At 48.8% G+C, this 70,102-nt stretch overlaps 3 protein-coding genes across 4 annotated transcripts; 2 read left to right on the forward strand and 1 right to left on the reverse strand.

Moving 5' to 3' along the window:
* The first annotated feature begins 26,193 nt into the window (after nt 1–26,193).
* On the forward strand, nt 26,194–30,355 carry LOC100381954 (putative protein kinase superfamily protein). Its single transcript, NM_001174727.1, has 4 exons — nt 26,194–26,565; nt 26,864–27,766; nt 29,525–29,572; nt 29,662–30,355. Exons 1-4 carry the CDS (start codon nt 26,218–26,220, stop codon nt 30,040–30,042), a joined length of 1,680 nt encoding a protein of 559 aa, NP_001168198.1. The 5' UTR covers nt 26,194–26,217; the 3' UTR covers nt 30,043–30,355.
* Nucleotides 30,356–30,793: 438 nt separating this feature from the next.
* Nucleotides 30,794–32,225, forward strand: LOC100276954 (uncharacterized). Its single transcript, NM_001150642.2, has 3 exons — nt 30,794–30,985; nt 31,122–31,388; nt 31,965–32,225. Exons 1-3 carry the CDS (start codon nt 30,902–30,904, stop codon nt 32,184–32,186), a joined length of 573 nt encoding a protein of 190 aa, NP_001144114.2. The 5' UTR covers nt 30,794–30,901; the 3' UTR covers nt 32,187–32,225.
* Nucleotides 32,226–34,027: 1,802 nt separating this feature from the next.
* On the reverse strand, nt 34,028–41,775 carry LOC103644006 (protein NAR1). Of its 2 annotated transcripts, XM_008667193.3 has the most exons (12): nt 41,281–41,745; nt 40,310–40,453; nt 40,157–40,239; nt 39,907–40,060; nt 39,567–39,753; nt 39,262–39,388; nt 38,685–38,835; nt 38,544–38,593; nt 38,108–38,279; nt 37,879–38,005; nt 37,684–37,775; nt 34,083–34,534 (listed from the first exon to the last, which is right to left on the reverse strand). In XM_008667193.3, exons 4-12 carry the CDS (start codon nt 40,030–40,032, stop codon nt 34,382–34,384), a joined length of 1,185 nt encoding a protein of 394 aa, XP_008665415.1. In that variant the 5' UTR covers nt 40,033–40,060; nt 40,157–40,239; nt 40,310–40,453; nt 41,281–41,745; the 3' UTR covers nt 34,083–34,381. The 2 variants fall into 2 exon arrangements, with proteins under 2 accessions (XP_008665414.1, XP_008665415.1); XM_008667192.3 differs by lacking the exon at nt 40,310–40,453 and having other exon boundaries at nt 34,028–34,534; nt 41,281–41,775.
* Nucleotides 41,776–70,102: the final 28,327 nt, after the last annotated feature.

Below are 70,102 nucleotides of genomic sequence, written 5' to 3' on the forward strand. Positions count from 1 at the left end.
TGGCCCATTGAGGAAGGCGCTCTTTACATCCATTTGGAACAACCTGAAGGAATGGTGAGCGACATAGGCTAACAAAATGCGAATAGACTCTAGCCTAGCCACAGGAGCAAAAGTCTCCTCAAAGTCCAAACCTGCGACTTGGGCATAACCTTTTGCCACAAGTCGAGCCTTGTTCCTTGTCACCACTCTGTGCTCGTCTTGCTTGTTGCGGAACACCCACTTGGTTCCCACAATATTTTGCTTTGGATGTGGCACCAGGGTCCAAACTTCATTTCGCTTGAAGTTATTGAGTTCTTCCTGCATGGCTAACACCCAGTCTGGATCTAGCAAAGCCTCTTCTACCCTGAAAGGCTCAATAAAAGAGACAAACGAGTAGGACTGGGCATAAAAACCGAGCCCGAAGCCCATTACCCAAAATACCCGAACCCGTACCCGTTTAGCCCGAGACCCGTTACCCAAACAGCTCAAACGGGCAATAAAACTGGATACCCAAACTAAGTTCGGGCCTAATCGGGTATTAACCCACGATACCCGAAGTACCCATTCAACCCGAAATTAGCTAGCACGCGCCAGGCCGAGCGTTAGCCGCTAGCCCAACAACGACACAGCCCATGGGCTATGACCCAGTTGATAGCCTACTACGAAACGTCGCAACCCTAGCTCCTTGACCGTGACTCCGTGAGTCCCTAATCGGCTAATCCCTATCCTGCACTCCGGCTATCCCAGTATCCCTGACGCGGCACCAGCAGCGGCTAGGCTATGGCGGCGCCACCCCCCTCAGCCATTGCCAGTTTGCTGCTGCAAGTCTACAACTTCAAGTCTTCCCAGGTGGCGTCCTCCTAGTCCCAGGCGGCTACAAGCGCACTGCGGCACCGCACAGTCGCACACCAGCCAGTCCCAGACAGCAAGTGGCAGGCGCGCAGCCACTAGCCAGCCAGGCGGGCTAGCCAGTCCCAGGCGGCCAGTCGCGAAGGTACGTATCCTTAAATCTTGCTTTGCTTGTATCTATAGATTATTATTAGGTAGTAGTGTAAGTGTGTAACATTAGTATTTTGTGGTTTTATTGTCATATAGATGCTAGAAATTAAGGAACACACAGATATAGAGGTTGAATCAGGTTGAGAATTAATAATAGCGGGTACCCGAATTTTACCCAAACCCAAACCCGAATTTGCGGGTACCCGAAATTGCGGGTACCCGAAATTTCGGGTACGGGTACAGGTTCAATTGTTGGAAACCCGAAATATAAAAAACCCGAAAAGCCCGACCCAAAATTTCGGGTAAACCTGAACGCCCAGTCCTACAAACGAGTAATGCTCACAAAAATTAACTAATCTAGAGCGAGTAGTTACTCCTTTGCTTATATCACCCAAAATCTGGTCGACGGGATGATTCCTTTGAATCGTCGCTCGGACTAGAGTGGGAGGGGCTTCTGGTGCTTCTTCCTCCATAACTTGATCATCTTGTGCTCCCCTTGATCACACGCCTCTTCTTGATGAACCTGTTCATCGTCTTGAGTTGGGGGATGCACCATTGTTGAGGAAGAAGGTTGATCTTGCTCTTTTTGTTCCTGTGGTCGCACATCTCCAATTGCCATGGTGCGTATTGCAGCCGTTGGAACGTCATCTTCCTCTACATCATCAAGATCAACTTGCTCTCTTGGAGAGCCATTAGTCTCATCAAATACAACATCGCTAGAGACTTCAACCAAACCCGATGATTTGTTGAAGACCCTATACGCCTTTGTATTTGAGTCATATCCTAACAAAAACCCTTCTACAGCCTTGGGAGCAAATTTGGAATTCCTAACTTTCTTCACTAGAATATAACATTTACTCCCAAATACACGAAAGTATGATACGTTGGGTTTGTTACCGGTTAGAAGTTCGTACGACGTCTTCTTGAGGAGGCGATGAAGGTAGACCCGGTTTATGGCGTGGCAGGCTGTGTTCACAGCTTCCGACCAAAACCGCTCGGGAGTCTTGAATTCACCAAGCATCGTCCTCGCCATGTCTATAAGCGTCCTGTTCTTCCTCTCTACCACACCGTTTTGCTGTGGTGTGTAGGGAGCAAAGAACTCGTGCTTGATTCCTTCCTCCTCAAGGTACTCCTCCACTTGCAGATTCTTGAACTCGGACCCGTTGTCGCTCCTTATCTTTTTCACCTTGAGCTCAAATTCGTTTTGATCTCTCCTTAGGAAGCGCTTTAGGGTCCCTTGGGTTTCTGTTTTATCCTGCAAAAAGAATACCCAAGTGAAGCGGGAAAAATCATCAACAATAACAAGACCATACTTACTTCCCCCGATGCTGAGGTAGGCGACGGGTCCGAAGAGGTCCATGTGAAGTAGCTCCAAAGGTCTTGATGCGGTCATCACATTTTTGCTATGATGAGAACTTCCCACTTGTTTACCTGCTTGACAAGCTGCACAAGGTCTATCTTTTTTGAAAGTTACATTGGTTAGACCTAACACATGTTCTCCCTTTAGAAGTTTATGAAGGTTCTTCATCCCAATATGTGCTAGACGGCGATGCCACAGCCAGCCAATGCTAGTCTTAGCGATTAAGCATGCATCTAGACCGGCCTCCTCCTTCGAAAAATCAACTAAATAGAGTTTGTCGTCTAGTACACCCTTAAAAGCTAATGAACCATCACTCCTTCTAAAGACAGACACATCTACATTGGTAAATAAGCAATTGTAACCCGTATTACATAGTTGACTAACGGACAACAAGTTATACCCGAGCGATTCAACTAAGAACACATTAGATATGGAATGCTCGGATGAAATAGCTATTTTTCCTAGTCCTTTAACCTTGCCTTGATTCCCGTCTCCAAAGATGATCGAATCTTGGGAATCTTTGTTCTTGACGTAGGAGGTGAACATCTTCTTCTCCCCCGTCATGTGATTTGTGCATCCGCTGTCGATAATCCAGCTTGAGCCCCCGGATGCATAAACCTGCAAGGCAAATTAGGCTTGGGTTTTAGGTACCCAACTCTTGTTGGGTCCTACAAGGTTAGTAACAATAGTCTTAGGGACCCAAATGCAAGTTTTATCTCCCTTGCATTTTGCCCCCAATTTCCTAGCGACCACTTTCTTATTTTTACATGAAAGTACAAAATCAGTGTTGCAGGCATGAAAAACAGTAGCAGATTTATTTTGCATTTTCTTAGGCACATGATGAACAACATTGTTTCTAGTCATATTTCTACTATGCACAAAGGAAGAACTTGAAACAATCATGGCATGTGAATCATAAGCATTATAACTCCTATTATGATGAGCATTCCTAGAAAATTTTCTATCATAAATAAATGCATGATTCTTTTGACTATTACTAGCCATAGGAGCCTTCCCTTTTTCCTTGTTGAAAATGGGAGCCCTTTGGCTTGTTAAGTTCTTGGCTTCCCTCTTAAAGCCAAGCCCATCCTTAATTGAGGGGTGTCTACCAACAGTGTAGGCATCCCTAGCAAATTTTAATTTATCAAAATCACTTTTGCAAGTCTTAAGTTGAGCATTAAGACTTGCTACTTCATCATTTAATTTAGAAATAGAAATTAAATGTTCATCACAAACATCAACATTAAAATCTTTGCATCTATTGCAAATTACAACATGCTCTACACAAGGACTAGATTTATTAACTACCTCTAGCTTAGCATTTAAATCATCATTCAAAATCTTCAAGCTAGAAATAGATTCATTGCAAATAGATAATTCAGAAGATAGTAATTCATTCCTTTTAATCTCTAAGGCAAGAGACTTTTGAACACTAACAAATTTGTCATGTTCCTCATACAAGATGTCCTCTTGCCTCTCTAGCAGTCTATCTTTTTCATTCAATGCATCAATCAACTCATTAATCTTTTCTACTTTAGCTCTATCTAATCCTTTGAACAAGCTAGTGTAATCTACTTCATCATCACTAGAGTCATCATCACTAGAAGTAGAGTACTTAGGAGTTTCTTGAGCATTTACCTTCTTCTCCTTTGCCATTAGGCAAGTATGGCGCTCGTTGGGGAAGAGCGACGATTTGTTGAAGGCCGAGGCGGCGAGTCCTTCGTCGTCGGAGTCGGACGAAGAACAATCCGAGTCCCACTCTTTGCCAAGGTGTGCCTCGCCCTTCGCCTTCTTGTAAACCTTCTTGTTCTCTCTCTTCCCATGTCTTTCGTCTCCCTGGTCATTTTCATTATCGGGACATTGAGCAATAAAATGACCTGTCTTACCGCACTTGAAGCAGGAACACTTTCCCTTTGCCTTGTTCTTGTTTGAGTACTCCTTGCAACCCTTCAATGCGGTCTTGAAGCGCTTGATAATGAGGGCCATTTCATCCTTATTTAGCCCGGCCGCCTCAACTTGCGCCACCTTGCTAGGTAGTGCCTCCCTGCTACTTGTTGCTTTGAGAGCAATCGTTTAAGGCTCGTAGATGGGCATTGGACCATTCAATGCCTCATCAATGTATCTTGCTTCCTTGATCATTATACGCCCGCTTACAAACTTTCCGAGTATTTCCTCGGGCGTCATCTTGGTGTACCTAGGATTTTCACGGATAGAATTCACAAGATGAGGATCAAGTATAGTGAAGGACCTGAGCATAAGTCGGACGACATCGTGGTCCATCCATCTCGTGCTTCCATAGCTCCTGATCCTGTTGACCAGGGTCTAGAGCCTATTATACGTTTGGGTTGGCTCCTCCCCCCTGATCATTGCGAACCTTCCTAGTTCGCCTTCCACCAACTCCATTTTGGTGATCATGGTGGCGTCATTCCCCTCATGAGAGATCTTGAGGGTGTCCCAAATTTGCTTGGCATTATACAAGCCGCTCACCTTGTGGTACTCGTCCCTGCACAAGGATGCTAGCAAAACAGTGGTAGCTTGTGCATTTTTATGGATTTGCTCATTAATGAAAACGGGATTGTCAGTACTATAAAAAAGCATTCCGTTTTCAACGATCTTCCAAATACTTGGATGGAGAGAGAATAGGTGACTACGCATTTTGTGACTCCAAAATGAGTAGTCTTCTCCATCAAAGTGCGGAGGTTTCCCAAGTGGAATCGAAAGTAAATGAGCATTGGAGTTAGATGGAATACGAGAATAGTCAAAAGAAAAAGTTTGAATTAACCGTTTTCTTTTTCTCATCGTCGTCGTCTCTTTGGGAAGAGGAAGACTCGTTGCTATCGTAGTAGATTATCTTCTTGATGCACCTCTTCTTCTTCTCGTCCTTTTTCATGTGACTTGAGCCAGAGTCAGTGGGCTTATCGTCTCTTGGCTCGTTGAAGACGGATTCCTTCTCCTTATCGTTGACCACCATCCCCTTTCCCTTAGGATCCATCTCTTCGGGCGATTGGTCCCTTTCGTGAAGAGAACGGCTCTGATACCAATTGAGAGCACCTAGAGGGGGGTGAATAGGTGATCCTGTAAAAAACTTAAACTTATAGCCACAAAACTTGGTTAAGTGTTAGCACAATGGAATTAAGTGGCTAAGGACCGAGCTCTTGTGAAACACAATGATCACAAAGAAAAACAAGCACAAGAGACACGATGGTTTATCCCGTGGTTCGGCCAAGTATAACACTTGCCTACTCCACGTTGTGGCGTCCCAATGGACGAGGGTTGCACTCAACCCCTTTCAAGTGATCCAATGATCCACTTGAATACCATGGTTGATTTCTTTCTTATACTCTTTCCCGTTTGTGAGGAATCTCCACAACTTGGAGTCTCTCGCCCTTACAACAAAGATCAAAGTGAAAGCACTAGAGTAAGGGAGGGAAGCAACACACACAAATCCGCAGCAATACGCACACACACAGCCAAGACTTGAGCTCGAATGAATCGCAACAAGTTCACCACTAGAACGGAGCTCAAATCACTAAGAAAGTCAATCAAGTGCATGGAGGCGGAGTGTGGAAGGTTTAGAATGCTCAAATTGTGCTTGGGTAACTCCTCCATGCGCCTAGGGGTCCCTTTTATAGCCCCAAGGCAGCTAGGAGCCGTTGGAGGCATTCTTGGAAGGAAATTCTTGCCTTCTGTCAGGTGGCGCACCGGACAGTCCGGTGCACCACCGGACATCCACTGTTCATTGTCCGGTGCGGATCTCCTTCCTAAAGTGGCACAGCCGACCGTTGCAGAATTGTAGCCGTTGGCGCACCGGACACTGTCCGGTGCACACCAGACAGTCCGGTGCCCCCAACCGACCGTTGGCTGGGGCCACGCGTCGCGCGCGGATTGCGCGGCCGACCGTTGCGCTGGTGGCCGGTTCGTCGGAGTCCAGCCTGGCGCACCGGACACTGTACGGTGCACCACCGGACAGTCCGGTGCACCCAGACTGAGCAGCAGTTGGCTGTACACAGCCAACTCTTTTCCAATCCTTTTCTTTTCCCGATTCTAGCACTTAGACAAATATATTAGTACATAAAAAACAATATACTAAGTCTAGAACCATACCTTCTTGTCGATTTGCACTTCATCCATCATTTGGCATATAATCACTCACTCAATATGTGTTGGGCACTTAATCACCAAAATATACTAGAAATGGCTCAATGGCACATTTCCCTTTCACTAACACATGATCTCCCTTTAGAAGTTTATGAAGGTTCTTCATCCCAACATGTGCTAGACGGTGATGCCAAAGCCAGCCCATAATAGTCTTGGCTATTAAGCATGCATCTAGATCGGCCTCCTCTTTTGAAAAATCAACTAAGTAGAGTTTGTCGTCTAATACACCCTTAAAAGCTAATAATCCATCACTCCTTCTAAAGACAGATACATCAACGTTTGTAAATAGACAATTGTAACCCATGTGACACAATTGACTTACAGACAGAAGGTTGTACCCAAGCGACTCTACTAAAAATACATTCGATAATGAGTGCTCGTTAGTGATGGCAATCTTGTCCAAGCATTTGACCTTGCCTTGGTTCCCATCTCCAAAGATGATCGTATCCTAGGAATCCTTGTTCTTGACGTAGGAGGTGAACATCTTCTTCTCCCCCGCCATGTGGTTTGTGCATACGCTGCCGATTATCCAGCTAGAGCCCACGGATGCATAAACCTGCAAGGCAATTTTAAGCTTGGGTTTTAGGTACCCAACTCTTGTTGGGTCCTGCAAGGTTAGTCACAATAATTTTTGGAACCCAAATACAAGTCTTGTCTCCCTTGCATTTGGATCCCAACTTCCTAGCAACTACTTTTTCATTCTTACATGAAAGTACAAAAGAAGTGTTGCAAGAATGAAAAACAGTAGTAGGTTCATTGCACATTCTCCTAGGCACATGAGGCACAACATGATTTCTCCTAGGCCTACTTCTACCATAAACAAAAGTAGAGCTAGAGGCAAACATATCATGCGAATTATTATCAGCAGTATGAACATAACTCTTATTATAATGAGAACGACTAGCATTTTTCCTATCATAAATAAAGGCATGGTTCCTTTGAGGACTACTCGCCATAGGGGTCTTCCCTTTCTCCTTGTTGAGAACGGGAATCCTTTGGCTTGTTAAGTTCTTGATTTCCTTTCAAAAACCAAGTCCATCCTTAATTGAGGGGGTGCCTACCAATAGTGTAGGCATCCCTAGCAAATTTTAATTTATCAAAATCAATTTTGCAAGTCTTAAGTTGAGCATTAAGACTTGACACCTCATCATTTAATCTTGTAATAGAAATAAGATGTTCATCACAGGCATCAACATCATAGTCCTTACATCTATTACAAATACTAACATGCTCTACACATGAACTTGTTTTACTAACTTCCTCTAGCTTAGCATTTAATTCATCATTTAAATTCTTTAAACTAGATATAGATTCATGGCAAGAAGATAACTCAGAAGATAGCATTTCATTTTTCTTAGTTTCTAAAGCAAGATATTTTTGTACACTAACAAATTTGTCATGTTCCTCATACAAAATGTCCTCTTGCTTTTCTAGCAGTCTATCTTTTTCATTTAGAGCATCAATTAATTCATTAATTTCATCTGCTTTGACTCTATCTAAACCTTTAAATAAACTAGAGTAATCTACTTCATCATCGGAGGATTCCTCATCACTAGAAGAAGAGTACTTAGGGGAATCTCGAATATGTACCTTCTTCTCCTTGGCCATGAGGCAAGTGTGGTGTTCGTTGGGGAAGAGCGAAGACTTGTTGAAGGCCGAGGCAGCCAATCCTTCATCGTCGGAGTCAGATGAGGAGCAGTCAGAATCCCACCCCTTTCCAAGTTGTGCCTCGCCCTTCGCCTTCCTGTAGTTCTTCTTCTTTTCCCTCTTCCCGCTCTTTTCTTCTCCCTGGTCATTATCATTATCAGGGCATTGTGCAATGAAATGACCAGTCTTACCGCACTTGAAGCAGGAGCGCTTTCCCCTTGTTTTGTTCTTGTTGGGGTACTCTTTGCGTCCAAGCGCGGTTTTGAAGCGCTTGATGATAAGCGTCATTTCATCTTCATTGAGTCCGGTAGCTAGTTGCTTTGAGAGCAACGAGTTGTGGCTCGTAGACGGGTAGTGGATCATTTAGTGCATCGTCCACGTATCGAGCCTCCTTCACCATCATGCGCCCGCTCACAAATTTTCTGAGGATCTCCTCAAGCATCATTTTGGTGTACATGGGGTTTTCACGAATAAGATTCACAAGATGGGGGTCAATTACAGTAAATGACCTTACCATGAGTCGGATGACATCATGATCCGTCCATCTTGTGCTTCCGCAGCTTCGGATCTTGTTGACCAGGGTCTTGAGCCTGTTGTAGGTCTGAGTTGGCTCCTCTCCCCTGATCATCGTGAACCTCCCCAGCTCGCCTTCCACTATTTCCCTCATGTGATATCTTGAGGGTATCCCAGATTTGTTTGGCATTGTCCAAACCACTCACTTTATTATACTCGTCCCTGCAAAGAGATGCTAACAACACAGTAGTAGCTTGGGCATTTTTATGGATTTGCTCATTAATAATCACAGGATTATCAGTGTTATCAAAATGCATCCCATTTTCTACAATTCCCATATGCTAGGATGAAGGGAGAATAAATGACTACGCATTTTATGACTCCAAAATGAATAGTCCTCTCCATCAAAGTGTGGAGGTTTTCCAAGGGGAGTTGAAAGTAGATGCGCATTTGAATTATAGGGAATGCGAGAGTAATCAAAAGAATAATTTTGATTAACCATCTTTTTCTTTGATGAAGAGTCGTCGTCGTTGTTGTCGTCCCTTGGTGAAGAAGATGATGCATCACTGTCGTAGTAGATGATCTTCTTGATGCGTCTCTTCTTCTTCTCGTCCCTCTTCTTGTGACTCGAGCCTGAGTCAGTGGGCTTGTCGTCTCTTGGCTCGTTGAAGAGGGACTCCTTCTCCTTATCGTTGACCACCATCCCCTTACCCTTAGGATCCATCTCTTCGGGAGGTTAGTCCCTTAGATGAAGAGTATCGCTCTGATACCAATTGAGAGTACCTAGAGGGGGGTGAATAGGTGATCCTATAAAATCAAACACTAAATAGCCACGAACTTGATTATTCAAGTGTTAGTTAAATCAAGTGGCTATGGAACACGCTCGTGCGAACAAAACAATCACAAGAAGCAACACACGAGACACGTGATTTTTATCTCGTGGTTCGGCCAAGTAACACTTGCCTACTTCCACGTTGTGGTGTCCCAATGGACGAGGGTTGCACTCAACCCCTTTCAAGCGATATAATGATCAACTTGAATACCACGGCTTTCTTCCTTATAGTCTTTCTCCTGTTTGCGAGGAATCTCCACAATTTGGAGCCTCTCGCCCTTACAATGATGATCACAAAAGAAAACCAGAAGTAAGGGAGGAGAGAAACACACACAAAACTCAAATATGCAGCACAACCACGCACACAAGTGAAGACTTGAGCTCAAAGGACAACACAGGGAGTTCTCAACTCTAATGGAGCTCAAATCACTGACACAACAAATCAAATGCGTGGGAGCGGAGTCTGGATGCCTTAGTATGCTTCAAGAATGCTTGGTTTTCTCCTCCATGCGCCTAGGGGTCCCTTTTATAGCCCCAAGGCAGCTAGGAGCTGTTGGAGATCAATTTGGAAGGCACTTCTTGCCTTCTGTCGAGTGGTGCACCGGACAGTCCGGTGCACCACCGAACAGCGACTGTTCATGTCCGGTGCACGATCTCCTTCCAAATCAGGCACATCCGACTGTTGCTCCTTCGGGCCTGTTGGCGCACCGGACACTGTCCGGTGCACACCAGACAGTCCGGTGCACCAGCTGACCGTTGGAGCAGTCCACGTGTCGCCCGCAGATTGCACGGCCGACCGTTGGCGCTAGCGACCGTTGGCTCACCGAACAGTCCGGTGCACCACCAGACAGTCCGGTGAATTATAGCCACGTCGCCTTTTCTGTTTCCCGAGAGCAGCGAGTTCGTCGCGGATGACTCACCGGACAGTCCGGTGCACCACCGGACAGTTCGGTGAATTATAGTCGTACAACTCCGTCGATTCCCGAGACTGGCTACTTCACCGTTGACCAGCCTGGCGCACCAGACAGTCCGGTGTGCCAGGCCCGAGCAGATACTTGGCTGTTCACAACCAAGTCTTTTCCAGTGCATTCCTTCTTTTGTTGGCCCTGTTTCTAGCACTTAGGCAAACACATTAGTGTACAAAATAATATACTAAGTCTAGAACCATACCTTGTACATTGATTTGCACTTTTCACCCATTTAGCACATAAGTGCTCAATTAGTGTGTTAGGCATCTAATCACCAAAATACTATAGAAATGGCCCAAGGGCACATTTCCCTTTCAATAAGATTAGGAGAATTCATGCAAGAAAACCTCATAATGTTTCTCATTGTTGGGGACTTGTTCTCAAATGCTATGAGTTAAGAACAAGGCAACATAGAAAATGTTAATCGTTAAAGTCCTTCGTCCTCCGAAGCATTATTTCCCTTAGGATATAATGGTTTACGGACGAAGGTTATGAAGGACGTACCTTCATAAATTCATTAAACAATGACGAAGGATGAAATATAAAGAATGTAAAAGACAACATGAACAATTATATATTATTATCAGACATAAACAGAAATATCATTGAATTACAAGTGTACCTTCAATTGGAAGGAGATGACAGTACAAGCGTGACGCGAAAAGCAAATGCCAAGTCAGCGTGAACAGTACGGGAATACTGTTCACCTATTTATAGGCACGGGACGCAGCCCGTGCAAAATTACATTAATGCCCTTTACACTCGATAATAATTCTATAGTAATCTGTCGAGGTCTAAATAGCCTTTTCATCTTTAAGTCGGTTTCACCTGCTGCTGTCACGCCGAAGCTTTCCTGCTTACACCTTTGGCGCTTCACCAACCTTCGTATTATTCTGGTCTACTGTGATGCCTGACTTGAGTCCGAAGATACCTGTTCACACATTATACTCCAGAAACACCATTAAACCCTGTTTTTGAGGACCTTCGGATGCCAAAGGTTCCCAACAGTAGCCCCTCGCAATATTAATTTGTTCAAAATAATAAATTTAGATTGCGACCTAGACGAAGGCTTTACGCCGAAGGTCCGAAAAAACACCTTCCCTTTGCTAGAATAGCAACATTTACTGACAAGCGGGGTCTTTCAATTTTCAACGCCCTTGGCGTATAAATACGGCCATACCGCAAACGCATTTGACACGCTTTCTGGCCAACTGCTCCCGCTCACTCAATTTTTAGCTCTTGTGCACTACGATTTGCTAAGCTTTTAGTTTTGAAGCTTCGGCTTTGAAAATAGTTTTTTAGTGTCTCCGAAGATGTCCGAAGATAAGAAGACTGCTGCTGAGACGAAGCTGAGCCTCGACGAAGAGAAAAATTTGGGGTTTCTTATAGCGATGTCAAAGACCAACACAGAAAAAATCACCAAGGAGATTCTGGAAGGTTTGTCTGAGGATACTGGTGACAGTGACAGCTATGATGTGGACAGTGGTGGTGAAGACTCCGAAGATCGTCCATGGCGACCAAGCCATTCAGTTTATGGTAAATCAACTATCAAAGAGAATCATCTTATCAACATGAGAGGAAGGTATTTTCGGGATTTGTCCATTGTGAGGGCCGACGAAGGTGAAAAAACTTGCCCACACCCTGAAGAGAATGAAGTCGTAGTGTATCGAAGCTTTTTGAAAGCTGGACTGCGATTTCCTTTGAGCAGCTTCGTTGTGGAGGTGCTGAAAATATTCGAAATCTATCTCCATCAACTTACCCCCGAGGCAATTATAAAGCTGAATATCTTCGTGTGGGCCGTGAGAAGCCAAGGTCTGAAGCCTGACGCAAAAAGCTTCTGCAATATACATGAATTATCATATGAAACAAAACCTTGGGGTAAGGAACAGTATCACAACAATTTTGGCTGCTACAGTTTCGTTTCTCGGTCCGGGTCAAGCTGCCCTGTGCCAACATTTCGGAAGAGATGGCCCGGAGACTGGATGACAGAATGGTTCTATGTGAAGAATGATCTGACAATACGAGAAGATATCAAAGGTATAATTATGCGCCCTATTTGGCAAAGCTTCGGCCTTCGGAGGCCGAAGGTTGAAATGAATGAAGCTGCCGAAGAATGCCAGAGGGCCTTCGGCGCAGTCTGTTCTTTCATTGGAACGAGAGACTTAGTACAAGAGCATATTGCCTTCAGGGTATGGCCGCTCGCGGAGAAATGGGAAATGCCACAAGAAACCGTAAAAGAGGCCGACGAAGGTGGACTTATCAGGTTGAAGTACACTTTTAAATTTGGAGATAAATTCGTTGAGCCAGATGACGACTGGCTGAAAAGCATTGAAAATTTAAGTGATGAACTGTTTGGGGCTTATTCGAAGGCCGAAGACACTGCAATGTCAGCAGCCTTCGGAGGCCGAAAAAAGAAGAGGCTGAATCGGGTATTTGATGCAATCGGGTTTGTCTACCCTGACTATTGTTATCCCATTCGAAGGCAGAAGAGAAAAAACACAACCTCTGCAAAAGAAGAAGCTACAATTGCTCCTAGCGAGCCAGAACCGAAAAGAAAGAAGATAAAGGTCCTCACACATCGGCCGCGCTATATTGAACCAGCTTCGGTGCCTGAGTTTACCGGAGAAACTTCTTCGGCCACCGAAGCTGAAAAACCAACCGAGCCAACTTTGCTGCCAGAAGTCGCAGAAACGGCCGAAGTGCCAACAAAGATAGAATTGGAACAATCAAAGATTTTGTTATCAGAAACGAAAGAGAAGGCCGAAGCGCCGTCCACAGAAAAAATGGAAGAGGTAAAAGAAGCAACTGAGGGCTCCAAAACATCAGAAGTTTTGAGTCATACAGCAAACATTGAGACAGTAAAAAATCAAAAAGTGCCAGCAGTGACTCCGAAAAGAAAGAGAATGGCTAATGTGCTAGATGTACTGGAAACGATCAAATCTTCAAGCACACCTCCGAAGAGGGCTGCTGTCGTTCCTGAAACATCAACTGAAATTTCTGGTTCTAAAGCTCCAGAGCAAGAGACTGAAGCCGAAGCTGGGCCCTCAGAGCCCGCAAAGATAAAACCCTTGGAAAGTGAGGCAGAAAAAATAAGAAAGCCAACTTTTGTTGAAGAAACCGGTGTTATTGCCTCCGAAGCATCCCCCAAAGTTCGTGATTATATTGTTCGTCATGCTTCGGGGAAAAAACTATCAGAAAAAGAAGAGCAAGAGGCCCAACACTACGCCCAAAAACTGAAATATCCAAAGGGGGCGTTAATATTCAATGGCAATGGAGAAGAAGACTTCTTGTATTGTCTTCCCGACAGCAAGGAGATTTCTGTCTGTCGGGAGATGAGCAAGAGCTTCGGATTCCCAACTTTAGAAGACGGGCTCTCGGTGCTGTCGAAGAACGATCTGGCCGACAGCCTGGCTTACAATAGCTTAAAGGTGCGACAAATGAAATCCTTGTATTTTTTGTTGAGTCTAAAATTTTTCGTTTGTTTAAACCTATTGACGCACACATCTTTGCAGGGCCTGATACTTAGCAATACCCTCAGGGCACAGAAAGATGCTGAAGACGAAGGGTGTTCTATAGCCCTGAGCAACCTTCGTTCCGAAGTTATTGAACTGAGGAACGAAGGTCTCGAAAAAGATAAAATATTATACTCATTGATAAATAGGATAAAGGAAGACGAAGCTGCTTTTAAAGGTCAAGCTGAAGCTCAGAAGCGCGAAATTGAAGATCTTCGGAAACAACTGGCCAGAGCCAAGGAAGAACGCATACTTGAAGAAACAAAGCGAGAACTCAGCGACCAATGGGCAGATCACCTAGAAATAACTGTTGAAGAGCTTCGTTCGTCCAGAAAGAAATGCTATAACAAATCTATAGAGTGTGTTAAGAAGTTAAAAACTAGCTTCGCCAGGGTCGGCACCTTCTCAAGCGAAGAAAACTTTACGAGAGGCAATCCCGAAGGTCCCATCGAATGGATCAACCACGAAGCTGAGGCCTTCGAAGAAATTTTAAATAGCCGAGGAGATATATGTGCCTTCTCTGGTGCCAGAGGGATTGCCACCATCTTAGAGAAGAAGGGCTGCGAACATGTAAAAATTTTAGCACAATCCGAAGCTGCTTTGTCCTTTGAAGATGCAAGAGATCCTTCGGCCGAAGCTAGTATAATTGGTGGAAATTTTTTTACCGATATCTGGGATAATGGTGGCCGAGAAATGGCCGGAGAAATTATTCGAAGAAGTGAAAAGGGCATTCACGATGCTAGAGAAGTAGCTGAGGCTGCTGAAAAGAGCGCAGAGGCCGAAGGTCAATTAGGTATTAACTAATAGTTTTTATTGTGTTGTAATCTTAGGCTTTAAGATTTGTTTGCGATTTGTAATAGCAATGTAGCCGTATCCTGTCTTACTTCAGATCCGGCTAAAGCGTCTTCGGGCCCTCAACCGAAGGGAGACGACGAAATTAAAAAGATGGCTGAAGATATTATGGACGAAGTCGTCAATCGGCTCCTAAACGAGGCTGCAGAAGTCGTTTTGAGAGAAGATTAAGTATTTTTGTAAAAACTTCTGAAATGTAATATAGTGTAACATTTTGTAACCCCAAATGTAATATACCTATTTTTGTTAGTCAATTCTTTACGATGCATGAAACTTTACACGTACCGCTTTTGAGTCTTTGACGAAAAAACACCTTCCCTTCTTTTCATGCTTCGTGAAGAAGAATTTTTCTTTGTCACAACAATATCCAATGTTCTGATGAATAATATCCAGGCTTCGTGAAAATATTTTGCGAAGCTACACTTCCGAAGATCAATGATGTATCTTTTTGTGACTATGATTTCTCCCTTTTTTCAAAGCGTTCTTCTGTAGATTGATAATGTGTCCACCTCTTGTGCCATGTGCAAAATGATGTATGATGCTTATGCTATGCGAAATGATGCGATGATGTTATGTTATGTGAGATGATGTTTATTCCGAAGATACATACGCATCCCTGCAATAAAACACAATCTTTTATAAGCCTCCCTTAGGAGCTTCTTCGCCTTTTACTTCAGCGGAATCAGCGTTTATTTTTCGCTGTAAGCCTCCCTTAGGAGCTTCTTCGCCTTTTACTTTCAGCGGTATTCGCGTTGACTTTTCGCGCTTCGCCTTTTACTTAGGCGGTATCAGCGTTGACTTTTCGCTGTATGCTCTGCATTCCCTTTGGAACGACTTTGGAGCAGAAAACTTACACTGCGCTCCCTTTGGAACGACTTTTTGTGACTTCGGCAAACTTACTCTGCGTTCCTTAGAACGACTTTTTGTTGCCTCGAAGAATTTTCGATAGTTCGAAGGTCCTTTTTATTATCACAAGTCTTTAAACTTCAATCAATTTAAACCTGCGAAGAAAACATATTTTTCTTGTAGGAATCAACGAAACTAATTACATGAAACCTAAACAATGTCCTTTATTACAGAAAATAAAACTGAATGAACAAGATTGCTATTAAGGTAGGATATTCGTCAATAGATGTGCTTTGACTCTGGCACAGTGCTATTGACTGTACGAGCTTCGGACTGCTCTCTGAAGTCCCTCTGGTGTGGAGCATACTGGCTCCCTTCTGGCTGCTGGCCTTGTTGCAACGGAGGTGGAGGCGGAGGCTGTTGCCAGGAAGCTTGAGGCTGACTCGCCGAAGCAACAGAAACTGTAGGATGATTGCCCACATATTCTGGGATGTAGGGCGAATGATACGAAGCTGTATGCATGACCTGCTTCGGCTGAGCTTGTTGTGCTACGGCTTCAGCTATTTCCTTTTGCTTCTGAATAGTAACATGGCACATCCTGGTAGTATGGCCTTTGTTCTCACCGCAGAATAAGCAAAAGATTCTTCTCGGTTGATCGCCAAATCTTCCTCCAAAACCCCTGGCGCCTCTGCCTCTTGGAGCTGGTGGTCGGAAGGAGCTTTGCTGTTGCCCCGAAGCCTGTGAGGAGCATTGTGGTCTTTGCTGTTGGCTTCCTCTATCATCATTTTGTGTAGAGTTATGAATTGATCTCACGTGCCTCGGGTAGAACCTCCCTCCGAAGCCCCTGGTCATTTCAGAAAACCTGAAAGCCTCTTCCCTTCTTTGGCGAAAATCATTATCGGCCCGAATGTACTCGTCCATCTTCTGGAGCAGCTTCTCCAAAGTTTGAGGAGGCTTCCTGGCGAAGTACTGAGCTGACGGTCCTGGCCGAAGCCCCTTGATCATGGCCTCGATGACAATTTCATTGGGCACCGTTGGTGCCTGTGCCCTCAAACGCAAGAACCTTCGGACATACGCCTGAAGGTATTCTTCATGATCCTGGGTGCACTGAAACAGAGCCTGAGCAGTGACCGGCTTCGTCTGAAATCCTTGAAAGCTAGTTAACAACAAGTCCTTCAGCTTCTGCCATGAAGTGATCGTTCCTGGTCGAAGGGAGGAATACCAGGTTTGAGCAACACTTCTGACAGCCATGACAAAAGATTTGGCCATGACTGAAGCATTGCCGCCATACGAAGATATTGTTGCTTCGTAGCTCATCAAAAACTGCTTCGGGTCTGAGTGGCCATCGAATACGGGAAGCTGAGGCGGCTTGTAGGACGGAGGCCAAGGTGTAGCCTGCAGCTCAGCGGACAGAGGAGAAGCATCATCAAAAACAAAATTCCCATGATGGAAATTGTCATACCAGTCATCTTCGTTGGGAAAACCCTCCTGATGAAGGTCTTGGTGCTGAGGCCTTCGGTGTTGCTCATCCTGAGCAAGATGACGAACTTCTTCAGAGGCTTCGTCTATCTGCCTCTGCAGTTCAGCTAGCCTGGCCATCTTTTCTTTCTTCCTCTGTACTTGTTGGTGAAGCATCTCCATATCTCTGATTTCTTGATCTATCTCATCCTCTGGAGGTGTCGGGCTGACAGCCTTCCTTTTCTGGCTTCGGGCCTCCCGCAGGGAGACTGTCTCCTGATTGTGGTCCAGTGGTTGCAGAGCTGCAGCCCCAGTCGCTAAAGCCTTCTTCAGCGCCATAACGAAGGTTTATGATCGTCGAAGGTGTTCAAAAAACTCAGAGTGGAAGTGAGTTCACCGGAGGTGGGCGCCAATGTTGGGGACTTGTTCTCAAATGCTATGAGTTAAGAACAAGGCAACATAGAAAATGTTAATCGTTAAAGTCCTTCGTCCTCCGAAGCATTATTTCCCTTAGGATATAATGGTTTACGGACGAAGGTTATGAAGGACGTACCTTCATAAATTCATTAAACAATGACGAAGGATGAAATATAAAGAATGTAAAAGACAACATGAACAATTATATATTATTATCAGACATAAACAGAAATATCATTGAATTACAAGTGTACCTTCAATTGGAAGGAGATGACAGTACAAGCGTGACGCGAAAAGCAAATGCCAAGTCAGCGTGAACAGTACGGGAATACTGTTCACCTATTTATAGGCACGGGACGCAGCCCGTGCAAAATTACATTAATGCCCTTTACACTCGATAATAATTCTATAGTAATCTGTCTAGGTCTAAATAGCCTTTTCATCTTTAAGTCGGTTTCACCTGCTGCTGTCACGCCGAAGCTTTCCTGCTTACACCTTCGGCGCTTCACCAACCTTCGTATTATTCTGGTCTACTGTGATGCCTGACTTGAGTCCGAAGATACCTGTTCACACATTATACTCCAGAAACACCATTAAACCCTGTTTTTGAGGACCTTCGGATGCCGAAGGTTCCCAACACTCATCATGCTTTTATGTTGGGGGCATCTAGCTCTAGGCATTCAACTCATATCAAAATGCCTAAAAAGAAAATTGCAAATGCATCAAATGAGCATAACATTTCATTTAAGACTTTTGATGCATCTTATGTACTCACTAAAAAATCAGGCAAAGTAGTTGTCAAATATGTTGGGAGCAAATACAAGAGTCCAAAGTCTTGTGTTTGGGTACCCAAGGTGCTTGTTTCTAATGTCAAAGGACTCAAGACCGTTTGGGTACCTAAGAACAAGGCCTAAATTTGTTTTGTAGGTTTATGCATCCGGTGGGTCAAGTTGGATAATCGATAGCGGGTGCACAAACCACATGACAGGGGAGAAAAGGATGTTCTCCTCATATGAGAAAAATGATGATCCCCATAGAACGATTACATTCGGGGATGGAAATCAAGGTTTGGTCAAAGGTTTGGGTAAAATTGCTATATCTCCTGACCATTCCATTTCTAATGTTTTTCATGTGATGCTTTAAATTACAACTTGCTTTCTGTTTCTTAATTATGCAAAATGGGCTACAACTATTTATTCACTGATGTAGGTGTTACTGTCTTTAGAAGAAGTGATGGTTTAGTAGCTTTTAAGGGAGTGTTGGATGGTCAGCTATACCTAGTTGATTTTAATAATAACAATGCTGAACTAGACACTTGCCTAATTGCTAAGACTAATATGGGTTGGCTCTGGCATCGTCGACTTGCCCATGTTGGGATGAAGAATCTTCACAAGCTTCTAAAAGGAGAACACATTTTAGGACTAAATGTTCATTTTGAGAAAGACAGGATTTGTAACGCTTGTCAAGCTGGGAAGCAAGTTGGAGTTCATCATCCACACAAGAACATCATGACGACCGACATGCCGCTTGAGCTACTCCACATGGACCTATTCGGTTCGATCGCTTATATAAGCATCAGTGGGAGTAAGTATTGTCTTGTAATTGTGGATGATTATTCTTGCTTCACTTGGGTATTCTTTTTACAGGAAAAATCTCAAACCCAAGAGACCTTAAAGAGATTCTTAAGATGGGCTCAAAATGAGTTCGGATTGAGAATCAAGAAGATTAGAAGTGACAATGGAACGGAGTTCAAGAACTCTCAAATTGAAGGATTTCTTGAGGAGGGCATCAAGCATGAGTTCTCTTCTCCCTACACACCTCAACAAAGTAGTGTAGTGGAGAGGAAGAATAGAACTCTATTGGACATGGCAAGGACCATGCTTGATGAGTACAAGACTCCGGATCGGTTTTGGGCGGAGGCAATTAACACCGCCTGCTACTCAATCAACAGTCTCTACCTTCATCGAATCCTCAAGAAAACATCGTATGAACTTCTCACCGGTAAAAAGCCCAATGTTTCATATTTTAGAGTTTTTAGGAGCAAATGCTTTATCCTTATTAAGAGAGGTATAAATTCTAAATTTGCTCCTAAAGCACTAGAAGGCTTTTTACTTGGTTATGACTCAAACACAAGGGCATATATTGTCTTCAACAAGTCCACTGGATTAGTTGAAGTTTCTTATGACATTGTGTTTGATGAGACTAATGGCTCTCAAGTAGAGCAAGTTGATCTTGATGAACTAGATGATGAAGAGGCTCCATGCGTCGCACTAAGGAACATGTCCATTGGGGATGTGTGTCTAAAAGAATCTGAAGATCCTCCACAAACACAAGATCAACCACCATCTTCCAACCAAGCATCTCCACCAACTCAAGATGAGGATAAGGCTCAAGAAGAAGAAGATGAAGATCAAGACGATGAGCCACCTTAAGAGGAGGACATTGATCAAGGGGGAGATGATGATCATGAAGACAAGGAAGATGATCAAGAGATTCGAGATCAAAGACCGCCACACCCAAGAGTCCATCAAGCAATTCAAAGAGATCACCCCATCAACTCCATACTTGGTGACATTCATAAAGGGGTAACCACTAGATCTCGAGTTACTCATTTCTCTGAACATTACTCTTTTGTTTCCTCTATTGAGCCATACAGGGTAGAGGATGCACTAAGAGATCCGAATTAGGTGTTGGCAATGCAAGAGGAGCTCAACAACTTCACGAGGAATGAGGTATGGCATATAGTTCCACGTCCTAACCAAAATGTTGTAGGTACCAAATGGGTATTCCACAATAAGCAAGATGAACATGGTGTGGCGACAAGAAACAAAGCCCGACTTGTGGCCAAAGGTTATTCACAAGTCGAAGATTTGGACTTTGATGAAACTTATGCACCCATAGCTAGGCTTGAGTCAATTCATATATTACTTTCCTATGCTACTTACCATGGCTTTAAGCTCTATCAAATGGACGTGAAAAGTGCCTTCCTCAATGGACCTATCAACAAAGAGGTCTATGTTGAGCAACCTCCTGGCTTTAAAGATAGTGAGTACCCTAACCATGTGTATAAACTCTCAAAGGCTCTTTATGGGCTCAAGCAAGCCCCAAGAGCATGATATGAATGCCTACGAGATTTCCTTATCACTAATGGTTTCAAAGTCGGTAAAGTCGATTCTACTCTCTTTACTAAAACTATTGCAAAAGATTTGTTTGTATGCCAAATTTATGTTGATGATATTATATTTGGGTCTACTAATAAGTCAACTTGTGAAGAGTTTAGTAGGATCATGATACAGAAATTCGAGATGTCAATGATGGGGGAGTTGAAAAATTTCCTAGGATTTCAAATCAAGCAACTCCAAGAGGGCACCTTCATCAGCCAAACGAAGTACATTCAAGACATACTTAAGAAGTTTGGAATGAAGGATGGCAAACCCATCAAGACACCTATGGGAACCAATGGGCATCTCGACCTCGACACGGGAGGTAAATCCGTAGATCAAAAGGTATACCGGTCGATGATAGGATCTTTACTCTACTTATGTGCATCTCGACCGGATATTATGCTTTCTGTATGCATGTGTGCAAGGTTCCAGGCAGATCCTAAGGAAGTTCACCTTAGGGTCGTGAAGAGAATCATGAGATATTTAGTTTACACTCCTAAGTTTGGGCTTTGGTACCCCAAGGGATCCACTTTTGATTTAATAGGATATTTCGATGCCGATTGGACACGATGTAAAATTGATAGGAAGAGCACATCAGGGACTTGTCAGTTTCTGGGGAGATCCCTGGTGTCATGGGCTTCAAAGAAACAAAACTCCATAGCACTTTCCACCGCCGAAGCTGAGTATATTGCCGCAGGTCATTATTGTGCGCAATTACTTTGGATGAGGCAAACCCTTAGGGACTATGGCTACAAGTTGAGCAAAGTCCCTCTCCTATGTGATAATGAGAGTGCAATCCGCATGGCGGATAATCCCGTTGAACACAGCCGCACTAAGCACATAGATATTCGGTATCACTTTCTGAGAGATCACCAACAAAAGGGGGATATCGAGATGTAAACACCAAGGATCAATTAGCCGATACCTTTACCAAGCCACTAGATGAGAAAACCTTTAGCAAACTTAGGAATGAGCTAAATATACTTGATTCTCGGAACTTTGATTGAAACATTGCACACATAGCTCATTTATATATACCTTTGATCATGTCTCTTTCATTTGGTACAAATGCACATCTCTTATTCTTTTTGTGCCAAGACTGCGACTAATGAGTTTTCAAGTGCATTTCTATACTAAGTCATAGATTGAAAGGGAAATGGAGTACTCGACGAAGATAAGGCTTCCACTCAACTCTAACGATATCATTTGACCCTTCGTCGTCACTCCACAAATCTCTCAAATTGGTATAACATTTCACTCATATTTCTTTTACCAATGGGGGAGAGAGTATTCAAGGGCTCTCAACATCTTCGTTTTTGGCGATTAATGCCAAAGGGGGAAAATATTAAGCCCAAAGCAAAAAGACTGCACCACCACCAAATTTAAAAAAATTTCGAAATGAAGTTTTGATTGGTATGTTTCAAATTGGTATCTAATTTACAATTAATCCTTCAATGATATCTTTAAAAGTCAATCCCTCTTGAAAGCTAAGAGGAGAATTTCATTCAGGGGGAGTTTTATTTAGTCAAAGGAAAAGCATTTGAAACAGGGGGAGAAATTTCAAATCTTGAAAATGCTTCTTATTCATATACCTTTGACTATTTGCAAAAATACTTTGAAAAGATTTTCCAAAAGAATTTGCAAAAAAAACAAACATGTGGTGCAAAAGTGGTCCAAAATATTAAATAAAAGAAAAAGCAATCCATTTATACTTAGTGAGTTATTCAATTGGTTTAACTCTAAGCAGCTTATGCACATTCAAAATGCAAACTAGTTCATTTCTGCACTTTATATATTTGCTTTGGTTTGTGTTAGCATCAATCACCAAAAAGGGGGAGATTGAAAGGGAAATAGGGTTAACCGTTTCCTACAATTAATTTTGGTGGTTGAATGTCCAACACAAACATATGGACTAACTAGTTTGCTCTAAAAATCATGTATTACAGGTGCATAAGGTTCAACACTAACCAATAAAAGATTCAAGTTAGAGACTAAATTGAACCGGAGCAAAGAACTTGAGTGTGTAATGGTTTGGCGCACCGGAGTGTCCGGTGTGGCATCGGACAGTGTCCGGTGCACCAGGGCCGTATAGGTGTCAACCAGCCACCCTCGGGAAAACGTAGGTGTGGTCTGCTATAAATCACCGGACTGTCTGGTGTGCCACCGGACTGTCCGGTGTGCCACTGGACTGTCCGGTGAGCTAGCGGGCAACGGCTATCCAGCGCCAACGGTCGACTCTGCAAAATGCTACAGTGAGCTACAGTGCCGCGACAGAAGTCAGAGGGCACCGGACTGTCCGGTGCCGCAAGAGGACAAAGCTCCAACAATCGACTTCGCTCTGAACCCTAACGGTTGGGTGACATGGCGGCGCACCAGACAGCGCACAGTACATGTCCGGTGGTTCGGTGCGCCCATCGCCAGCAGCCTCCCCAACGGCTACCAAAGTGGTTGGGGCTATAAATACCCCCAACCACCACAACTTCAAGCATCCAAGTTTTCTGAAGATCACATTCAATACAAGAGCTCTAGCATTCACTCCAAGACACAATACAAAAGATCAAATCCCCTCCAAGTTCCAAATTCATTCCAAACACTTAGTGGCTTGTGAGAGAGAGAATTTTGTGTTTATTTGAGTTCTTGTCGTTTGGATTGCCTTTCTTCTTTTCCCATTCTTACTCTCAAGTGCTTTGTAAGCAAGGCAAGAGACACCAAGTGTGTGGTGGTCCTTGCGGGGTCTTAGCGACCCGTGAGATTAAGGAAGAAGGCTCACTCGGTCTAAGTGACCGTTTGAGAGAGGGAAAGGGTTGAAATAGACCCGGTCTTTGTGACCTCCTCAACGGGGACTAGGTTCTTTGGAACTAAATCTCGGTAAAACAAATCACCGTGTTCACTCGCATTATTTTTTGGTTGATTTGTTTTCCCTCTTTTCTGACTTGAATTTAATTCTAACGCTAACCTCCGATCTTAGTGCGTGTTTAAAGTTATAAATTTCAGGTTTCGCCTATTCACCCCCCTCTAGGCGACTTTCACTTACCATTTAAAACAAGAGTCTCCAAAACTCATTAGACTCAATGTCCAGAAAGTGAGGAAATGAGATACTTTGTATGGATAATTCATCTATAACAATGCTTGTATTAGAGAATTAGTGTCACGATCAGAAATGTAAGGAAAAATGGGCATGTGAACTGAACCTATGTGACCACAGGATACATAATTCAACTCAGAACATGCCACACCTTAGAATATTGCAGAGGAAGGCTTCTTTGAATGGCAAGGAATATGATAAGTTTGACCACATCTTAGATGGAGTTAAGAAATAACTTAATCGGGAGAGGAAAGAGCGACAGAAGGCAGAAATGATGAATTCCAAACTGTTCAATGATCTATCTAAGATGAAGGCTGCTACAAAGCATTATTTGCAAGATTATGAGGAGAGGAAGGCACGTGTGGTCGTGGAAGAGGTTTGTGATGAATTAGCGAAGGAGATCACAGAATACAAAGCTAAGGTGGAGGCTCTGAGAAGTGAATCGATGAAGATCAAAGATGAATTGGAGGAAGAAATGATGATGCTTTAGATGGTTGAGGTTTGGCGTGAAGAGAAGGCACAAATGAAGCTTGTTAATGCAAAACTGGCATTTGAGAATACATTTTCTCAGCCGAGGAAGCTTCAGAGTGAATCTGAGGATTTCCTTCATTTCTAACTAGGCTGTTATATGAAAAAGGGACAGTAAGGGAATCGGAGAGGCTAAAAATGGGTATGCGAAACTGAAACTATGTGACCACAGGGTGCATAATTTGACTTAGAACATTCTACAACTAAGGGACATCATCCTAGCTGAGGGCTGGGGTCTAGCAGGGTCAATATGTCCTTTGCCTGGGTCACAACCTCACTGTAGCTTGAGTACACAAAGGGTCAAAAGGGCTAAGAATTGGAACAGTGGAGAGGATAGAAGGGGGGAGAATGATGTGGGTTTCTGTTGCTAGGACATGAAGACACTATGGCAGCCCTAGTTGAAGATACCCACAGAAATGTAGGGCAAGAACATATACAAACATGAATCAAGTAACAAAACTCACCAAAAGATGTTTCAAAGAGAACATATTCAATTTTGCAAACACCAGAGCTAAAATTACATAGCTATAGCAATCAAGCAAATGCTAGCTCACTAAGCCAACATCATATTTTTACCATTCTACTGATGCAAATTACAAAGCACAAACATGCATTATTGCTTTAGCGCCATCATAAAGTATGCCAAGATTGTTATATGATTAGTTTCATCTATAAAGCAATATCAATGTAAGAGTGTGCATAGGACTATAGGACCAAAAAAACATGCTAATGAAAATTGTAATCCTGACACGGCCGGCTGGGGGCGAGGACCGCGACAGGACTACGTTGGAGAGGAACAGAACGGGGTAGGCATCAAACGAGATCATGATGTGTAGATATGAACGTATATTTAGATATTTCTATACTATACTTAAAGCACCAGTTTCAACGGTCGTCCCGCGTCATCTTTTTACAAATAACCCCTCACAGCTATTTCAAATTAATCCGTTAGATGGTCAAACGGCGGCCCGGCACAGGCTAGACGCCCGCGGACCACAACTCTAACCAGTAGAACATCATACTCAGGTGTTTTTAAAATTGAATATAAATTATATATATGTATATACTTTTTTTAAAATAAAAAATATAATCGTGTCTGACCGGACCAGCACTACGGGCCGAGGCTACATCCCAATCACAGCACGACGTTCTTGTCTCTTTCAAGCATTAGGTCGTTTCTAAGACCATATTGGTGCAATGGATTCCATGATGTTTGAGGTTGCTGAATTGAATGGAGCAATAATGATTTGTCACACTAACAGTAAAAATGAAAGGTTATTTGTTGGTTTTAAATATTAGTAATTGCTACGAAGTAGCATAATTTATATGAAGCACATCCAGTTTTATTGATGACTGACTTTAGCAATCACTACATATTTTGATTTATCTTTTTTTATAAGTTTGAGTTTGTGACTTATTTTAGAAACTTGAGCTCACAAACTTTCTCTTATTTGGTCTATGTATGGTGGAATTATGTCATTTTATAATCTCTGTTCGTTCAGTCAATCGTTGTGAACTCTCTTTTAATCGCTCACTTCATTGGTCGTGTTGTACCAAAACATATTGGATGAAGTAAATAATAACATCAGTTAGCCAAATCAAAAAAAAATATTATACAGAGAGCGGAGATAATCAATAAAAAATATTGAATTTTTTTATGAATAGTTTATATGTGTATTGTTGTAAGCCTTCGCAACGCATGAGCAAACCACTAGTATATATTTATAGAGCAATAGAGATATATCGATTAATTATAATTAATATTGAAATATAACACTTCTTACGACACCAACTAAACTTTAATCAGACCAGCCGTGCACGGAGCACCACCCCACTAGAAAAAGCAGCCCAAAACCCTAGCTCCCGCGCGCCACCGTGGAGATCCGGGGCTCCCGCGCGATGGCGGAGGCGGCAGCGGCGGGATCGTTGTCGAGGCGGCGGATGCAGGACGAGGAGGGGGCAGCGGCGGGATCGTTGTCGAGGCGGCGGATGCAGGACGAGGAGGGGGCAGCGGCGATTGAGGCTGATGCGGGGCACAGGAGGAGGAGCGAAGCGGAGGAGGCGGAGGATGATGTCGAGAGCTCCGACTACATGTCGGAGGACGAGGGCACCGAGGACTACCGCCGTGGCGGATACCACGCCGTCCGCGTCGGAGACTCCTTCAAGCAGGGCACCTACGTCGTGCAGTCTAAGCTCGGATGGGGCCACTTCTCCACCGTCTGGCTTGCCTGGGACGAAGCCCATTCCGTACGTAATCTAACATCTCGAGATATCTTCGTGTTCAATTCCAATGATTCGTGTTGTCGATCTGGATGCGGTTTATCCTGTTCGCTGCTGCTGTTTGCCTCTGGCCTCCGCTCACCAACTATTCGTTATATTCCCAGAGAGGATACTGATGGATTGATTGTTTTGGATAAAATGATAACTACTATTCCATTCGGGATCTCCATTATTCACGAAAATTCCGGATTCTTTATTCCCTGCTATCTAGAGATTCAGGGAGCGTCTGTCTTAACGTTTCTGGAATTGTTGATGCTCTGTACAGAGATATGTGGCGCTGAAGGTGCAGAAGAGCGCCCAACACTACACAGAAGCAGCCATGGATGAGATCAAGATCTTGAAGGAAATTGCTGATGGTGATCCTGACGACTCAAAATGTGTTGTTAAGCTTCTTGACCACTTCAAGCACTCGGGTCCTAATGGTAACCATGTGTGCATGGTTTTTGAATTTCTCGGCGATAACCTGTTGACCCTGATAAAGTACACAGACTACCGTGGAATTCCCCTTTCAATGGTTAAGGAGATATGTCGCCATGTGCTCATTGGCCTTGACTACCTCCACCGCACACTTTCTATTATTCACACTGACCTCAAGCCAGAGAATATATTGCTTGTGTCTACCATTGACCCCTTGAAGGACCCTCGGAGATCAGGAGTACCCCTGCTTCTGCCTTCAGAGAGCACAGACGAGCCACCTCCAAAGGTGCCTGCACAATCAGGAAATGGTGGCCTCACCAAGAATCAGAAGAAGAAGATCCGGAGGAAAGCCAAACGTGCAGCTGCTGCAACTTCAGATGGAACTAGTGCTGTGGCATCTGCTGACACAGATGGGTCAGATGACCAAGGAGATATGGGTACAACAAATGAGGGTAGTTCTGGAACTATGAAGCGGGCAACACGAGATAGACGGGGTAGCAAAGGGGCCAAGAAGATGGCAATGGAGGCTGATCTAAAATGCAAGCTGGTGGACTTTGGGAATGCATGTTGGACATACAAGCAGTTCACAAATGACATTCAAACAAGGCAGTACAGATGTCCTGAGGTTATACTTGGTTCCAAGTATTCTACATCTGCTGACATGTGGTCCTTTGCATGCATTTGCTTTGAGCTTACCACTGGGGATGTGCTATTTGATCCACACAGTGGCGATAATTTTGACAGAGATGAGGTATGTCTATTTTTTCACATCGCCCTGTTTTCATCTATTGTACTGTTGATGGAACCTTATACAAGAAAAAAAGAAAGAAAATCATTCGAATACAAGTGTACCCTGATCTAACTTGAACAAAAGGTGGTCTTGATAAAAACCAAAAATAAGTCTTCCATACTGACTTGTAATGAACAAAATGTATCTTTCCCTCTAATCTAATTATGTGTAGTCATTCTGAAATCTCATAACCAGTCATTGAACTATAAGTGGTTAAGTCTGTTCTGAAGAGCTTGTTTTATTATTATATGGCTTTGCTTTGGTTTCAGCTCACTCTTTTGGTTTGGTAGACCCAGCAAAGAATAACAAACAAAAAAAAGGAACATGAACCTGTTTCAAATATGGTAATCAAACATGAATCTTGAAATAAATGTGGTGTGCATCTTGTGCTGTCTTTAACTACTAAATCAGCCGGTTCTGTTTCTTTTTTTTTCCATAGTAGTAAAACCATGATGTTTTCAATTGTCCCTGTATTTGCCATGTTTTTTTGCATACATCTTTCATGTACATAATATCCTTGGTCATATCTGTATTCTGTAATGACACATTTAACAGATGTGAACTACTCAATGCAAAGGTACTTGCTTTTCTAGTTGGTGACAATGAGTTTAGCCAGTTAGTGGATACGACTTTAGTAGTTGATCTTTACTTATCCATACGATGTGTGCACAAATCTAAAATGCCAACAAAATAGAATGTGGGTCTTTAAAAAAAACTGAAAAGCACAGTAACTATTTGGCTTGCCAGTATTGGGATGGCATGCACAACTGCATAAGTTATCATCCACTTCTACGCAATATTTTTCTACAATTTGAACTGTTGATGTTTACCTTCAGTGATTACCAAAACTACCTTTGCTGTAGCACCCATTTATAGAAGGAAGTAAATATTAGACTATACATGCTCTGTTGTTTTTGGCTTAGCCAAGCAGCCTCTCCACATTTGTCTGTGTGGGTGGGGGGCACATGTGGGAGCCTCCAGCACTGGGTCTGCATTGCCCACTTTACAGTTATGGTTTATCCAATTATGATGCTAGGATCTTAATCAAAGACTACTTTGACCTACTTATTACTGATCACTTTGAAGGATGCATTTATGTTGATAGTTTCAAGAAAGTGCCATTTCCATATCTAAATTGCTTTTGTGTAAGAAAAACAAATTTGATGTCTAAAAATTAGATTACAGAAGAAGAATAAGGCTACGCAGATACTAATAAAGTGGCAGAACTAGAAACTGTTTTATCTTTTTTTTTTGCAACTTATGCCAATGTTGCTGTGTCTTGTTACTCTTTTTGACTTGTGTTATTGCTGCATCCTGACTAGGCAGAATGAGTTTTTGTTTGCTATTTTGTGCACCCTGGTAACAAGAAACGATGTCGATAGTAAATCATTTTGACTTGCATATGGTATACGGTTTTGAATCACATGGAAAAGTGGAAAACTTTATTCTGCATGGATTGAGCAAGTTTGAAGTATATGCCATTTGGGTTTTGTAGTTGATTGGCCTCAGCATTTTGTTGGGGATCAACTGCTGATCACTCTACGAATTAGTCCTTGGACTATGCAAAATTTTCTACATCAAGGTTTCTTCATTTCAGTAGTATTTCTGCATGTTCCAAGTATGTGCCTCTAGGCTGCAGCTTTGCAAAAAAATTTGAATGATTTGACTTGCTCCCTTCCCAAGATGGAGTTATATTCTGAGAAATTCCTTGTAATGCAGGATCACCTTGCGCTGATGATGGAACTGCTAGGAATGATGCCTCGAAAGGTAAGCAAGGTTTCAATTTTAACTTGCCATAGTTTTTAAGAAAAAGTTCAGCGTGTCCTTAATTTTGGTATACGAATAATGTTTCCCAGATCGCGTTGGGTGGTCGGTACTCACGTGATTTCTTCAATCGGTACGGGGATTTGAGGCACATCCGACGGTTGCGGTTCTGGCCTCTCAACAAGGTGCTGATGGAGAAGTATGAGTTCACTGAAATAAATGCTCATGGGATGGCGGATTTTCTTGTTCCAATACTTGATTTTGTTCCTGAGAAGCGCCCTACAGCTGCTCAGTTGCTTCAGCATCCATGGCTTGATGTTGGTCCCCTCCGACAGCAACCTAAAACACTGCCTGACTCAGCACAGAATTCAGATGACGGTGTTTCAGAGAAGCAGAAGAAAGAGAGTGAAGAAAGAGAGGCAATGGCTCTAGAGTTGGGGAACATTGCCATAGATGGTGCTGGTGGCAAATGACCCTCAAGCAAAAAAGCGCAACTAAAACAACTGCTACCTCTTCTAAGTGAGGTGCATTTGGTTTCACGAGTTAAGCTGTAAAAGTTGTTTTCAGTCGAGAATTGTCGCACGAGTGGGTAACAGATGTTTTTTTAGGTTTAAAATATGTTAGGATAGCTGCCGAGGGAAAAGTAGAGTAGGCCAATTATTTGCTTTATGGGGTTGGATGGACAAGACTAGATTCGTTTGGGTTGCAGTAACCCTAGTTTTTTTTCCTTTGAGAACATATTCTTTTGTACAATTAGAATCTGGAAAAAAATTAAGGTTAGCAGTGAACAACTGGGAACCCGAAATGTGTTGCGTTAAGGCCTGCCTAAAATTTTCTGCTGGAATCATCTGGAAACATGATGTGCCACCTTTTATCACTGTAAAGTTTTTACTGTACATTTTTTGCCTGGTATATGAATTCCAGCATAGATTTAAACATGTCCTGTTTATGCACACGGCAACGCAGGTGTACTTTATGTTTGGTTTATCACGTTACCTACATGTGCTGATACAAGGGAAGAAGGGCAGTGAGCCAGTGGCGTTGACGACACTGCAGACGAGGCAACCATAGTTGATTAGTTGCAATCAGTTGAAAGAGTTGAGTTGTGGCATTTGGGTCGGGCACTTGGGTGATGGGTCCGAGGCCCGAGCTGCACCCGGTGCATGGCGTGGGTTTGGGTCGCGGTTCCTGAATCCGCAATCCAGTGGTCGCCCCGCGCGCAGCACACCACCCAAAAGGGAAGTCAAGTCAACCAAAGGCCGCACGGGGTACAGCCCTACCCCTCCCGTCACAAATCCCAGCGGCGCCAAGCCCAAGTCAGCGCGCGCGGCGATGGAGCGGCGGGGGCAACAGCCTGGCGACGCGCAGCAGCCAGGCAAGGACGGCGCCGGCGACTCCCCTCCTCCACCGCCACCGGTACGACTCGCTCTGCAGAAATCCCAACGAACCTTGTGCATCTTCACGCCGCGGAAAATTCAGAACCGCAAATCTCCGACCGAGCAGCTGAAAAGCGTCGAGCTGACGCGCTTGTTGCCTGCTCGCCGCATGGCAGTTCCTGGAGGTGAGCTGCAGGAGCTCCGGCAAGGTTCGGCGGTTCGCGGCGGGGACGACGGCCCGCTACGCGCTGCACGCCATCAACCGCAAGCTCGGCCCCGGGGCCCCGCCGGCGCTGCACGTCGAGGCCGTCAGGGACGGCGAGGAGCCCGTCAGCTTCGGCCCCAGCGCGGCCCTCGCCGACTACGGCCGCGGCTGGAGGCTGCAGACCGTCACCGCGCACGACGCGCCCGGGATCCATCACGCGCCGCACGCGGACACGGCGGTATGCCACGACTTCTGATCTCACCTGCCTGCATTAGTCTTGATTCTTGAATGTAAAAAGTTGGATTTACTTGCAAAAGGAAAAAGAATAAAAGTTCGTTTTTTCTTCAAGGATCAAGAGCTAGGCATTAATTTTGTGCGGACTGTTTTTTTTTTTGTTAGTAAAAACTAATTCTTCTCTCGGTCGTTTTTTTAGACGCCTCTGACACGCGAATTAGTCGCCGTCAGATGTTTTGTTTCGGTTGACGGTGTCAGCACAATGCCTCCCGTGACGGCTTACCTGATCGCCCTGTCGAAGCGTCAGAGGAACGTATTTTTAGGAGCAATTGCATGCCTCTAAGTTACAACATTTATATACCGTAAATTAATAGCACTTAGAGGTACACATTTTTTTTCCAGATTACATCTTTCTAAGCATTTAGGGGGCGTAGGTTAGGATTTTGCCCACTGTATATTATATTACATTGTATGGTCTTCAAATTTCCACATTTCTACTCCCTCAGTTTGGAAATTGTGTCTACTAGGTAATCTTTTTTTTTTTTTTGAGGGATCATTTTGCGTGGATCGTTAATTGCAGAAACAGGGCGACAGGCAGCCGTCCAAAGAAGATGCCGATGGTACGGAGACAGTCAGGGGCACTTGCATCTACGTCGCCAAGATCGTGCTCGCGTTTGCGTTTCTCTTCCTGCTAGGTGGATCGCTCACGTACCTGCTGGAGGTGATCCCTGACATGCTGCAGACTGCATCGGCGCTTGAGTTAACTGATTTTTTCTACGACCCGCTGACTGAAAATGTATGACGCATGTATCATTTCATTAGCATTAATTATATGGCATTGTGTGGGGCTTTGTAACTTGGTCAATTTTAATTCGTGTCGCTGCAGCTCATGATAATTCATCGTCTTTGTTATTAGGTCTACTTTCTAGGCATTGTGCAAGGTTTGCTTGAGTGCTTGGTAGGACTTTTTTTTTTTTGACGTAGACAAACGCACACTCACCTATATAAACATACACATCACACATATGCTGATATGCACACATTACCTCTGTAAGCACATCTGAAAGAATAATGACGCCTTTGGTTTGAGGGACTAAAATTAGTCCATCTATTTTAGTCTCATTTAGTCTCTAAATTTTCAATAGTAGGACTAAAATAGACTAAATTGTTTGTCTCTAGTATCTCAATGGATGACTAAAATGGACTAAACTATATTAATTTCACTTCTTATACTTACTTTATTTTAGTTACACTAATTGCAGAAGAATGCTAAGTGATATTTTGATACTCTTATGATTCGTTTAACTGAATACTTTTAGTCCCTAAAATCAAATAGAGTAGAGACTAAACTTTAATCATCTAATTAAACTTTAGTCCTAGACTAAAAAAAACCAAACAAGGCCTAAGTTTGATCGGTCTGAAATAAAATTAGCAAAATACGAGCATCTGTGTCAAGTTAAAGACTTTAACTTAGATCAACAGTGTCAGCGTTAGCGTATCATTGTATATCATATTACTTAATGATGAAGCATTTATCAGATCGTTGTGGCCTATCAAGTAACACAAAACTAGTTTGTTGCAACTTGTGTCAGAGGTCGACGGTGCATCCGAGTTGATGTGCCTTCATGCCTTTTCTTGTTCCCAGAATCCATAATAAATTGCTTTATTATCTGTGGAGATCGAAAGAGTTAAGACTCTCCAGCAGTTACTTTAAAGCGTCTTGTACTCTAAATTTTAGAGAAGATTTATCTCATTTATATCTTCAACGGTGTCATCTAAATCATCCTCTAAATATAGAGAATATGACTGGATCCTCTATATATAGTTTCACTCTCCTCTCCTCTATCTATTTTAATATTTAAAACAATAGATTTAGAAAAACTAAAATATGTATCATACATTTAAGAGTACGACAAATACGTACGTATAAAAATTAAAAGTAAAATATGTCTCTAATATAGATATTTATGTATAAAGAATGAGATATAGAAAATATTATTGAAGGAGGAAATATAGAGAATAGATTCTTTTAAAGAAGACCGTAAAGGATGAATATAGAAGATAAATTTAGCGAATGTTGCTGGAATGTACATTGGAATATGGCTTCATTTCAACCATGTGTGTGTGTTCTGGGTATGCTACATGAAATCTTCTATATAACTTTAGGGCTTGTTTATGCTGCCATGCCATTAATTAGCCTATCGTTATATGTTTTTTTCCTATTCCTACTATCTCTGTCTAAAAATTATACATCAAATGTAAAAATTCTAGGGGACAGAAAATAGTTTTATATTAAATACTTATCATTTATTAACTGAACGTCATTAATCATGTAACATACATCAGATTAAAAATAGAGTAAAGCGCGTGCACCTTTTTTTGTTCCTTTTAATTTGTCTTAAAATTGAACCACGAATGTAAAATCTTCTAGGAACAGAAAACAGTTTTTGCATTAAATATTTACCAATTATCAACCGGTCACCATTAATCATGTAACGATATATCTGGCTGGAAAAAAGTAAAAGCACGTGCATCTCTTGTGTTGTCCTTTTTATCTGTCTTAAAATCCCTAAAATATACCGGGACTGAGTATGTTTTTCGTTCCCTTCTCTACTATGCCCGAGCATCTAAAAAACATATACGGGCAACCAACGAGCTATCCTTCCTTACCAAAAAAAAAAATGTGGCAAAGGGCGTGTACCAGACAATGAAAAGGTCGCCATGTTTAGCTGTTGTTTATTTTACACATTACTTCGTTCATTTTACACATTGCGATTTAGCTGTTGTTTCCCTGGCACAACATTTAACTAGAAAGCAGCTGAAAACCTATATGTTAACAAAACTTCTTCGCCATAATGCCAAAAAAACTTGAGTAAGTTTAATTCTTGTGTGATCCATATTTGCTTAGCATGGACAGGTCGCCATGTTTGCTCGGTTTGCAGGTTCCTCTTGGCTCTTGAGGAACATAGGAGTTCCCAGTGCAACAAGAAACCTCTATCACCAGTTCTGTAACTGTGAGGCCACACTCTTCACCACTGGGTGATATTCTGTGTGCAAATACTTCTTTGCATTCTCTGAACCAGGTTGCCCCAGCCATTCGTCATATAGTTTTTTCGCGATAGGGTTACTGAAAGGATCCGATATTGATATCTGACACACAAGATACACAATCAATTAGTGGAAGAACATAACTCGCATAAGGTACACAATTAATGTAGGACTCTACCAAATTACAGTGAGAAAACACTCTGCAGTTATTTCATATTTCCCACTTGAGGATAAAACTATATGCAAACAAGTTAAGAGGATAAATAGCATCCCATCAAAAGAAAAACTTGAAGGCTAAGGCATGTTTGGTTGCATGCCTAAGGTGCCAAAAATTGTCATACATTTTCTGTCATACTTGTACATTTTCTGTCATACTTGTCTAAGGTTAAGCGTTCAAATTTTGTGTGTCGCACTTTGTCATGCCTAAGGTAATCTCGCCATACTTTAACAAGTCATTGACGAGTAGAACCTACGCAGTAGAAAAAAATCTTGCCACAATTGTGGCTACAAACCAAATGCACGCTTAACACGGTCAAACATGCCTATCTTTAGGCGTCGTAAACTGTGGCAAGTGAGGCAGCGAACAAAACAGTCCTCCATGTTTAGTTATATATGTAAGGTGCCAAAAATTACCACACATTTTCTGTCACACTTGCCTAAGGTTAGGAGCTCAAATTATACGCCACATTTTAGTATGCCTAAAGAGTCATTATAAGTGGGACCTACACAGCAGGAGAATTTTTTTTCATAACTATGGCTACAAACTAAACACATCTCTAACTCGATCAAACCTGTCTAATCTTAGGTGTCGTAAATTATGACAAGTGAGGCAACGAACCAAATAGGCCCTAAATAACTTGGAATATCATATATTGTTCAGCTCAGCAAAGCTATTAGAGATGGAATAGCAGCTCTGACAATTGAACACATGGTTTTACTTTCCCTCTATTGAAAGAGACAATTACAGTACCAGTACATCTGTGTAGCAAGCCAGTGCCGTTATAGCATGGTAGAAGTATACTAAGCTACAAGTGTAGAGGAGAATATAATAGAATAACAAGATCATCTTGTAGAAGAGTGAACTGTTGTATTGATAATAGATGGGGTACAATATATAGACTCAACCCTAACCCTAATGGGCCGGCAGCCCAACAGTGGTGCCGGCCCACACACACACTCACACACACAGTCTAACATCCCCCCGCAGTCGCAACGGGGGCACCACACACGATGAGACTGGAGTAGAGGCCGAAGGTAGGAGCCGACGGGTTGAAATCCCCCCGCAGTCGCAGCGTCGTGATGGTGCGAATGATGCGACTGAAGTAGAGACCGGTGTGTGCTCCAAGAAGACGATAGCCCCTAGATGCCGAGGTAGCCGAAGTCGAGGTGGTCGCGGTCGGGAGACACACAGCAGAAGCCTGATCTTCGGGAGGGGTTGACGTTCGAGCGTCAACGATCGGCAGGGCGACACATCAAAAGGGCACCGACAGGCTGACCTTCCAGCTTCTTCGATCGTTCGGACGTCAAGTAGCCCCGCCACGGAGGCCGACAGCAGCGCACGCGTCTGCGCCGGTCATGGTGTCCGCGCCCGCGACAGAAAAGAAGGGGAAACGGCAGATCCGGCCGGGAAGGCCACGGCAGCGACAGATCCAGCCGGGAAGACACGATCCAGCCAAAGGGACGGCAGATCAAGCCGGAAAGGTCGCAGCAACGGGGATCCGGCCGGGAAGGCCGCGGCAGCGACGGATCCAACGAAGGCGATGAAGGGGGTGGGCAGCGGGGCGGGTCCAGCCGGGCAGGGGCATGCGCCGGACCTGGCAAGGGGTGTTGACGGCACCGGTGATGGGAGAAGCTCGAAGGGTGAGGCGCTGCTGGGCATCAGCGCGGGCAATTAAGAGGTGGCCAACGCGATAAGGAGAGGCGGCACGTGCGAGGGTGCCGACGGAGGACGCAGCGGAGAGGGAGCTGGCAGTGGTGGGCAGAGGCCCAGCGCGGGGGGCGGGCAGTGGCGAGCAGGGTGCGCAGGAAGGTCGGGAAGGGCGTTGCCCATGGGGGCGGCGGCGCGCAGGCCGCGCAGGAAGGCCAGGAGGGCGCTGCGCGTGGGGGTGTGGACGTCGGGGAGGGCGCTGCACACAGGGGCGGCGGCGCGCAGGAAGGCCGCGGACACAGAGTCTGGGTGCAGGACGGCGGCAGCCGGTGAACAGGGGGTAGTAGGGTGTGGACGCCGAGAAGGGGGGCCTGCGCGGGGGGCGCGAACGCGGAGAGGGGCCATCGGGCGCGGCCGGGAGTAGACGGGAGTGGCCGCCGAGGGAGGGCGGCGGGAGCGGCCACCGGAGAGGGAGGAAGGGGCGCGACCGGCTCGAGATCTGTCGGTGTGGACAGCTACGGGGGCGACGGCCGGCCAGGGGAGAGGGTTGGCCGCAAGGGAGCCGGGAGAAGGGGATGGAGGCGGGCTGACGACGGCGCGACAGGTGCGCCGGGCCGTTGCCCGCGCCGGCGTGGCCGCGCCCGCGCAAGGGGCCACGTGCACCCGCGCCGCCATGGACGGGCCGCCACGTCCGCGCTGCCAGGGGGCCGCGCCGAGGCCGGGCGAACGTCTCCATGCGCGGGTTGCGGACCAGCGGGGTGAAGGACGCCGACGACAGGCCGACGGAGCCCGCCCCGAAGCTGACGGTGGAGGACCGGGAGCCTCCCAGGGCGACGGCTGTAGAGGTTGGAGGCGGCCGGCGGCTGTTGCGGGAGGAAGGAGCCGCCGGCTGCTGCAGTGGGAGGTGAGGAAAAACCCTAAACCTAATCCTTTGATACCATGTAGAAGAGTGAGCTGTTGTATTGATAATAGATGGGGTACAATATATAAGACTCAACCCTAACCCTAATGGGCCGGCAGCCCAACAGTGGTGCCGGCCCACACACACAGTCTAACACATCTATACATAATAAATACGAAAACATTTCAAGCGATGGCTAGAGTGCATCAACTAAAATGTATATAACTCTATACCCTACATGACTGTGAATGACTCAATCAAGGTCAAGACGAAGATGCACCACGATGATAAGTTGCCTTATAAACTGCTCCCTCTGTTCCAAATTATAGGTCGGTTTTTCTAGATACATAACTTTTATTATGCATCTATCGTAACGTATATCTAAGTGCACAGCAAAAGCTATATATCTAGAAAAGCCAAAATGATCTATAATTTAGGATAGAGGGTGGTACAAGAAATGTTGGATTTCAGTTAGAAGCTTACATCTTGTGTGTACACACTCTCTAATTGCTGGATAAGTTCCTTAGCAGATTGGCCTTGAACAGGCTTCAATTGACCTCCCCCATTAAGACAACCTGCAAAACAGTAATAAATGCATCATAGAGCCAGATCCTATATTTTAGAACTTGTTTATTGAAACTTACAAGTATCATGCAAAGATATGTCACAACGTAGTACCTGAAGGGCACGCCATAACTTCAATAAAGTGATATTCACATTTTCCCATCTTAATCTTCCTAACAATATTCTGCAGGTTCCTGAATCCATAACAAAGTGCAAACTTCAAAACAGGTTTGCCCTCCACCTGCAAGCACACGCAGCATTTGCTAATTGTTATACACATATTCACTCCAGCTAGGTAAAATAATTAACGATTTTCTGCCATCCATCAAGGGAATGAGGTTACCTCCAATGTAATTTCACGAAAATCTGAATTTCTCAAGATTCTGAAGTCAAGAGGACCCTCTATTTCTCTTTTGTAAATTACATTTGCTCCATAGCGAAAGACTGTTTCTGCATAGCCCCCAGAACCTCCAGAAACCCCATATAGATGGCCTTCCTCATCAACATTTGTTAACCTGGGTTATAATAAAGAAAAATACATGTCAACTCTGAGATAAATTAACCAGAGCGGATAAAAACAAACTATGGTATGTTTGAATAATATACACATTGTAAATGATCATTACATGGATTTCTTTTCACAACAGGTGGTTGGAATAAAATTAGCCAAAATTTGTAGACAGAAGTAGCAGTCAAACAGATTATAACTAATCAATAGTCCTACTTGAGAACATGAATGAGTATAGGCACAGAATGAAACACCAAGCACATGGCCTTACAATCTGTCCAATGAAGATTCCTCTACTGTCTTGAAATCGATAGATTTGGACTGCAAAAATATGCAAATCATAATAAGTGTCTGCCTTGTTTTTCAAATACATCAACCATAGTACAAGCAGGAAAACGAACCAAGTAGCAACCTGTATCAAGTCTAACACTTCACCAGTTGTCAGTACTGAATCCACCTCTTTGACCTCTTTACCGTCTACTGAGAAAGTGAAATCATCCCGGACAGCCTCTAGCTTCTTGTCATAGCAGGGCATCACAGTGACATGATAAACATCATACGGCCTACATACCCCCAAAAAAGGAGGTTACGACTAAAAGTCAAATAGTAGAAAGTAACACTATTATAAAGACTGGCAATTTAGCCTTCAGCAAATTAGAATACATCAGTAATACAAACTTCCATGATTGTTGAGGGCTTGAGACACACATCTAAACAAGTTGTTGGGTAAAATGAAGTGGACTCAGTCGCTGACTCTAAGTGTATGAAAGGGAAGGATAACCTATTAAGGAAGTTTGAACTACTCATACAATAAACATCTGTAATAATTTATATTATAAGAATAAACATAACTTATGGAATTATAACTTTTGCAAACATATGACAGTACCGCCAAGTTGCATCACAGGCACCTTAGAAGGCAAATATTTTTTTTGTCTATGAAAATTGATTTCAAGATAGCACTATCTACAGCAGATACAACTACTCACTTTAGACCAAGTTTATCAACCACATGGTGCTTAATGGCTGCACCAATTGCCTGTTGCGGGCTCTTCACAGATGAGATGTAAGGTAGGATGTATGAACCAAGAGTCTTTTCAGCATAGCATATCCAACCTGCAAGTGGAAGAGGCTGTGACACATTTTGTGAACAAATCATGCACTTGTTTCTAAAGCAAATGCATAAAAGGTAGTTGTAAACCATTAGTATTATGCATGCAAGGTTACAGAATTTTTAAAACCCAAACTGCGTTATGCAAGTATCCACATGTCATGTTCCCAGCAAAAATCTTACCCGGGCATGCAGATGAAATCATTGGAAGATTGGCTCCAGCTTCTTGGCCACTACATGAATGGTTTTTCTGATAACGTGAAACAAATTCATTGCATGCTTCAATAAGAGATAGATCTCGACTCGAGCTTGTGTCAAAGACAGCCTTTACACCAATCGACTTGAACAAAGCAGTCAGCTTTCTGAGAACCTGAATTTAAAGAAGTTACATTTAGTTCTCATAATTCAAGTACAACCTTGCAATAGTGTTTTGAAAATAAATCGGTCGTGGGGAATATTTGTAAGAGCATATATGCCAGGGTGATGATTCTGACAGGAGAATGGATATGGCAAGCCCATGTACCTGTGACTGAGAAAGACCGAAGAATGCAGCTAGTGATGCTCTTGACTGGGGAGACACAGATACAATAACAGCTTTATCAGAGTTTATGTGATCAATGAAGTCACTCAAGCTTTGTTTCTCCAGCATAACCGTCTCTGCTGATGTTATACAGCCACTAAGATAAAGACAAAGCAGTCAGCATGACTGAACTTGATCAGGTTACTTATTCACAACTGATCTGAATAATAAAAGTACAAAAAAAAGGAAAAACCTGCATGCTAGACAGTCTTTTAGTGAAATCTTGACTGCTTCCTCTGGAGGTTTTGAGCTCACTGTAGTTTCTTTCTGATTTTTCTGTAAAATTTCTGTGTCAGGAATATAAGCAGGGGTCTGCTGAAAGGCTGTAGATGATGAATTGACTTACAAAGTTCCAACGATGCAGATGTGAAGCTAATTGTTAGCAGAAATGTACATGGGTATATCCTTAGCACTTTCAAAGTTGTAGATTCTTGGCAACAGATTTTGATATTTGACACCCAATTTGCATGCCTTTCAAGATTTGACACCCCTATTACAATGACAGGTGGAGTCACTGTGAGTCATTAACATGAGGGCCAGGGTGTCAAATCTTGAAAAAACATGCAACATTTGGTAAGCTGTGACACTTATACTAATTGTTCTGATAAAGTAAATAAAGCTAGAAATTTATTTCCTGAATCATACAAACGATCGTTTTTCATAGATGCAAATTATGGTGAAGCTATGCTGTCAGGAATCTATTCTGTAACAAGTAGGGTGTTATTTTGCTCCAGTTTGATACAAAAGGGGGAAATAGGATTAGGCTATCCTTTCACCGTAAAACTTTGAGATCAAGGTATTTGGTATTCTTATTGACTACATAGAATCACCTTGGCATTACAAAATTAACATGAGTTTTTTTTGTGTGTGTGCGCTCGCGCGCGTGTGAAAAAAGATGGACATGATATTTGTGATCATCTGAAGATGCTATGTTCACTTATTACATGTCATAATCTGGTTCCTACCAATTGGAGCAACATGGAAGACAACACTGAAAAGACAATATTTGATTCTATAATTATGAATCTAAATACTTTTTTATGGAAAACCAAAAGTAATAAGAGTTCTACTGTGGCTAACACAAATTTTCCCTTCCTGTTTATCGCACAGAAACCAACATGAGAAACCTGAAGGCAAAATACTTTCGTTTCCTATTTCTTTGCCATTCGTCATATGGTCGCACGCATCACCATCTCCGGGTTTGAAACAAGTATGGCTGGTGAGCTCAAACTGCACTCAGCCAGCGCACGGGACCATGGCTCGCCCCGGATACGAATACTAGGGTAAACAACGAAACCTGGCGGAGAGCTGTGTGACCTGGAGGCGGCGGGAGGAGGAGGTGTTCTTATTGAGGGAGATGATGCAGTCCTGCGACGGGGCGATGAAGTCGTTGAGGTCGGACGCCTGCAGCACCGGCGAGAACCTGCTCGACGACATCGTCGGCCGAGCGGCGCCCCAATCGGTTCCCGGACTGTTTGGGCCTCGGGGTGGTCTTCTCCGCCTCAGAGATTACAGAGATCAATCTGCCCTGGGTAGCCTGGGAACGGGCGGGCAGCGACGGGGATGCCGGCCTCCACGTATAGCTCCGCGGCGGGGCAGGAGGCGGCCGCTGTTGCCTCAGATAAGCGCGTGCCGCGAGACGAAGGTGGTGAATGAGGAGAGCGGGAAGCGGGCACTTCGGCGGGGGGTAGCTCCGGCGTGGCGGTGAAGAGCGGCGGTGGATTGGTTTCAGGGGGACTTCGAATGCTTCGGTCTTTGGAGCTGGTTGGTCAAACACAAACAGGCCACATGGTGTGACACTGACACGATTATAATCTGCCCAGAGTTCAAAATAAATGAGATTATATAGTCTGGATAATCTTAAACAAACATGCCCTCAAGACGTTCCAAAATGAAAACGTCGGCTCAGCAGGGTAAAAAAAAATCCAAAAGAGAGCTTAATTAGTTGCTACGAGAACAAAAAATCGCTAAAATGTTGTAGTTTTGATGGATCAGAAATCTTCTTGAAAAAGGATATTCAATATAGAAAAACAATATGATAATTTAGCTGCCCAAACAACATTTCTCTTCATTCAAAGCGCTTAGTTTTGCTAAGGGTAGAAAATAGAAATATTGCAATAGCCACACTCTAGATTTTAGGTCTCTTTTGGAATGCAGGAATTACAGATGAATCAATATAAGAATTTTATAAAAATCGGTTTGTTTTTATAGAAAAAGCACAGGAAATAGGGGGGAAATAAAATATGTGTTCCAAAGGGGAGACATTTTGAGAATATCTCCGCGCCTTAGAGAAGTGTAGCAAAACAAACACTGTGTACCTTTTTTTTAGCTGAATCAAGATCAAGCTCGAAAAAGGTATTGAGGTATAGCCCGAACATAATAGGCATATAATATCTTTTTTATCGAATTTTCATATGTATCCTCGTAGATTATAGAAGGGTAGCATTATCTTCGTTGGAGGAGAAAACAGGCAAAAGTGCCATTCATAGAATAATGAACATAAACGAATTAGATAAGGTAGAATGTGGAAGACAAGATAGACACTGATTCCTCCTGTGTATTGGTATTATTATATATACGTACGTACAAACAAGTCTTCGCTGTCTCGCCACACGGTGATCATTAGTAGCACCACAGCCACCACCAAGCAACTGTTTTCAACTATTATATTCTCAGATCCCAATTTCTGGGAGAGAAAAAAAAACGGTGTCCCTACAGATTGGAGCTGAGAAAGCGACTGGTTGAAGAGTCGGGGCCTCTCAGATTAATGAGGCATTTATAAACAAAACAAAAGCATACAGGTCCCAGAAGCTTACTTGTAGGGAAGAAAGCGCAGCTTTTGGGGACGAGAACCATATTTGTTTCGATTTTTCGCAGTTTCTGGCCACCAAAACCTGCTACGGATTGTCAAACACTTAGCTTTTCAGCCAGCTTCTATAAAATTCGTTTGGGGAAAAATCATTCAAAAATCAACATAAACATATAATCGATTGAGTCGTCGTAATAGTAGTAATCCATCACTTTATAGATACTGAGCCTCATGGATAACTTTATCTTCCTCCGCACGTAATCCTAATGATACTCATATTCTCAACACAGTTAGATTCTTCCTACAGCTAAATTCTCGGAAAAGCTGGTTAGAAAAAAGTTCAACCAAATAGGCTAGAAGAAAGTTTGGCTTGACATTATGATCCTCGTGACTTTTCTCTGCGACCAAGAGAGTTAGAGAGAGATATCCGTGCAGGGTATTCTACGGCAAGGTTGAAAATAACGAGATATACAAAATAGCGGTATCATTTTTTTAAGCTATAAGACTATACTGTAGCAATAGCGCAGCTATAGCAAATAGTAGATTTATAAAAAAACATAAAAAAGATGTATAGTTTTGTCGGCGTTTCGAGACCGGGGGTCCCTAAGCCGACGAGTGAAATGTCGTCGCGTGCCCCAGCCCAGATGGGTCGGCGCGAGGCCGAGCGCGAAGGGGGGAAGTGAGGTGGCCGGAGATGGGCGTGAGAGAGGTGGAAATCCTGCGGCCTTCGTGTTCGTCCCGCGCCCAGGTCGGGTGCGCTTGCAGTAGGGGGTTACAAGCGTCCACGCGGGAGAGGGAGCGAGCGGTCTCACGCGAGTGCCTGACTCGTCCTCGTCCCCGCGCGGCCAACCCCCTCTAAGAGGGCCCTGGTCCTTCCTTTTATAGGCGTAAGGAGAGGATCCAGGTGTACAATGGGGGGTGTAGCAGAGTGCTACGTGTCTAGCGGAGGAGAGCTAGCGCCCTAAGTACATGTCGTTGTGGCAACCAGAGAGATTTTGGCACCCAGCTGGTGTGATGTCGTGGCCGTCAGAGGAGTGCTGGAGCCTGACGGAGGGACAGCTGTCGGAGCTGTTGAGTCCTTGCTGACGTCCTCTTGCTTCCGTAAGGGGGCTGAGAGCCGCCGCCGTCACGGAGTATGCGGGGCGCCATCATTGCCTATCTGGCGGAGCGAGCCAGATGGGACGTCGGTCTTGTTCCCCGTGGCCCGAGTCAGCTTGGGGTAGGGTGATGATGGCGCCTCCTGTTGACGTGGCTGGTCTGCGCCCTAGGCTGGGCGATGTGGAAGCTCCTCTGAAGCCGAGGTCGAGTCTGTCTTCCGTGGCCGAGGTCGAGTCCGAGCCCCTGGGTCGGCGAGGCGGAGACCGTCGGCTGAGGCCAGGGCGGAGTCCGAGCACTGGGGTCGGGCGGAGCGGAGTTCGTCGTCTTCTGGGTCTGAGCCCAAGTCCGAGCCCTGGGTCGGGCGGAGCGGAGTTCGTCGTCTTCTGGGTCTGAGCCCAAGTCCGAGCCCTGGGTCGGGCGGAGCGGAGTTCGCTGTCTTCCGGGACTTAGCCCGAGTGATAGTCGCCTAGAGGGGGGGTGAATAGGGCGAAACTGAACTTTTACAAATATAAACACAACTACAAGCCGGGTTAGCGTTAGAAATAAAAACGAGTCCGCGAGAGAGGGTGAAAAACAAATCGCAAGCAAATGAAGAGTGTGACACGCGGATTTGTTTTACCGAGGTTCGGTTCTTGCAAACCTACTCCCCGTTGAGGAGGCCACAAAGGCCGGGTCTCTTTCAACCCTTCCCTCTCTCAAACGGTCCCTCGGACCGAGTGAGCTTTTCTTCTCAAATCAAAGCCGGGAACAAAACTTCCCCGCAAGGGCCACCACACAATTGGTGCCTCTTGCCTTGATTACAATTGAGTGTTGATCACAAAAGCAAGTGAGAAAGAAAAGAGGCAATCCAAGCGCAAGAGCTCAAAAGAACACGGCAAATCTCTCTCGCTAATCACTAAAGCCTTATGTGGAATTGGAGAGGATTTGATCTCTTTGGTGTGTCTAGAATTGAATGCCTAACTCTTGTAAGTGGTTGAGAAGTGGAAAACTTGGATACAATGAATGTGGGGGTGGTTGGGGTATTTATAGCCCCAACCACCAAACTTGACCGTTGGTGGAGGCTGTCTGTTCGATGGCGCACCGGACAGTCCGGTGCACACCGGACATGTCCGGTGCCCCAGCCACGTCACCAATGCCGTTGGAATCTGACCGTTGGAGTTCTGACTTCTGGGCCCGCCTCGATGTCCGGTGGCGCACCGGACATGAACTGTTCAGTGTCCGGTGCGCCGGTATGGGCTCGCATGTCTTCTGCGCGCGCTGCGCGCGCTGCGCGCGCATTTAATGCGTTGCAGGTAGCCGTTGGCGCGAAGTAGCCGTTGCTCCGAGGATGCACCGGACAGTCCGGTGCACACCGGACATGTCCGGTGAATTATAGCGGAGCAGCCTTCATGAAATCCCGACGCTGGCGAGTTTCTGAGCCGCGTCCCGTTGGAGCACCGGACACTGTCCGGTGTACACCGGACAGTCCGGTGAATTATAGCACGTTGGCTCTGGATTTTCCCGAAGATGACGAGTTGTAGTTGGATTCCTCTGGTGCACCGGACACTGTCCGGTGGTGCACCAGACACTGTCCGGTGGTGCACCGGACACTGTCCGGTGGCACACTGGACAGTCCGGTGTGCCAGACCAGAGGAGCCTTCGGTTGCTTCTTTGCTCTTTTGTTGAACCCAACATTTGGTCTTTTTATTGGCTGAGTGTGAACATTTTACACCTGTATAGCTTATACACTAGAGCAAACTAGTTAGTCCATTTGTTTGTGTTGGGCAATTCAACCACCAAAATTAATTAGGGACTAGGTGTAAGCCTAATTCCCTTTCACCGAGTCCGAGCCCTGGGTCGGGCGGAGCGGAGTTCACCGTCTTCCGGGGCTTAGCCCGAGTCCGAGCCCTGGGTCGGGCGGAGCGGAGTTCGCCGTCTTCCGGGACTTAGCCCGAGTCCGAGCCCTGGGTCGGGCGGAGCGGAGCTTCCTATGGTGCCTGCGGCCGGGCCTGACTGCCTGTCAGCCTCACTCTGTCAAGTGGCACCGCAGTCGGAGCGGCGCAGGCGGCGCTGTCTTTCTGTCAGGCCGGTCAGTGGAGCGGCGAAGTGACGGCGGTCACTTCGGCTCTGTCGGCTGAAGGGCGCGCGTCAGGATAAAGGCGTCAGGCTGCCTTTGCATTAAATGCTCCTGCGATTCGGTTGGTCGGCGCGGCGATTTGGTCAGGGTTGCTTCTTGGCGAAGACAGGGCCTCGGGCGAGCCGGAAATACGTTAGCCGCTGGAGGGGGCCTCGGGCGAGGCGGAGATCCTCCGGGGTTGGCTGCCCTTGTCCGAGGCTAGGCTCGGGCGAGGCGTGATCGCGTCCCTCGAATGGACCGATCCCTGACTTAATCGCACCCATCAGGCCTTTGCAGCTTTATGCTGATGGGGGTTACCAGCTGAGAATTAGGAGCCTTGAGGGTACCCCTAATTATGGTCCCCGACAGTAGCCCCCGAGCCTCGAAGGGAGTGTTAGCACTCGCTTGGAGGCTTTCGTCGCACTTTTTAGCAAGGGGACCAGCCTTTCTCGGTTGCGTTTTGTTCCGGTGGGTGCGCGCGAGCGCACCCGCCGGATGTAGCCCCCGAGGCCTCGGAGGAGTGGTTTGACTCCTCCGAGGTCTTAATGCCTCGCGTAATGCTTCGGCTGGTCTGGTCGTTCCCTCATGCGAGCTGGCCGTAGCCCGGGTGTACGGTTGGGTCCCAAGTTTTCGGGCTGGTATGTTGACGCTGCCAACGATTCGACCGGAGTCGGGTTTGCGAGAGCAGCCCCCGAGCCTCTGCACAGGGCGAGAGGACGATCAGGGACAGACTCAACTTTTTTATATACGCCCCCGCGTCGCCTTTCCGCAAGGAGGAGGGGGGAAAGCGTCATGTTGCCCTCGATGGGCGCCGAACATGGTGTCTCCGGTGAGCTGCAGGCGGGTAATCCGAGTGGACGTCCGTGCCCCATTCGTTAGGGGTCGGCTAGAGGCCCAGAGGCGCGCCCAAAAGTACCTGCGGGTGATCTTCCAGACCCGGTCCCCTGGCGACGGGGTCCGAGGGCTCGATGCCTCCCTCTGATGGGATTCCGTTACAAGATCGTTCCCGCTGGTCTCGGAAATGTCCTAGGGTACCTCGGGAGCGCAGCCCGAGCCTCGGTTATGTATCGAACGTACCCATGGTCATCCCTCGCTCTGTGTCTGAGGCGGCTGTGAACCCTTCAGGGGCCAGCCTTCGAACCCCTGATCAGTAGTGGGCGCGGAGCCCGAATAGCCTGAGGCGGCCGTTGAACCCTTCCGAGGGGCCAGCCTTCGAACCTCTGACCAGTAGTGGGTGTGGGGCCCACGCGCTCTGAGGCGGCTGTTGAACCCTTCCGAGGGGCCAGCCTTCAAACCTCTGATCAGTAGGGAGGCTCGGAGCCTAGTTCCTTCACGGGGAAGGATCCTTTTCGGGGTATCCCCCTTTCCCGGTCCCTGTTGCAAGAGAGAGAAAGAGGAAAAAAGGAAAAGGATACGAAATTGAACGACGCGGCGTACCTTTTTTGACGCGGTCATTATGGCGAAGGCGAAGCGTCGCTCGCTTCTCCTGCCAAAGGCGCCGCCTGTCCCGCCGCGGAGTTAATGCGACGGGGCGAGTGGTTCGCGGGGCGGCCGTTGCGCGTGCGCGGGCCGTTCGAGGAACGGAGCACGGGCGCGTTGTCTTCACGCCGTGAGAGAGGGTTCTCCCGTTGCCACTGGATGGGACGTAAGCTTGGCCGACGACGTGACCGCTGCTCCTGCCCGCCTGCCACCGCCATTACTGTCGGCCCATTTTTGGCCGCATTGACCGTCGCGCCAGGCTGGCGCTGCTGGGTCGTGCGCTGGGTCGCCTCGAGTCGCGGTATTGGTTCCGCAGTCGAGGAGGCACGGTGGTGGCGCAAGTGGCGGTGCAGTTGCATGCACGAAGCATTCGGCGCGCCGGTTGCATGACGCGTGGGCCTGGGCCTCCATGCTGGGCGTGTTGGGAGTCGGAGAAGTGCGCCCACTTGGCGCGGTTGCATGCCGCCTGCATGGCTGCCCGCCCTTTCGCCCGCTGGTCTGGGCAAAAGTGGAGAGCCGCTCGTAACCGCTGGGCGGTTGTGCGTACCGCGCCCGGCGGTTTGGCTTCTTCTACTCTGAGCCGGCTTGCATGTCGTGTGGGACCCAGCCCCCGCGCCGTAGGGGAGGACCTTGGAGCGTGTTGGAGAAGACTCAGCCCACGACGGCTGGGGACGCAAGTAGGGAGAGTCGCCTTTAAAAGGAGGGTGACCCCCTTGGAAGGCGACCATGTCTTCGCGCTCCCTTATGCATCGTGTCTTTCCACCTTCCAAGCCCCCGGATGGGGGATACCCGCCGTCTTTCCGCCTCGTCGTTGGAGGAACGCAACTCCGTGAGAGTTGGTACCTTTCAGCCATCGTTCGGCTTCAAGGATTTTCATCAGTCGGCCCGGCTGCACCCCTCCGCCGGCGGTCACCCAAGATGGTGACCTCCAGTTTGACGGCGGGGGAGAGCAAACCGGGCCGCGGCCTCTGCCCCTCCCTCAGCCTCAAGGATTTTCATCACCAGGGCTGGGGAGGGGAGTGTGCCGAGTTGGGGTCGGCCCCTGCGTGGGCGGTGGCCCGCTCCTTCCCTCAGTGATTGGGGGGAAGGGCGGTTGTCGTCCATGGCGCTGGCAGCTGCCGCGTGCCTGGCTCTCAGGCCCGAGTGGCTTCGGAGCCGCTCTCGGCGCCGGCTTCTGCCACGGCAGCTGGAAGAGGTTCTTCCGCCGACGAGATAGCCAGGGCCGCCCATGGACCGACCTCCAACTCTACGGCCTTCTGCCCGTCCTTGCCTCACGAGTTTGGGCATGGGCGGGGGCCTCCTGGCAGCAGCATCCACCCTGAGGTCATCGCTACTGCTGTTCGGCCCCCCGGAGCAGAAGTCGTCGTCGTCGCCGCTGCCGGAGCGGGCGACGGCGCGCCGTTCGTCGGTCTTCTGCTACTCCGCAGCCCCCCCCCCCATCGAGTGGGGTTGTTCGTACCTGCGGAGGTGGAACCGGAGTTCCGTTTGTAATGGCACTTTGAATGCCAGTGTTTTTGTTCATTGTGGCTGTCGAGGCCTGAACATGTATGTATTTTTTCCTCATTTTCGAGCGCTAAGACTCGCCTGTTGGTTGTCTGAACCGCTTCACCAAGCGTGAGTCGCCCCGTGTAAAGGTGACGAGTGAGGTATCCGTATCCCGGAGGCGTAGGAGTCCCTCGGCTCGGTCGGCCTTGTTGCCCGAGGCTTCTCTCGCTCAGTTAAAGGAACCCCTCGGCCGCTCTTCGATGAGCCGAGGCCGGGGGTAGCGGTGTCAGCGCGAATAGAGGCAGAGTTGGCTCGAAAAGAAAACCTGGTCGGCCGGAGCCTGGCCGGGTCGTCTGTTAGCAGGACCGACGCCGGAATTGACCTGCCGAGGCCTCGGGTCGGGCTGATGTCCTCGGAGGACAGCTGGCCGAGGCCCCGGGGTGACTGGCCGAGCCGCCTGCTCGGGCCGGGTTCTCGGAGAAGACCCTGGCGGCGATGGCCCGGGCTTGGTGATGACGTTGTCCTTCAGAGTGGAGACCCTTGGACCGCGTCGCCGTCCGAGGCTAGGTCGGACCTCGCCGAAGGTGTTGTCGACGCCGAGGGTGCTGCTGCTCCCTTTAGCCGTCGAGATCCGAGCCTGCAGGATCGGATTATCTTGTAGCGTGTGTTTTCTGCGGCCGCCGAGGCCAAAACACACCCTCGCCGTGTTGTAAAGCCGCGTCTCTTTTCCTCTTATTTCGAGTATCTGTACTTTTTTGTCGGTAACAGAATTGTTCGTGCGAGCGAGAGCTGCTTCTCACGGAAGGTGACGAGTGAGGTATCCGTATCCCGGAGGCGTAGGAGTCCCTCGGCTCGGTCGGCCTTGCCGCTTACGCGCACTCTCGCCCGTCCATGGGGTTCTGTCACCGACGCAGTCGAGAAGGCTCGAAGAATCGCTCCGGCAGAAGAGCTTCCGAGTGTGAAGACTTGTTCGGTCCGCGGAATCACTTATCCGAACGTGAGTTACTTATCGCAGAAGGTGATGAGTGAGGTATCCGTATCCCGGAGGCATAGGAGTTCCTCGGCTCGGTCAGCCTTGGTTGCTTACGTGTACTCCGTCGTACTCAGGATCCACTTTCGAAGTAGTCGAAAAGCACGAAAGACATTCTGGCAGAAAAGATCTTTTTTCGAGGAAAATTTCGACGCAGAGGGGGTTCCCCCCTTTTAGCCCCCGAGGGAGGGTCGGGCTTTGCCGAGGCAAGGCTGGCCCTTTGAAAGGGAAATGTGCCTCTGGGCCATTTCTAAGTATTTTGGTGATTAAGTGCCAACACAAGTGCTTAAATGTGAATCTATGCCCATGGATGAACAAAGTGCAAATCACAAGTAAAGGTATGTTTCTAAGCCTTAGTACATTGGTTTTGTGTACTAATATATTTGTCTAAGTGTTAGAAACAGAGAGAAGAAGAAAAGGAGAATGTTGGCTGTGTACAGCCAACAGGCTGTTTCGGTCTGGGGCACCGGACTGTCCGGTGGTGCACCGGACAGTGTCCGGTGCGCCAGGCTGCCTCGACCAGAAGACGCCGCTCTCGGGAATTTGACCGACGGCGTACGGCTAAAATTCACCGGACTGTCCAGTGTGCACCGGACTGTCCGGTGAGCCAACGGTCGGCCGAGCCAACGGTCGGCCGCGGAATCTGCGCGCGACACGTGGTCTGGCCAACGGTCGGAAGGAGGCACCGGACTGTCCGGTGTGCACCGGACTGTCCGGTGTGCACCGGACTGTCCGGTGCGCCAGATCTGCAACGGTCGGCAACGGTCGGCTGCGCCTGTTCAGGAAAGAAATCGGGCACCGGACAGTGTCCGGTGTGCACCAGACTGTCCGGTGCGCCCGACGACAGAAGGCAAGGATGGCCTTCCAGATTTGTTCTCAACGGCTCCTAGCTGCCTTGGGGCTATAAAAGGGACCCCTAGGCGCATGGAGGAGAGGACTAAGCATTCCTTGAGCACTCTTGATCACTCACACATCAATCTTGCGCACTTGTTTGGCATTCTAGTGATTTCAGCTCCGTTCTAGTGTGCTAGTCTCTTGAGCTCAAGTCTGGGACTTGTGTGTGCGTATTCGCTGTGATCTTTGTGTCGTGTGTGAGTTGCTAATCCCTCCCTTGCTCCGTGATTCTCTGTGAACATCTTTTGTAAGGGCGAGAGGCTCCAAGTTGTGGAGATTCCTCGCAAACGGGATTGAAGAAAGAAAAGCAAGAACACCGTGGTATTCAAGTTGATCATTGGATCACTTGAGAGGAGTTGAGTGCAACTCTCGTCCGTTGGGACGCCACAACGTGGAGTAGGCAAGTTTTGTACTTGGCCGAACCACGGGATAACCACCGTGTCATCTCTGTGATTGATTTCTTGTGGTTATTGTGTTTTGACTCCTCTCTAGCCACTTGGCCATAATTGTGCTAACACTTAACAAGTTTTTGTGGCTTAAGTTTTTGAAGTTTTATAGGATCACCTATTCACCCCCCCCCTCTAGGTGCTCTCACCCTTCCTTGATGACTAAACTTTGCGTGGGAGCGAGGTATATGAACAACTTGAAAACATCTTAAGGGTAGAAGCGACGTAGTTGTTGGATGTTCCATGCGTTGCTGTAGACCTCGCCTTGACTGTTGAAGCGTCCCGATCCTTTGGGACTCAAATGTGATACAATTACTAGTCCTAGGAGGCTAGTAAACACATTCCTTACTTCAAATAGTACAGAGTTTAGATAAATTTATTACAATACCGGGGTACAAGCTCGAGAGAGAGCCAAATAGAGAAGCGTAGTAGGAAAATACACTAGCCCAAGCCACAGGCAGAACTGGGTGCAGACACAGCCCCCTTTAATCAAGCATAGCAGAAAAGAAGTCCTCGGCTGCTGAAAAACATAAATAAATCTGGGTGAATACACTAGGTATTCCGCAAGCCCACCCCGCTCCCGTAGAGAGAAAGAGACCTATGATGTACATGCTCAATTTGGTGGAGTTGTAGTCACTCATCATTTTCTTAGAGAGAGGCAGTTGCTTGAAGGTTTTCCCATGATATTATAAGTAACCAAAAACTCAACCACCACTGAGCTTCCCGCTCCAGTGGCTTTGTTTCTTCTTCAAAACCCTTTTAAACACACCTTTTTCCTTGTTAAGAAATTTAGAGAAAAAGTTCTAATTGCCATACCATACTAGACCCATCCATACCAGTGGACACGGACTATTCGAATAGATTTCAACTCTGCGCAGAGGGGTACACTTTACCCACTAGCCCGGTTTCTGCGATCTCACCGTCGCGAGACCCGAATGCCGGATCTCTTTCCTTACTCGTGCATCCTAACCTTAACGGTTATCCGGAAGGAGTCAGGCCACCACCATGCCCAAACCGGACAAAACTTTCCCCCTCCTTATCCTCCCGGTGCTCCCCAGCCTTCTTAACCGTGGGGGCGGACCACACGAGTTCGGATTGAGTGACTGCCCACACAGTCTCGAGTGGTTGTACGACAAAGGAGTACAGGTAGTGAAAATGACAAACCGGTCCTTATATGAGGGGACAATCCTTCTGCTCACGCCTAAACCAGCTGAGCCAACACCTTAGGCCCTCCCCTAAACCAGGGAGTCCCTGATCATCCCACTCCCAGGGTGATGAGGGTGAGCACCCTTCATCGCAAAACTTTTCAAGAAGAGACTTTATTAGGGGAAACACTTTGCCCTTCTTTCCAAACCACATTACGTACCCAGAAAGTATATGATAATGCAGGCCATCTCTCACTCACAATGCAATATTTCCCCGTGATTCCCGGCCTAGGCAGTAGTAGAGAGAATAGGTAATTTATGCATCAAGGGAAGGATGGACTTGCCTTCGTCGAAGCTTTCCTGGCACAGAAGTCCTACTTCCAGAAGTTCGGGCTCTGGTCCCTCTTCCGGGGCTACGGGTTCCGGATCAACGATCCCCGCTTCTTCTAGGAAAACAGGCAATAAAACAATACATCAACAGGGATTTACAAATTATAGTGTGTTATTTTCTAACATCAATGTTGTATGAGATCCTTAGAAATTATTTGGATAATTTTTGGTGCATAAAATATTGAAGAATACTAATTAAATGGAAAAAGGGGGTGGAAAAGAAAAGGAGAAGGGATTTCCCCTTATCTGGGCTGGGGGGCAAGAATTCTGGCCCACCCCGGGCGCGAGCGCGCGCGCTGAGGCGCTTTCGGCCCAGCGGCGGCCCACGAGCGGGGGAACGGCGCGGCCGTGAGGGGGGTGACGGCGTTGCGCAGGGCCCGCTTGCCAGCGAGAGGGGGGGGAGAGAAGGAACGGCGTTACGGTTGACGGGGGGGTGAACCGGCCGTCCGCGGGGGAGGACCGGCCGCCGGTGAGCTCGGCGGCGGTTCGCCGCCGGTGGCCCGGTTCTAGGACAATGCGCAGGTGTCTTAGCACGGGGAGGGGATGGCGGACCTAGAGGTGGGCTTAATTTGGTCAGAGGAGGTCGGGAGGGGGCTGCCCGCGGGGAGGTGGCGGAGCTTCGCGGCGGGGTTGCCGCCGGTGAGCTCTGGGCGAGCCGTCGAGGTGGGGGAGGGGTGTATTGTGTTCGCGGCAAGGTGAGGAAGCTGCTAGGCTAACTCAATTGCTTGCTGGGCTAACCGAGAGGGAGAGAGAAGAGGGGGAGGGACTCACCGGAGAGGGGGAAGACGGCGGCGCTTCGCGTCTCGGGCTCGGGCGAGGGGAGGAGGGTGGTGGTCGAGGCTGGTGCGAGGAAGAAGGGGCTCGGGGCGAGCTTTTTATAGGCGCGCGGGGGCGAGGGGAGCGGTGGAGCTCCCTGACTCCGGCGAGCTTCCCGGTGCCGCCATTAATGGCGCACAGCGCCGCCGAGGGGACGCTACGGCGGGGCAGTACTGGCGAGGACGCTGGTCAAGGGGAGGAGGACGGAGCGGTGCCAAACTTCCCTGTGCGGCGAGGAGACGGCGATGAAGAGACGGCGGTGAAGGACGGCGGTGAAGGGACGGCGGGGCGTCGTATGCGGGGAGGATGACGAAGCGGCTGACCGGTGGGGCCGGTCTGTCAGTGGAAGCGAGCGCGTAAGAGAGAGCAGCTGGCAGGTGGGGCTGGCTTGTCAGTGAGAGGGCGGCGGAGTGCAGAGCGGGCTGGCGCGCGCGCGGAGGCGGGCCGGGAGTGGGCCGAGAGGAGGAGTGCGGGCGCGGAAGGGGGAAAAGGGCGGCCGCGGCGTGGGCTGGATTCAGCCCAGCTAGGAGGGGGGGGGGGTTTCTCTTTTTCCCTTTTTATTTTCTAATTCCTATATCCAAATCTTTTTATACCCTTTTCTTTTGAACAATTAATTTAATAGATAATCTAGGTGCTGAAAATAACTTCTAAGTGAGGTGCTCATATTCAAACAAGGTGTATGCATATGTTGGAAAGAATCTAAGGGAGTTTTGGGATAGATAATAAGAAGGGGGGGGGGTTAGATTAGGGTTTCAAACCTGGGTTAGAAATTGGGATGCTACAAACCTACCCCACTTAAAGGAATCTCGCCCTCGAGATTCAGACGGGGCTTGAGAAAAGGTAAGGGTATTCCTTCCTCAGAGAGTCCTCACTTTCCCAGGTGGCTTCCTCTTCCCCATCTCTGCTCCACTGAACCTTACAGAGCTTCACTTCTGAATTGCGGGTCCTTCTGACTGCTGAGTCGAGAATCTTCACTGGCTTTTCCCGGTACTGGAGATCTTTTTGAATCTGAATTGCTTCTGCCTCGATACGGGTTTCTGGTACTTTTAGACATTTGCGGAGTTGAGACACATGGAACACATTGTGAATATCTGACATGGATTCTGGTAGCTCAAGACGGTATGCCACAGGTCCTATTCGGGAAATGACAGGGTAAGGACCGACGAAACGGGGTGCTAGCTTTCCTTTCATTTGGAACCTTTTGACACCACGCATCGGGGAAACCTTGAGATAAACAAAATCTCCTACCTCAAATCTGAGCTCCCTTCGCCTATTGTCCGCGTAACTCTTCTGTCGACTCTGAGCTTCAAGTAACCTTCTGCGGATCAAGGCAACTTTTTCTTCGGCTTCTTTAACAAAGTCGGGTCCTTCTAATGTTCTTTCCCCTACATTGGACCACATTAGGGGAGTCTGGCATTTTCTTCCATACAGTGCTTCGAAAGGTGACATTTTGATGCTGGCCTGATGGCTGTTGTTGTATGAGAACTCGGCGTATGGTAAACTAGACTCCCAATCTCTGTCGAAGGCTAATACGCAGGCTCTGAGTAAATCTTCAAGGACCTTGTTGACTCTTTCCGTTTGACCATCTGACTGGGGGTGATAAGCAGTGCTGAAATCCAGCTTGGTGCCCAATGCTTGCTGAAGGCCCTTCCAAAATTTTGAAGTGAACTGCGTTCCTCTATCTGATACTATCTTCCGTGGAATGCCATGCAGCCTGACTATCTCCTTAAGGTATAATCGAGCGAGGGCTGCTCCTCCAAAAGTGGTCTTTACTGGAATGAAATGGGCCACCTTGGTGAGGCGGTCGATGATTACCCATATGGAGTCATTTCCTCTTTGTGATCTGGGCAGTCCGGTGACGAAATCCATGCCTATTTCTTCCCACTTCCATTCGGGTATTGGGAGGGGTTGAAGCAGGCCTGCAGGCTTCTGATGTTCGGTCTTTGTTCGCTGGCAGGTGTCACATCGGGCCACATACTGTGCTATCTCCCTTTTCATCCCTTTCCACCAATACCTGGTCTTAAGGTCTAAGTACATCTTGGTGGTCCCTGGGTGGATAGAGTAAGCTGAGTTGTGGGCTTCATCGAGCAGGGTCTCTCGTGTTTCTCCCACTGGCACGCACAGGCGATCCTTGAACCAGAGGGCTCCTTGATTATCTGTCCTGAGGTCCGGGAGTTGCTCCTTTCGTGCTCTTTCCATAAGCTTGGTTGTTTCTGCGTCCAGGCGTTGGGCCTTGCATATGAGGTCTTCTAGATTTGGCTTGACTTCCAGGCTACCGTTGTCTCCCAGACATGCATTTAGCTGAGCTGATTCTTTCTTCCAATCTTCCAAAAAGTTTGCTCCTTTAACCCCGAAGGGTTTTCTGCTGAGGGCATCTGCTACCACGTTGGCCTTTCCGGGGTGGTAGTGGATTTCGAGGTCATAGTCTTTGATCAATTCGAGCCACCTTCTTTGACGGAGGTTGAGGTCCGGCTGCGTGAAGATGTACTTTAGACTCTTGTGATCAGTGAAGATGTGGCATTTGTTCCCAATCAGATAATGCCTCCAAATTTTTAGGGCGTGCACTATGGCTGCCAATTCCAGATCGTGGGTAGGATAGTTCTGCTCGTGCGGCTTGAGCAACCGGGATGCATAAGCAATGACTTTCTCATTTTGCATTAAGACACATCCTAAGCCTTGCTTGGAAGCATCACAAAAGATGACGAAATCCTGGTGTATGTCTGGTAGGGTCAGGACTGGTGCAGTTGTAAGTTTCTCCTTGATGATTTGGAAACTTTCTTCACATTTGGGAGTCCATACAAACTTATTGTCCTTTTTGAGGAGTTCCGTCATGGGCTTTGCTATGCTGGAGAATCCCTTGATGAAGCGGCGATAATACCCTGCCATTCCCAGAAAGCTTCGAACTTCACTGACGTTGGATGGTTGCTTCCAATTTGAAACAGCTTCTACCTTAGATGGGTCCACTTCTATCCCTTCAGCAGTCAAGATATGCCCTAGGAAGGCTATCTTTTCTAACCAGAACTCACATTTGCTGAGCTTAGCATAAAGTTGATGTGCTCTGAGTCTTCCGAGGACGGTTCGAAGGTGCTGCTCGTGGTCCTTGCGACTCTTGGAATAGATGAGGATGTCGTCGATAAAAACCACGACAAACTTATCCAATTCTTCCATAAATACCTTATTCATGAGGTTCATGAAAAAGGCGGGTGCGTTGGTAAGTCCAAAAGGCATTACTGTGAATTCATATTGCCCGTATCTGGTGACGAATGCAGTTTTCTGAATGTCTGCTTCCTTAATCCTGAGTTGGTGATATCCTGACCTGAGGTCTATCTTGGAGAAGTACTTGGCTCCTTGCAGTTGGTCGAATAGGTCATCGATCCGGGGAAGAGGGTACTTATTCTTGATTGTAACCTCGTTCAAGGACCGATAATCAATACACATCCTCATACTCCCATCCTTTTTGGTAACGAAAAGAACGGGTGCTCCCCAGGGAGACGAACTGGGACGGATGTACCCTTTTTGTTGTAGTTCTGAAATCTGAAGCTTCAATTCTGCCAACTCAGTGGGGGCCATGCGGTATGGTCTCTTTGCGATGGGTGCGGTGCCGGGAATGAGATCTATATAGAACTCTACTTCTCTTTCTGGTGGCATCCCGGGTAACTCTTCTGGGAATACATCTTCAAACTCCTTGATTACAGACATGCTTTCTACTGCCAGATTAAATATCATTGGATCATTTGCGGGCGGTTGGGCTTGACAGGAAACTGCCTTTCCTTGGTGATCTATGAGAAGAATAGTCTTGCTTGCGCAGCTGATAACACCCTTGTGCCTAGCTAGCCAATCCATTCCTAGAATTACATCAATTCCTTGGGATGGCAAGATGGTTAAGTCTGCCAGGAACACTACCCCACTTAAAAGAATTCTGACTTGGGAACACCTGAGTTTGCACAGGAGGTCTGATCCCGGGGTTCGGGTGACCAAGGGGATAGCTAGAGGTGTAGAGGGTATGCCATGCTTTTCCACAAACTTAGCGGCTATAAATGAATGGGATGCTCCTGAATCAAAAAGCACAGAAGCGGGAGTAAATTCAACTAGGAACTCACCGAGCACTACTCCCGGGGCTTGCTGGGCTTCCTGAGCGTCGACGTGGTTGACCCGGGCCCTGCCCTGGTACTGAGCCCTGCTCTGCTGGCTGCTGGAAGGAAACGCCTTGGGGGTGGGTGCTGATGGAACCTTGGGGCCATTCACCGAGTTGGAGTAGGTTGGTCCTGGTGCCTTCAACTGGGGGCAGTTGTTTTTGAAGTGATTGGGGTCCCCGCAGTGCCAACAGGCGTTTGCTGGCGGCTGGTTGCTTGCAACGGAGGGTGCCTGATGGGAGCTCTGACTTTGTTGACTGAAGCGCGATGGAGAGGGTCCAGATTGTTTATGGAAGCTTGGGCCCCTGGGTGGGAGCCCAAAGGGTCGAGCTCTCTGGTGACGTTCTTGCTGTTGTGCTCGGAGGACCTGGAACTTTCTCTTGATGTGCCCCTTTTCTTCCTCTTTCGCTCTTTCCACTTGAATAGCTTTGTTGGAAAGGTGAGAGAAGCTGTGAAAGTCCTGGCTGGCGAGGATGGTCTTAAGCTCGGGTCTTAACCCTCTCAGAAAACGAGCCATCTTTCTGGCCTCGGTGCTGACATCCTCGGGCGCGTAGCGGGCCAACTCTGTGAACTTGTGCACATATTCACTGACCGTTCTTCCGCCTTGGTTTAGCTCCCGGAACTCATCCTCCTTGAGTTGAACTATCCCCTGGGGTACGTGGTGCTCACGGAAGGCTGCTTCAAATTCTGCCCATGTAGCGTCTCTGATGGCCTCACTGAAAGTATCCCACCATGCTAAAGCCATTCCTGAAAGTTGATGAGCTGCCAGCTGAATACGTTGATTCTCAGGACAAGCGATGGCGTCCAACTTCCTCTTGATTGTGCGAAGCCAGTCATCTGCATCGAGGGGATTGCTGGACCCCGCGAACGTGGGCGGCTTCAGTCTCAAGAATTCTCCCATCCTGTCCTGGGGCCTTCCACCGCCTGGGCGCTGGTTTTCCAGGCTTCGAGTGAGGACTTCAATGAGTCTGGTTTGATTGGCCAGAATTTGGGCTAGGTCTAGTGGTAGTTCTGGAGGTGCGGGGAGGTGGGTCTCACCCCCTTCTCCGCCAGCCTCTCCCTCAGCTCCTAGAGGAAGTCTTGCTCCAATCCCAGAGGCGGTAGGCGTGGTTCTATCCGAAGCCATCTGCCATGGGAAGAGAGTCGCTATTATGCACATGCCATTTTTTTTAACTAGTTATTTTATTCATTACATCAAGCCATTACATTACATAGCATACTACTACAAGCTTTATCACACACGAGTGCTACCTAAGGGACCCCTGAACTCTTTCTCTAAAGTGTCCCCAAATTCCTTGAGAAGGTCATCAAGGCTGGCCAGGGACATGTCCTCGGTGTCGGACTGGTTTCTGGGAGGGTTTTCTTCCTGCTGCTCAGTCTGACATCCTTGGCTTTTGGTCTTCTTGCGGGTTTTCCTTGCGGGGGCGAGCTTCTTCAGTACCTTGTCGTAGTCCATTTTGAGGGTGCGGTAGGCTTCACGGGTGTTGGTCTCTTCGCCTTCAGCTAACGAGAGGCTCTCTTGGAGGGACGCTTTTTCTTCTGAAAGTTCCCTGACTTTCTGCTCCAGGCTTTCCACCTGGGAGGTTAGGGAGGTGCAGTGGAGGGCGAGGTCATCATATTGGTTATCAAGGGTATGAAGATATCCAGCCATGTAGACAATGGTGGGATCATTCTCAATAGGATCTCCTCCTGATAGGGCCTGAAGTCTTTTCCTCCAGGTGGGGGTATTCTTGTTGCTGGGTGGAAAGTAGCGAAGGGGGGTTTCAATGATTACTTTGTTGTAGTTCTGGCACAGCTGTCGGAGGGCTTTTCGGGCGACATTTTGGCAAGCATCTAGGAAATGGACTCCGGTAAAAGTGACTTGGAAGGAACGTTGGTTGGGATAGCTTTGGCTTTCCCCCAGGTAGACTGCCATAGAGCATCTTATCATTCCGCCCTCGAAATGTTCCGTCCAGACGTATTCCGGCTTCTTGCGGATTCCCATGCGGAGCGCACAGCTTCGCAAGAGGCGGGGGAACCCTTCCACTTCTGAGCAGTAGGATGACTTAATGGCCAGAGAGTCTTCCATCTGGAATAGGAAAAGAAGGGTCTTGTTAAAACCGGGGAAGGGAAGGAAAAACTTTTCCTGAGGTAAGGGGTATTTTCTTTCTAAGGTAAGTTTTAGGGTCAGGGCTGCGACCTACGGCCAGTCCTATGGGCTCTGATACCACCTGAAGCGTCCCGATCCTTTGGGACTCAAATGTGATACAATTACTAGTCCCAGGAGGCTAGTAAACACATTCCTTACTTCAAATAGTACAGAGTTTAGATAAATTTATTACAATACCGGGGTACAAGCTCGAGAGAGAGCCAAATAGAGAAGCGTAGTAGGAAAATACACTAGCCCAAGCCACAGGCAGAACTGGGTGCAGACACAGCCCCCTTTAATCAAGCATAGCAGAAAAGAAGTCCTCGGCTGCTGAAAAACATAAATAAATCTGGGTGAATACACTAGGTATTCCGCAAGCCCACCCCGCTCCCGTAGAGAGAAAGAGACCTATGATGTACATGCTCAATTTGGTGGAGTTGTAGTCACTCATCATTTTCTTAGAGAGAGGCAGTTGCTTGAAGGTTTTCCCATGATATTATAAGTAACCAAAAACTCAACCACCACTGAGCTTCCCGCTCCAGTGGCTTTGTTTCTTCTTCAAAACCCTTTTAAACACACCTTTTTCCTTGTTAAGAAATTTAGAGAAAAAGTTCTAATTGCCATACCATACCAGACCCATCCATACCAGTGGACACGGACTATTCGAATAGATTTCAACTCTGCGCAGAGGGGTACACTTTACCCACTAGCCCGGTTTCTGCGATCTCACCGTCGCGAGACCCGAATGCCGGATCTCTTTCCTTACTCGTGCATCCTAACCTTAACGGTTATCCGGAAGGAGTCAGGCCACCACCATGCCCAAACCGGACAAAACTTTCCCCCTCCTTATCCTCCCGGTGCTCCCCAGCCTTCTTAACCCTGGGGGCGGACCACACGAGTTTGGATTGAGTGACTGCCCACACAGTCTCGAGTGGTTGTACGACAAAGGAGTACAGGTAGTGAAAATGACAAACCGGTCCTTATATGAGGGGACAATCCTTCTGCTCACGCCTAAACCAGCTGAGCCAACACCTTAGGCCCTCCCCTAAACCAGGGAGTCCCTGATCATCCCACTCCCAGGGTGATGAGGGTGAGCACCCTTCATCGCAAAACTTTTCAAGAAGAGACTTTATTAGGGGAAACACTTTGCCCTTCTTTCCAAACCACATTACGTACCCAGAAAGTATATGATAATGCAGGCCATCTCTCACTCACAATGCAATATTTCCCCGTGATTCCCGGCCTAGGCAGTAGTAGAGAGAATAGGTAATTTATGCATCAAGGGAAGGATGGACTTGCCTTCGTCGAAGCTTTCCTGGCACAGAAGTCCTACTTCCGGAAGTTCGGGCTCTGGTCCCTCTTCCGGGGCTACGGGTTCCGGATCAACGATCCCCGCTTCTTCTAGGAAAACAGGCAATAAAACAATACATCAACAGGGATTTACAAATTATAGTGTGTTATTTTCTAACATCAATGTTGTATGAGATCCTTAGAAATTATTTGGATAATTTTTGGTGCATAAAATATTGAAGAATACTAATTAAATGGAAAAAGGGGGTGGAAAAGAAAAGGAGAAGGGATTTCCCCTTATCTGGGCTGGGGGCAAGAATTCTGGCCCACCCCGGGCGCGAGCGCGCGCGCTGAGGCGCTTTCGGCCCAGCGGCGGCCCACGAGCGGGGGAACGGCGCGGCCGTGAGGGGGGTGACGGCGTTGCGCAGGGCCCGCTTGCCAGCGAGAGGGGGGAGAGAAGGAACGGCGTTACGGTTGACGGGGGGGGTGAACCGGTCGTCCGCGGGGGAGGACCGGCCGCCGGTGAGCTCGGCGGCGGTTCGCCGCCGGTGGCCCGGTTCTAGGACAATGCGCAGGTGTCTTAGCACGGGGAGGGGATGGCGGACCTAGAGGTGGGCTTAATTTGGTCAGAGGAGGTCGGGAGGGGGCTGCCCGCGGGGAGGTGGCGGAGCTTCGCGGCGGGGTTGCCGCCGGTGAGCTCTGGGCGAGCCGTCGAGGTGGGGGAGGGGTGTATTGTGTTCGCGGCAAGGTGAGGAAGCTGCTAGGCTAACTCAATTGCTTGCTGGGCTAACCGAGAGGGAGAGAGAAGAGGGGGAGGGACTCACCGGAGAGGGGGAAGACGGCGGCGCTTCGCGTCTCGGGCTCGGGCGAGGGGAGGAGGGTGGTGGTCGAGGCTGGTGCGAGGAAGAAGGGGCTCGGGGCGAGCTTTTTATAGGTGCGCGGGGGCGAGGGGAGCGGTGGAGCTCCCTGACTCCGGCGAGCTTCCCGGTGCCGCCATTAATGGCGCACAGCGCCGCCGAGGGGACGCTACGGCGGGGCAGTACTGGCGAGGACGCTGGTCAAGGGGAGGAGGACGGAGCGGTGCCAAACTTCCCTGTGCGGCGAGGAGACGGCGATGAAGAGACGGCAGTGAAGGACGGCGGTGAAGGGACGGCGGGGCGTCGTATGCGGGGAGGATGACGAAGCGGCTGACCGGTGGGGCCGGTCTGTCAGTGGAAGCGAGCGCGTAAGAGAGAGCAGCTGGCAGGTGGGGCTGGCTTGTCAGTGAGAGGGCGGCGGAGTGCAGAGCGGGCTGGCGCGCGCGCGGAGGCGGGCCGGGAGTGGGCCGAGAGGAGGAGTGCGGGCGCGGAAGGGGGAAAAGGGCGGCCGCGGCGTGGGCTGGATTCAGCCCAGCTAGGAGGGGGGGGTTTCTCTTTTTCCCTTTTTATTTTCTAATTCCTATATCCAAATCTTTTTATACCCTTTTCTTTTGAACAATTAATTTAATAGATAATCTAGGTGCTGAAAAATAACTTCTAAGTGAGGTGCTCATATTCAAACAAGGTGTATGCATATGTTGGAAAGAATCTAAGGGAGTTTTGGGATAGATAATAAGAAGGGGGGGGGGTTAGATTAGGGTTTCAAACCTGGGTTAGAAATTGGGATGCTACAACTGTTGGCCAGCTTGTACGTTCCGGGCTTCAGAACTTTGGTGATGACGAACGGCCCCTCCCAGGGGGGCGTGAGCTTGTGCCGCCCTCGGGCGTCTTGTCGCAGCCGAAGCACCAGGTCGCCCACCTAGAGGTCTCGGGACCGGACCCCTCGGGCGTGGTAGCGTCGCATGGACTGCTGGTACCGTACCGAGTGTAGTAAGGCCCTGTCCCGAGCCTGTTCCAGCTGGTCCAGCGAGTCTTCTCGACTAGCTTGGTTGCTTTGGTCAGCATAGGCCCTTGTCCTCGGGGAGCCGTATTCCAGGTCTGTGGGCAAGATGGTCTCGGCCCCATAGACTAGAAAGAACGGCGTGAAGCCCGTGGCTCGGCTCGGTGTTGTCCTCAGGCTCCAGACCACCGAGGGGAGTTCCTTCATCCATCGGTTGCCGAACTCGTTGAGGTCGTTGTAGATCCGAGGCTTGAGTCCTTGTAGAATCATGTCGTTGGCACGCTCTACTTGCCCATTTGACATGGGGTGAGCTACGGTGGCCCAGTCCACCCGGATGTGGTGATCCTCACAGAAGTCCAGGAACTTTCTGCTGGTGAACTGGGTGCCGTTGTCGGTGATGATGGAGTTCGGGACCCCGAAACGATGGATGATGTTGGTGAAGAACGCCACCGCCTGCTCGGACCTGATGCTGTTTAGGGGTCGGACCTCGATCCACTTGGAGAATTTGTCGATGGCGACCAACAGGTGCGTGTAGCCCCCGGGTGCCTTCTGCAAGGGGCCGACAAGGTCCAGACCCCACACAGCAAAAGGCCAGGTGATGGGTATCGTCTGCAGAGCCTGAGCGGGCAGGTGGGTCTGCCTTGCGTAGAACTGACACCCTTCGCAGGTGCGGACAATTCTAGTGGCGTCGGCCACCGCCGTCGGCCAGTAGAAACCTTGTCGGAAAGCATTTCCGATAAGGGCTCGAGGTGCTGCATGATGGCCACAAGCCCCCGAGTGTATCTCTCGGAGGAGTTCCTGACCTTCGGTGATGGAGATGCATCGTTGGAGGATGCCTGAGGGGCTGTGGTGGTAGAGCTCCTTCCCATCTCCCAGCAAGACGAATGACTTGGCGCGCCGCGCCAACCGCCGAGCTTCGGCTCGGTCGAGGGGTAGCTCTCCTCGGTGGAGCTATTGCAGGTACGGGGTCTGCTAGTTTTGATCAGGTGTGACCCCGCTTTGCTCCCCCTCGACGTGCAGTGTCTCGCCCTCGGGGGCCGAGGGTACCTCGGGCTGAACCGAGGGCGCCTCGGGCCGAGCCGAGGGTGCCTCGGACGGAGCCGAGGGTACCTCGGGCTGGGCTGAGGGTGCCTCGGGCTCGGGCGTGTCGTCGATCTTGACGGAGGGTTGATGCAGGTCTCGGGAGAAGACGTCCGGGGGAACTGCTATTCACCCCGAGGCTATTTTAGCTAGCTCGTCCGCAGTCTCGTTGTAGCGCCGGGCGATGTGGTTGAGCTCGAGCCCGTAGAACTTGTCTTCCAGGCGCCGAACATCATCGCAATAGGCCTCCATCTTCGGGTCGCGGCAGTGGGAGTTCTTGATGACTTGGTCGATGACGAGCTGCGTGTCACCGCGAGCGTCGAGGCGTCGGACCCCTAGCTCGATGGCGATCCGCAACCCATTGACCAGAGCCTCATACTCGGCCACATTGTTGGACACCGGGAAATGGAGGCGCAGCACATAGCGTATGTGCTTCCCGAGGGGCGAGATGAAGAGTAGGCCTGCACCGGCTCCTATCTTCATCAGCGACCCGTCGAAGAACATGGTCCAGAGCTCCGGCTGGATCGGACCTGTTGGGAGCTGAGTGTCGACCCATTCAGCTACGAAGTCCGCCAAGACCTGGGACTTGATGGCCTTCTGAGGGGCGAACGAGATTGTCTCGCCCATGATTTCCACCGCCCACTTTGCAATCCTACCCGAGGCCTCCCGGCACTGGATGATCTCCCCCAAGGGGAAGGATGACACCACAGTTACTGGATGAGACTCGAAGTAGTGTCGCAACTTCCGCCGTGTCAGGATCACTGCATACAGCAGCTTCTGAACTTGTGGGTAGCGGATCTTGGTTTCGGACAGTACCTCGCTGACGAAGTAGACTGGCCTCTGGACGGGCAACACATGCCCCTCTTCTCGTCTCTCAACTACAATCGCGGCGCTAACCACCTGGGTGGTCGCGGCGACGTAGATCAAGAGGGCTTCTCCGGCAGCGGGGGGCACCAAGATGGGCGCATTCGTGAGGAGCGCCTTCAGGTTCCCGAGGGCTTCCTCGGCCTCAGGGGTCCAAGTGAAGCACTCGGCCTTCCTTAAGAGGCGGTACAGAGGCAGGCCTCTTTCGCCGAGGCGTGAGATGAAGCGACTCAGAGCCGCAAGACATCCCATGACCCTCTATACGCCTTTCAAGTCCTTGATGGGCCCCATGCTGGTGATTGCTGCGATCTTCCCCGGGTTGGCTTCGATGCCCCGCTCGGAGACGATGAACCCCAAGAGCATGCCTCGGGGCACCCCGAAGACACACTTTTCGGGATTGAGCTTGACGCCTTTCGCCTCTTTGATGAACCCTGCCGCCATTAGCTTGTGGATCTCCTCGCCTATGGCTCTGCGCTTTTCTTCGTCGAATCGGCACAGAGGCTGCTTGACGGGCCGGGCTCCGGCTCGGATGTCCAGCGAGTGCTCGGCGACATCCCTCGGTATGTCGGGCATGTCCGAGGGACTCCACGCGAAGACGTCGGCGTTCGCGCGGAGAAAGTCGACGAGCACTGCTTCCTATTTGGGACCGAGCTCGGAGCCGATCCGGATCTGTTTGGAGGCGTCGCCGCTGGGGTCGAGGGGGACGGACTTAACCGTCTCCGCGGGCTCGAAGTTGCCGGCATGACGCTTTACGTCTGGCACCTCCTTAGAGAGGCTCTCCAAGTCGGCGATGAGGGCCTCGGACTCGGCGAGGGCCTCGGCGTACTCCACGCACTCCACGTCGCATTCGAACGCGTGTTTGTACGTGGGGCCGACAGTGATGACTCCGTTGGGGCCCGGCATCTTGAGCTTCAGGTAGGTGTAGTTGGGGACGGCCATGAACTTCGCGTAGCATGGCCTTCCCAGTACTACTTGGTAGGTTCCTCGGAACCCGACCATCTCGAACGTCAGGGTCTCCCTTCGGAAGTTGGAGGGTATTCCGAAGCAGACGGGAAGGTCGAGTTGCCCAAGGGGCTGGACGCGCTTCCCAGGGACGATCCCATGGAAAGGCGCAGCGCCCGCCCGGACCGAGGACAGATCGATACGCAGAAGCCCGAGGGTCTCGGCGTAGATGATGTTGAGGCTACTGCCTCCGTCCATGAGGACCTTGGTGAGCCTGACGTCGCCGATGACGGGGTCGGCGACGAGCGGGTATTTCCCCGGGCTCGGCACATGGTCGGGGTGGTCGGCTTGGTCGAAGGTGATGGGCTTGTCGGACCAGTCTAGGTAGACTGGCGCCGCCACCTTCACCGAACAGACCTCCCAGCGCTCTTGCTTGCGGTGCCGAGCCGAGGCGTTTGCCGCTTGCCCACCGTAGATCATGAAGCAGTCGCGGACCTCGGGGAACTCTCCTGCCTGGTGATCTTCCTTCTTGTCGTCGTCGCGGGCCCTACCACCCTCTGCGGGTGGCCCGGTCCTGTGGAAGTGGCGCCGAAGCATGACACACTCCTCAAGGGTGTGCTTGACGGGCCCCTGGTGATAGGGGCACGACTCCTTGAGCATCTTGTCGAAGAGGTTGGCACCTCCGGGGGGTTTCCGAGGGTTCTTGTACTCGGCGGCGGCGACAAGGTCCGCGTCGGCAGCATCGTGTTTCGCTTGCGACTTCTTCTTGCCCTTCTTCTTGGCGCCGTGCTGAGTTGACGCCTCGGGGGCATCTTCTGATGGGCGGCCCTGGGGCCGCTTGTCCTTCCGGAAGATAGCCTCGACCGCCCCCTGGCCGGAGGCGAACTTGGTGGCGATGTCCATCAGCTCGCTCGCCCTGGTGGGGGTCTTGCGACCCAGCTTGCTCACCAGGTCGCGGCAGGTGGTGCCAGCGAGGAACGCGCCGATGACATCCGAGTCGGTGATGTTGGGCAGCTCGGTGCGCTGCTTCGAGAATCGCCGGATGTAGTCCCGGAGAGACTCTCCAGGCTGCTGTCGGCAGCTTCGGAGGTCCCAGGAATTCCCGGGGCGCACGTACGTGCCCTGGAAATTGCCGGCGAAAGCTTAGACTAGGTCGTCCCAGTTGAAGATCTGCCCCGGAGGCAGATGCTCCAACCAGGCGCGGGCGGTGTCGGAGAGAAACAGGGGGAGGTTGCGGATGATGAGGTTGTCATCGTCCGTTCCACCCAGTTGGCAGGCCAGATGGTAGTCCGCGAGCCACAGTTCCGGTCTCGTCTCCCCCGAGTACTTTGCGATAGTAGTCGGGGGTCGGAACCGGGTCGGGAACGGCGCCCGTCGTATGGCCTGGCTGAAGGCCTGCGGACCGGGTGGTTCGGGCGAGGGGCTCCGATCCTCCCCACTGTCGTAGCGTCCCCCACGCCTGGGGTGGTAGCCTCGGCGCACCCTCTCGTCGAGGTGGGCCCGACGGTCGCGGTGATGGTGCTCGTTGCCGAGGCGACCCGGGGCCACAGGCGCTGTGTTGCGCGTGCGCCCGGTGTAGACCGAGGCTTCCCGCATGAATCGGGAAGTCGCGGCATGAGGTTCCGAGGGGTACCCCTGCCTTCGGGAGGCGGAGCTCTCGACCCGTCGGACCGCGGCGCCTTCCAGGAGATTCTTGACCTCTCCCTGGATTCGCCGCCCCTCGGTGGTTGATGGCTCCGGCATCACGCGGAGGAGCATTGCTGTTGCAGCCAGGTTCTAGCCGACCCCACTAGATGCGGGTGGCGGCCTGACCCTGACGTCGTCGGCGATGCGGTGCTGGAAGCCCTAGGGTAGATGACGTATTTCTCCGGCTGGAGGTTGGCCCGCCCATGCCTGCCCGACGTCCCGGCGGATCGGCTCAAGCGCTCCTGCTCCCTCGTCGAGCCTGGCCTGCACCCCGCGGATTTGCTCGAGCTGTGGGTCATGGCCCCCCGCCTGAACGGGGACCACAGCTAGCTCCCGTGGGATGTCAACGCGAGGCACCGGCCTAGGGAGATCACCGTCCTCCGGCATGCCGAGATGGTTGCCTTCGGAGGGACCCCCTAGATCGACGTGGAAACATTCGCGGCTTGGGCTGCAGTCCTCGTCGCCAAGGCTACGGCTACCGTCGGAACAGTCGGAAAGGCAGTAGTCGCATGCGGTCATCAAGTCCTGCATGGCACTGGGGTTGCCAAGTCCAGAGAAATCCCAACAGAAGCTGGGCTCGTCGTCTTCCTCGGACCCGGAGGGCCCGTAGGTCGAGACGTCCGTCAGCCGGTCCCAAGGTGATCGCATACGAAACCCTAGAGGGTTTGGACTCGCCTCTACGAGAGCGCCCGCCAAAGCGAAGCGGCTAGGCGGGTCGAGGATGAATCCGAAAGGCATGGGATAGGAATCGGTCGGTACCTCTTGGTCGACGGGCGGTGATGGAGTCATGTCAGGGACTGCCTGCACCGTCGTCTCAGGTACGAGGGTGACGCCCAGCAAGCCTTTCGCGAGCACGCTGACGTCGTCCGTTTGCTCGGGATTGGCGTGTCGCGGGGAGATAGCGCTCGTCTTCGTCTCAAGCGCGAGGTCGATGCCCGGTGCGCCCCCCGTTGAGGTGCTAGCGCTGTCGACTCGCTCGACAGCCGACGAGGCGCTGCCTCCTGCTTGGCCTTGGTTGCCCCGCCTCCTCCTTCGTTGGCGGGGGAGAGTACAGGGCGAGCTCGAATGTTGTTATTCCACCACGCGGGGAAGACATCGTCGATTCCGCCGCCGGCGGGCAGGCTGTCGGCCGCCATTGCCGCTGTCGCACGGCGGTGGAAGGAGTATCATGTCGTAGCTGCCGTCGAGGGACATGAACTCAAGGCTCCTGAAACGGAGCACTGTCCCGGGTCGGAGAGGTTGCTGGAGACTGCCCATCTGGAGCTTGACGGGAAGCTGTTCGCCAACACGCAGCAGGCCCCTACCTAGCGCGCCAACTGTCGGCGTTTCGAGACCAGGGGGTCCCTAAGCCGACGAGTGAAATGTCACCGCGTGCCCCAGCCCAGATGGGTCGGCGCGAGGCCGAGCGCGAAGGGGGGAAGTGAGGTGGCCGGAGATGGGCGTGAGAGAGGTGGAAATCCTGCGGCCTTCGTGTTCGTCCCGCGCCCAGGTCGGGTGCGCTTGTAGTAGGGGGTTACAAGCGTCCACAAGGGAGAGAGAGCGAGCGGTCTCACGCGAGCGCCTGACTCGTCCTCGTCCTCGTCCCCGCGCGGCCAACCCCCTCTAAGAGGGCCCTGGTCCTTTCTTTTATAGGCGTAAGGAGAGGATCCAGGTGTACAATGGGGGGTGTAGCACAGTGCTACGTGTCTAGCAGAGGAGAGCTAGCGCCCTAAGTACATGCCGTTGTGGCAACCGGAGAGATTTTGGCACCCAGCTGGTGTGATGTCGTGGCCGTCGGAGGAGTGCTGGAGCCTAGCGGAGGGACAGCTGTCGGAGCTGTTGAGTCATTGCTGACGTCCTCTTGCTTCCGTAAGGGGGCTGAGAGCCATCGCCGTCATGGAGTATGCGGGGCGCCATCATTGCCTATCTGGCGGAGCGAGCCAGATGGGACGCCGGTCTTGTTCCCCGTGGCCCGAGTCAGCTTGGGGTAGGGTGATGATGGCGCCTCCTGTTGACGTGGCTGGTCTGCGCCCTAGGCTGGGCGATGTGGAAGCTCCTCCGAAGCCGAGGTCGAGTCTGTCTTCCATGGCCGAGGTCGAGTCCGAGCCCCTGGGTCGGGCGAGGCGGAGACCGTCGACTGAGGCCAGGGCGGAGTCCGAGCCCTGGGGTCGGGCGGAGCGGAGTTCGTCGTCTTCTGGGTCTGAGCCCAAGTCCGAGCCCTAGGTCGGGCGGAGCGGAGTTCGTCGTCTTCTGGGTCTGAGCCCAAGTCCGAGCCCTGGGTCGGGCGGAGCGGAGTTCGCCGTCTTCCGGGACTTAGCCCGAGTCCGAGCCCTGGGTCGGGCGGAGCAGAGTTCGCCGTCTTCCGGGGCTTAGCCCGAGTCCGAGCCCTGGGTCGGGCGGAGCGGAGTTCGCCGTCTTCCGGGACTTAGCCCGAGTCCGAGCCCTGGGTCGGGCGGAGCGGAGCTTCCTATGGTGCCTGCGGCCGGGCCTGAC

Source organism: Zea mays, chromosome 1, assembly GCF_902167145.1.
Source record: "Zea mays cultivar B73 chromosome 1, Zm-B73-REFERENCE-NAM-5.0, whole genome shotgun sequence".
Lineage (NCBI taxonomy): Eukaryota > Viridiplantae > Streptophyta > Magnoliopsida > Poales > Poaceae > Zea > Zea mays.

What these genes read in the sequence shown, in the direction of transcription:
- LOC103644006 (XM_008667192.3), bottom strand. Translation starts at nt 41,400, where the DNA reads ATGTCGTCGAGCAGGTTCTCGCCGGTGCTGCAGGCGTCCGACCTCAAC. An exon ending in GAATCTTCATTGGACAGATT is followed by an intron (nt 38,280 to 38,543) that starts GTAAGGCCATGT and finishes ATTATAACCCAG; the next exon opens with GTTAACAAATGTTGATGAGG. An exon ending in AGTTATGGCGTGCCCTTCAG is followed by an intron (nt 37,776 to 37,878) that starts GTACTACGTTGT and finishes ACTGTTTTGCAG; the next exon opens with GTTGTCTTAATGGGGGAGGT.
- LOC100276954 (NM_001150642.2), top strand. Translation starts at nt 30,902, where the DNA reads ATGGAGCGGCGGGGGCAACAGCCTGGCGACGCGCAGCAGCCAGGCAAG. An exon ending in CCCCTCCTCCACCGCCACCG is followed by an intron (nt 30,986 to 31,121) that starts GTACGACTCGCT and finishes GCCGCATGGCAG; the next exon opens with TTCCTGGAGGTGAGCTGCAG. An exon ending in CGCCGCACGCGGACACGGCG is followed by an intron (nt 31,389 to 31,964) that starts GTATGCCACGAC and finishes CGTTAATTGCAG; the next exon opens with AAACAGGGCGACAGGCAGCC.
- LOC100381954 (NM_001174727.1), top strand. Translation starts at nt 26,218, where the DNA reads ATGGCGGAGGCGGCAGCGGCGGGATCGTTGTCGAGGCGGCGGATGCAG. An exon ending in CCTGGGACGAAGCCCATTCC is followed by an intron (nt 26,566 to 26,863) that starts GTACGTAATCTA and finishes TGCTCTGTACAG; the next exon opens with AGATATGTGGCGCTGAAGGT. An exon ending in ATAATTTTGACAGAGATGAG is followed by an intron (nt 27,767 to 29,524) that starts GTATGTCTATTT and finishes CTTGTAATGCAG; the next exon opens with GATCACCTTGCGCTGATGAT.